The sequence below is a fragment of the Pelodiscus sinensis genome, chromosome 9 (genome assembly GCF_052426305.1).
Source record: "Pelodiscus sinensis isolate ZL-2025 chromosome 9, ASM5242630v1, whole genome shotgun sequence".
In the NCBI taxonomy this organism is placed as follows: domain Eukaryota; kingdom Metazoa; phylum Chordata; order Testudines; family Trionychidae; genus Pelodiscus; species Pelodiscus sinensis.
In genome coordinates, this window is record NC_143060.1 from 61,851,520 (window position 1) to 61,907,950 (window position 56,431).

The 56,431-nt window shown below is 49.0% G+C and overlaps 2 protein-coding genes across 4 annotated transcripts; one reads left to right on the forward strand and one right to left on the reverse strand.

The window, feature by feature from the left end:
* Positions 1 to 2,510: 2,510 nt before the first annotated feature.
* Positions 2,511 to 38,347, reverse strand: TDRD5 (tudor domain containing 5). 3 transcript variants are annotated; one of them, XM_075936845.2, is made up of 18 exons: positions 38,286 to 38,347; positions 36,327 to 36,565; positions 32,337 to 32,729; positions 31,555 to 31,733; positions 29,878 to 29,961; positions 27,366 to 27,422; positions 27,095 to 27,248; positions 24,911 to 25,020; positions 23,277 to 23,497; positions 18,240 to 18,452; positions 17,168 to 17,234; positions 15,903 to 16,103; positions 14,286 to 14,450; positions 11,397 to 11,552; positions 9,804 to 10,001; positions 7,964 to 8,101; positions 3,805 to 3,934; positions 2,511 to 3,060 (listed from the first exon to the last, which is right to left on the reverse strand). In XM_075936845.2, the coding sequence occupies exons 2-18, from the start codon at positions 36,556 to 36,558 to the stop codon at positions 2,804 to 2,806; spliced, it is 2,955 nt and encodes a 984-aa protein (XP_075792960.2). In that variant the 5' UTR covers positions 36,559 to 36,565; positions 38,286 to 38,347; the 3' UTR covers positions 2,511 to 2,803. The 3 variants fall into 3 exon arrangements, with proteins under 3 accessions (XP_075792960.2, XP_075792959.2, XP_089636731.1); XM_075936844.2 differs by having other exon boundaries at positions 3,805 to 4,018; XM_089780605.1 differs by lacking the exon at positions 11,397 to 11,552.
* Positions 38,348 to 43,509: 5,162 nt separating this feature from the next.
* NPHS2 (NPHS2 stomatin family member, podocin) lies at positions 43,510 to 56,166 on the forward strand. The gene is made up of 8 exons (XM_006126949.5): positions 43,510 to 43,837; positions 49,271 to 49,374; positions 50,854 to 50,926; positions 52,012 to 52,094; positions 52,779 to 52,982; positions 54,142 to 54,197; positions 54,821 to 54,899; positions 55,687 to 56,166. The coding sequence occupies exons 1-8, from the start codon at positions 43,534 to 43,536 to the stop codon at positions 55,951 to 55,953; spliced, it is 1,170 nt and encodes a 389-aa protein (XP_006127011.3). The 5' UTR covers positions 43,510 to 43,533; the 3' UTR covers positions 55,954 to 56,166.
* Positions 56,167 to 56,431: the final 265 nt, after the last annotated feature.

Here is a 56,431-nt window from a genome sequence, read left to right on the forward strand (position 1 = left end):
GGCTGGCCAGGTGGACAAGTCACTTGTCCGGAAGGCAGCGGTGGCTTCACCAGCTGGGAAGGAGTTTGGGGAAGGGGTGCGCTAGAGAGGAGCTGGTGATGCAGGCAGGGAAGGAGAACGTCACACGCTAGAAAACAGGTTAATGCAGCCAAGAGCCCACGCAAAGCGGAGTCAAACAGGCTCTGTTTATGGAGTCAGTGGGAAAACCTGCTGAATCGGCAGCTCAGCAACTTAATCACAGAGCAAACTGCTAATGAAACCGCCAACCGGGAAAACAGAAGGAAGGTTTCAGCTGGAAACCTGAGGGGAAAAACAAGCTTCTCTCTCCTCTACTGTGCTGAATGGCTCAGGCCCCAGCCTTAATTCTGAGCTTCTACTACTGTTTCGGATCAGAGGCCACTGACCCACAGAAAAATCAGCTGGGGGCTGCACAAAAATGAGAAGCAAACAAAAAGCCTCACGCACCTCATTGAAATGGCCCCTGACAGAAGCAGACAGACACTCCCCACATTCCCCTTACACACCAATGCCTGGGGGGCAGCTAGTAGATTTTGTGACCCGCCACAGGCTCTGGGGTGGGGCCCAAAAAGGAGAGGTTTAATATGTGGTAGGGGGCTGCTGGGAAGAGGAGGGAGAGGAAGATTCCAGCTCAGTAGATTTGTTGGGGCAGACAAGCAAGTAGTTTGCTAGACCCACGATGGGTCCTGTTCTTGCATGGTAGGATCCGGCTGGAATAACCCCAAAAGAGCAGCGGGGAAAGGCTCAGCAATTGCTTGCAGTGGGGCTGATCTGAGTCCTGACTATTGCTTCCACTCATGTGGTCTCGCTCTAGAGCAGGTCAAGGAGCGAGACCTCAGGGACTACGTAGCATCCCCAGGAGGGCACCAGGCATATGGATAAGACACTGGTGGCCAGCAGGCATTAGGCAAAGAACCCCTGTCCCAACTATAGGGCAGATACGAGTCTCAGTACCAACGAGCCAAATGCAATCTCTGGTGCAATTTCATGTGAGGACAGAGAAGAGGACAACCCCAATTTGGGTCCCGAGGAGTCCTGGTGGTGCTCTGGTGACAGTGGAGGAGCCATCCCCAACATGGCAAATGAGAAGACTCCTCTGAAGCCCAAAAATCTTTTGGGATTCATGCCGAAAAGGAATTGGAGCAGCACACCAGATACACTCCCACCCAGAACCAAGGCTAAGGACTGCACCCGATGCAAAGGGATCTGCTGCCAAGAGGACAGTGCCAAAGTACTCGCGAGTGTTGAGGAGCCTTTTGGTGTCAGGCCCCACATCGATCTCCACTGCATAACCCAAGGCCTGGGAGGGGGAAATTACGGTGCCAACGAGGCTCTGGGATGCACCTGGGACAAGCCAACGGCACAATGGAGAGCGATGTGGTAGAAACGGTGACATCAGAGCACTCCGGAACCAGTGGGGGCTCTGGGACTGAAAGGTAAAGGTCTGATGCCACCCACACAGACTCAGGACTAGTGCAGATTTCATCAGTACCAGACTCCTCAGACGCCTGTGGTTCAAACCTCGGTAGGACAGGCTCTCAGTGATATGTTCGGTCCTGCCCGTCAGAGGATTAGAGCTAATCACCACTCCTTTTAGAAGCGGAGGAGTTTCCCCTAACCCTAGAATGGTCCTGATTCCCTTTATGAGGCCGCTTCCCCTCCACCGCAGAGAAGGGTGAACGACCTCTCTTCTTCTCGGAGAAGCACAATGGGCAGTGACAATCAGACAAGGGCTTGTGCGCCACAGTGGGCCTCACGGTCTGATCTAGCAGGTGCCGCTTCAGTCACAATATTCTTGCCACCCGAGTCCTCTTTGTGAGCAACTTGCAGATGGGACACTGATCTTTAAAGTGTCTTCCAGAGACACACAGTAAGCACACCTCACGTGGTTGGGAGATGGCACCTACACGCAATGACCATGCTTGAACCCTAGCCAGGGCACTGCAGACAGTAGCCAACTACTCCAACACTACCCTCGCACGGCAATGAAAGGTATTACTAACTACTACATACACGACAAAAAACGTGCTCAGAAGCAGAAGAAAAAGGAGGAAGTGAAACATGACAGAGCCACTCTAGCCGTGGCCGGTCAGAAGGAACTGAGGGGCGTGGGACAGCACTGCAGGGAGGAGCTAAGGTCCCAACGGCATAAGCTTCAGCTCTACAAGCATTGTTAGGCAAAGCTCTCCGGCTCTGGTGTACTGGGGCACGCACACGTAAGCTGACTACACAGCTGTATCCACTTGAAGAAAAGCCACCATGTTTTAGCATTATATAGATGCATCAAGACAGGAGGTCGGCTATTTACTGGTTAACAGAGCTCAGCAGAGGCTGAATGGCTTGACCTAGGGATGTGACTGCTGGCTGTACTACCAAGAAAGAGGATTAGGTGATGGATCTGCTTTTAACATGATTTGCCAAATTTGACCCCAATTTCCTTCTTCCACCTTCTGGGGGACAGACACACACACGCACCATAAAAACAATACTGAAACAGTTGAAACCACTCTATTAAAAAGAACAGTCATAACACAGCAGTACAAAAAAAGGAATATAACCATCTTCACTGAAAATAAAAAGCAACATTTATCCTGTACACACAGGCACGTTCAAAGAGACCCCAGGCTCTAGTTATAAGGAGAATGAATCTCTCATGGCCAAGGAGAAGTGACGGAGGAGCTCCAACCCCTGAAGGGGTATCTGCTGTTTCTCAATCTGGTCTGGTGCAGTACAAGTGGATTAAACTCCATTCTTGGGAAACCATGCCACTGGCTGGGGTTCCTCCTCATGTCTCCAGCTTTCTCAGGACAGAGAGCCAGTGAAAAAGGCCATTGGAGGTAGCCAAGCGTGCAGCTGCTCCCAATGCTGCAGTAGGCGAGCTGCGAGGGATGTAGAGCCTCTTTGACACTTGGAGCTCAGCAGCTAGAATCAGGGAATTCTGCTTCTCAGTCCCTCGGTTAGTGCAGCTGTTGCTGCTATTCAGTGTGATAACTTGGGTCCCAGAGAGGTCCTCATTCTTCACCTTTTCTTGGATGACTTCCCCTGCATAGAAAATGAGACACACAGGTGGAAGGATGGTCTAATGGTTCGGGCACCAGACTGGGACTCAGAAGAACTGGATTCTCAGCTCTACTACAAACATACTATGTGACCTTTGACAAGTCATTTATTTTACCCTGTAAAATGGAGTTAAGTATTCCATTATGTCAAAGGGGTGGTATGAAGCTAAAATCAAATTTTGATTCAGAGAAAGGACAGACATGGGAGCTCAAAGGGCTTCAATCTCTCTCATATCCTATGGTCTTATATCTCCTGGCATTTCAAGGATTCCGCGTGAGTCCATGGAATATCGGGAAATTCTAACATTTGAATAAAGACAAGCAAAAATATTTGGGATAACAGCTGGACAAAGGTAACCCAAAGTACCTGGATGTGGCAGGGAAGTGAACCAAGAGGTAGAAACCTCAATTCAACGTCATCGCCATGAAACACTTATCAGTCCTCTTTACTGCGCATGGGGTCCAAGGACTGCATGAGCCCAAAGTCACTGTCTTGGCCATCTCTCAATGCACAGAGAAGCCAAGATTCCACATACTCAGTGCAACAGAGAGCACACACCAGTGCCTTAGCCCCGGGATTCCTGAGCCCAGCCTCCGGCTATAAGTTACGTCTGACAATACCAGAACCCACACAGCAGTGCCATTAATAAACATAGTACCAGGATCACACTGCTCTAGGGACAGCATTCAAATAGGGCAGTGGAATGCACATAGAAATGAACCTTACCATTCTGCTTGTCTGAAGATACAGGTGCTGATGTAAGAGAGGCAGAGGCTGGCGGTGATTCAAGAAACTGAACCTCGTTGGGAGGTATTTTGTTTGGATTAGGCTCCAAATGACTCTGCTCTGCTGAGGGCTGGGAACAGAATAGGGAGACATAAAACTCTTCTAGTGATTTGGACAAAACAGGATCTGATGAATTTCCAGGAGAGGCAGGTGTCTGCAATCAATTATACAACAGAGCGGAGTGCGAGATCAGTGCACCTGCAATTCATCGACTGTCTTGGTCACCATACAGTCAAGCAGCCAGGCATAGCTGGAATTCTAGCAACTGGTCAAAAAAAGCCACCCTCAAATGCACAAAACCAGGGCCAGAGAGCTGCACCTCCTCCACATTCTCCAAGGAAGCTGGCTGCTTACTGCAACGTACAAGCTTCCGTATCTGCTCATGTCTTAGCAAGCTGTAAAAAAGCCTCAATTCTAGCTAAGAGTGACCCTAGGCAGAGCAAGATGGGCAATGACCAAGTGAGCACAGAGACTGGCCAGGCAGCTCAATTTTTAGTTAAAGAAAACCTTACCTTGTAATGTAAAGTTCACTGAATACCCAGTCACAGATCTGTACTAGGACTGCTGTTTGTCTTTTCTAATTTACTGGAAAGGGGGATGAAATTAGGAAAAATCTCCAAGAGCCCCCCCCCCCCCCTTCTAACTAGAAAGATCAGCTAATGCACTGGCACAAGCTATGTAAGGAGGCTGCAAAATCCCCATGCTTGAAGGCTGTTAAGAACAGGCTAGGCAAGCATCCATCAGGAAGGGTTCAGGTGCTTAATCCTGCCTCAGCACGGCAGGTTGGACTAGATGACCTCAAGGTCTCTTGCAAACTTGTATTTCTATGAAATACTTCTGTTAAATGACAGCATTTGCAGAAGTCACACCATTATTTAAGATAGTCAAGGCTAGACATGATTGTAGGGAGCTCCTGAAATAGCAATCAAACGAGATAAACAGGCAACGTATAGACAAATGAAGTTCAGTGTTGACAAATGCAAGATAATGCACATTCGGAAAGAATAATTTAAACTAACAGACACTGCTGGGTTGCAAATTAGCCAACCACTTGGGAAAGACATAGCCACTGATTTCAATAGCTCAATGAAAATCGCTGCTCGTATGCAGCACTCAAAGCACGAGAACAATCCATAGTGAACTGAGATAAACCACAAAGGACAGAAACCCCCATGCTCTACACACAAGCCAACTAGTAACTGATGGGGCCGAGGACTAATCTCAGGAACCTTTTTTTCTGTAATTGTCTTTTACAGACTTTATCTTCCTATTAAAGTACCTGACAGTCATCAATGTCAGACAAGATACTGGACTAGATGGAGTGTTCAGCTCCAGCAGAGAGATTTCAATGTTCCTAAAGACTAGCTGTCTAATAGCTGTGCAGTTATGTCTGAATCTATTGTGATCTCCCCTTCCCTTCTCCTGCTCGTACAAGCTGTGTTGTCTGCTCTTCTCATTACTCATCTTTCCTCACCCCAACCTTTTTGCTCTCACAGGTCAGCCCATCCTCACCCCAGTCAAGCCCCCCCTTGTACTCCTCACTTCTTCCAGCTCTTCCCTTGATCCGCTCAAATCTGGCTTCACTACTCCACTAGCACCGCTCTCATCATGATCCCTAACTACATCATGGTAGCTAACAAGCTAGAGTAATGCACAAGACACATGTAGTTATTTACCCTTCCTGATCCCTCTGCTGCCCTCAATCACTAGAACAATTTATGCCCCTCTGCTAGTCTCTCCTGTCGTCCATTTAAAACTCTGCATTCATGAAGGGTTACATTAACTTATACCAGGGGTGGGCAATATTTTTTGAAAGGGGGGAAGATCCTGTCATGATTATGAGGGTTAGCCAGCAGCCTGGGGATTAAGGAGTTAACTATACCTAGCCAGGTGGAGTGACCAGTAGGTAAATAGGTGGGACTTTCAAACTGGGACAAAGGAATTTGGGTTTTTTTCCTTTCTCCTTTTGTCTCTCTGGGTGAGTCCTCTGCAGCTACAGGGAGGGACAAGCATGTTTTTCTCTCTCTCTCTCTCTCCAAGAAACAATTCTTCACTTTCTGTAAGTAGGGTAACGTTTAGGTAGTTTCGTTAGGCTTTATTGTTTTAAGGGCTGGGCATGGGATCTGATACCTGGCACTGTTTAAAAGATGTTTTGGCTTTTCTTTGTAACTAAGTTCTAGGCCCATGGAGTTTCTCCATGAGTATATTTTGTTACCTTCCCATCTAATCATTATGCTTGCAACAGGAATATTGTTGTAATAATAAAAGTTCTTTCTTTTCTTTTTAATAACCTGGCATTGGTTAATTGTGTGCCCTGATTTTTATAATAGGGGTGAGATTTCCCTAATATCGTTATTAATATTTGGGTGGTGGCAGCAGAAGTTTTATTCACAAAATCTAGGGTTTTGAGATTTTGGCGGAAGTTTTATACCAAAGCCTGGTAGATAAGGCTTTGGGGTACATCTGCTGGCCCCCACTTCTGCATTTATTGTGCCAGAGTGGGGAAGGAGCCATGACAGATCCCATCAAGAATTTGGAAAGTGGTCAAGGACCACACTCTTCCATGATATGAATGAAGGTGGTGCAGGATCTAGGATGGAGGTTGGGTGCAGAAGGGTGCTTGGGGTAAGGGACTGTGGGGCAGGGGAGGAGGTATCTGGGAGGGAGTTTGGGTAAAGGACGTAGTTGTGCCCTAGGGAAGAGGGATTTGGGCTGTGACTTAGGACAGGAGAGGGGTTGTGAGTTCACGGCCTGGGAGGGGCTATGGGTGCAGAAGGGAGCAGGGAGGTTGGGGTTATGTGGGGCAGGGGAACAGGTGTAGGAGGGCAGAGGGTTGGGGGGGAGGGGAGAAGGGCTGGGATGCTAGAGGCAGGCTCTGCCAGTAAACTTACCTGGGTGACTCCCAGGCCAGCAGCCCAGCTTGTTTCTCAGGCAGGCTAGGCTCCCTGCCTGCCCCGAGTGCAGGGGCTACGTGGATCTGAAGGTAAAGAGGGAGGGGTGCTATGCGTGTGCCTGTTCTTTAAACAGGCAGGTCCCATTGGATGGTTTCTGGCCAATGGGATTGTGCTGGGGGGTGGTGCAGCACACAAAGCTCCTGATCTCTGCTGGACCACAGATGTTGCTGAACCAGAGAGTCCTGGATTTGGGAGGTTCAACCTGCAGTCATTTATTACTCCTATCTACATATCAGTGTTCATATTTTGGGGCACAACATGTCCAACCAAAGGAGCCTCCCTAACTTTACCAGTAAGAATTCTGGTCTCAATCCCCTAACTCATCAAGCAGTGAGGGACTTTGGTAATATTGACTAAGCAGCTTCAAATACATTCAGCCATAGTTGCACCTAGGACCTGCTCCTTCCCAAACTGAAGTTAACTGCAAAATTCCTACTGAGTGCCTCGATGAAACCACATCGAGTAGATCCTACAGATTTCCCATCTACAACAGAGAGGGTCACACAGAGTATGCCAGAGTAAAACAAAAGACAGCCAGGGAGTCATTCCGTGAAAGCTGACAAGCACTCTCCACTAGAAGGCAAAGGATTACACTAATATAAAGCTGTTGAGTTTCGTCTGTGAATTACAATTATATATTATGAAGATTCTTTTGGGGGAGGGGGGAACCTTGCCTTCTTACCCTTTATCATCCTCACTGGCATACATGAAAAGGAAAAGTCAATACTATTAAACAAGACATGTAGCACAGACAAAAGATGTGTGTGCTTCTCCACAGAATTCTATAAGTGAATCTATATTTACCATAGAACCCACTCCTGCAGATACACATGACTGTATTAGCAGAGACTGCCAATCATACCAAAGCATGTGGTCGCTCTCTGATACAGAGGTAATGAATTGGGACAAGACATTACATTTTGTTTGACATATTTCTTGTTATAACTGGACGAATTTGGGAGGCACTGGTAATGGACACCAATGTAAGAAATTAGATGCAGAGGGAGGTAAGTAGGTAGATCTTAAAACAATTGTATCCAATTTGGACTAAAATTTCAGTTTAATCAACACACGTTTCCAGGAATATTAACGTAATTTAAAACAAAATATACTACCACACCAGGCCAGAAAAAAAATGTGTTTACCTTCAAGCCCAGGACTTCTCCCATTTTCTCCTGGATTGGGAATTCGGAATTTTGAACTGTTGTCCTTGTCATGTCCATGTGATCCAAAAATGGCCACACATCATCCCACGTCTCTTCAGCAACAGCAAAATGCCATACCTAAGACGACACCCTGTGATGGATGGGAGGGGTACTATTCTCTTCTAAAATCCCAGCATTCAGTAACTAACGGGTTAAATCCAGAACAGTGGGTTATCCAGGAAGTGTTGACAGGGAGCCAGGAGAGTCAATGGGAAGAGTGAGAGACTTTTTAAAATTAAACAAGTTTTGCCTGTTTCAGTCTCCTTTGTATGTGAGCTCAGAGAGGCACTGGGAGAGAATGTACGAAGCAGGATTAAGGCATGGATTTCCCAGCAATATCCATGTCTAAGAAAACAAACTACAGAACATCAGAGAGGTAAATACAACAGGGAATGTTTAGTTAAACGCAACCAGGTTATTTTTTTTTTATTTTCTTGGTATGTAGGACTTTGGGATTTTTTTTAAACCCTGTACACTGTAATTGAATCCCAGGGAAGCAATTCTCTGTGCTTTAATTTGTTTTTAGTGGCTCTAACACCTAGCAACCAAATATGCTTTACCAATATAACTTTGTTTTGTTAATTAAAAAAATCACCCTTTTAAGGCTATAATCTAATTCCTGTCCCCTAGAAGACACGAGGTTCTCTGTCCATGTGCCTAAAACTGAAGGTCTGCTATTAAGAGATTACAGTTTGTTTTCAAGCTCTCTCCTAAGGGAGGGTTAGAGAACAGGGTTACCCTACAGGGAAACATTCCCAAGTGCATCTTCCTGGCTTTCCAGCGGTTTTTGCATTTGGGTGGTGGCAGCATACCACCCACGGCCAGGGAATCTGAGACCTTGGGGAGTTTTTAAAGCAGTAGCCTTTAGATGCAAGGCATTTTAAGGCAGTTGTCCCCAACCATTTAAGGTTGCCGGGCGCCAGAGGGTGTGGCCGTTTGTCCACCGGGTGCCAGAGGGCGGGGCGGGGCAGAGCGGGGCACACCCATAGCCGCACGCCCGGGGCCGGTGCCCCCTCCAAGGGCCGCGTGCCCGGGGCCGGCGCCCCCTCCAAGGGCCGCATGCCCGAGGACGGCGCCACGCGCCCCCCCCTTCCAAGTGCCGCGCGCCTGGAGCCGGCGCTCCCCCCATGCGCCGCGTGCCCGGAGCGGGGGCGGCCAATCAGTGGCGCTCCTGGGGATGGCGCTTACCGTGCGCCACGTGACCGGGGCCAGGCCAGCCCTGAGCACTTGGCGGGTGCACACAGATGGCCCCGCAGGGCACCGTGTTGGGGACCACTGTTTTAAGGTCTCTTGCAGGCCCCCCCTCTTCTGCACTCCAAGTGCTAGAGTGGGGAACTGCCTTGACACACCCAGTACAGTAGGCATGTAGAGCAGAGAAAGTGGTAGGGGAAGAAACATGGAAAACCTGACAAAAATTGCAACCAAGAAATAGCATTAAAGGATCAATTGTATATCCTTAATTGAGCAAGAACCTAGACCTCTCTCTCTCATTTCATTTATTTCCAACCAAAAAGCTAAGGCAAACAAAAAGTTGAAATAGTATTGTGCAGAAGGTCAGCAGGAAAGGAAACCTGAAAAAAAAAAATCACAGATCTAGACAAAATGGAGTATCCCATTCCATACACATCTGCTTTAGCTTACTGGTCAGATTTCTCCACTAATTGGCATACGTAACCTATTCTGCATCATGCATAAAATATTTAAATCCCTTGGGGATAATGTCACCAAGAGGACATTTGTCCATTTCCCTTCCTCCCTCCACAAAAAGATGACAGATAACCTGTTGCTCTTTGCTTTGCAGGCTCGGACTCCCTCCTTCATGGCTGGACGATGCCACTGTGTCCAAATGCAAGGAATCTTGGCCAATGCCAATATGCTCCTTTAAGGTTTGCAGAGGGAACCAATTTTCATCCCAGATGTCTGAGCTCACAGACACTGGCTCTAGGTATGGCATCTCCAGAGGAGGCCTTCCACCATCCTGGAAAGTAATCCAAAAGAAACAGCATTTTCTTTTAAAGAAAGCAACTAACTCAAGTTGATTGTCTATAAGACTATGTGAAGAAGCCATTTAATAAAGGACAGAGGAATTCATATCTCCTTATCCTTGTCCATCTTTCCATTTTCTAAATAACTGCAGCCCCCTCTTATTTAGCCTCAGCAGAGGTTCAGTTAAGCAGTATCCATTCTAACCATCATAAGCCAAGAGCAACCCTAATATTAACAATTTCCAGGTAATAGCAACATTTGGATGGGAAACAAATATTAATGGGACTTGGATTTAGCAACTGGCATGTCACTTATGATTTTTTTGACACGCCTTCCCTGGCTACAGCCCTGCACACCTGCCTGCAGTGGGGAGAGGAGGCTGCAGACAGGACAGCAGCTAGGAGGGCTGCTGCAGTTTGGGTGCAAGGCTTTCCACAAGGAGCAGGGGCATGGGGGAGGCTGAATGCTGCTACTCTGGGCTTCACCCTGGCCTGGCACTGGGAGCTTAGTTTCACCATGTCCCAGTGCATCCTTCCCTGGCTGCAGCCCCATAAACTTATCTTCCACTTACTAGCAACTTTCAGATACATGCCAACTTTTAACTGGGAACCCAGTAGTTATTAAATGGACTCTACTGTACTTAACTACCATTGCACATCTAAGTCTGGAAGCTTTTAACAGTACACACTAGCAGCACTGCTGCAATACCATTCTTTGTCTTAAAGTGGGGAATTTTAGCATGTGTGCGGTTTGCTCCTTTACATGGAGGAGCTGAATACTCTGATGCATAGAATCTGGTTTAATTTGCTTACAATTAAACAAAATGTATGCTAATAAGCAGGGCTTGCCAAACAGCGCTGAGCCCCGCTCGCCAGCCGCGCGGTTTCACGCCGTTCTGCGCATGCACAGATCGCTCTGCGCCGGCTCTTCCGGGTTGTAATCTACTTGCCACGGGCGAGTAGATTACATTATTTGTCAAGCCCTGCTAATAAATTAATAATGATTTGCTTAGGAGTATTTTTTTTTACTAACACTAGTTCACCTTGTCATCCAGAAGTCTGCAAAATTTCATTGCCTAAACTTCCTATTCTAGGACCTTTCTAACAATAAGTATAAAGTTAACAACCTTTACAAACATCACTTGAACTCCATTTAGAGTTTACACAACTTAAAACTGCTGTATTAAAACTATCACCAACACTTGATTCCTTTGGGGAGTTCCTGTCTAGGTCTTATCTCATCTCATACCCTCACTACAAATTAACAAGTTTGCCACATGTTTTTTGAAACTGCCCCAATCTTACTGTCAGCAGCAAGCAGATTAAGGAATAGTTTCTCATCTCAACCTCAAATAGATTATCCAGTATTGAAGAAAAAAACCCTTCACCTGCATTTCCTGTTTTGGCTTTCTGTGTTCTATGTTTGGACTTTCCTGATAATTTTGGTGGTCTTTCCCTTGGGAGTCGTGGCTGATGTAGGCATATTCTTGTACCTTTCTTTCAGGTTTGAAGTACACTGGATCTTTTTGGTCATCCTGAGATCTCTAGAAAGAGCAGCAACTTTATTTCAGCTCATCTGTACATGCCTGTTTTTTAATCCTGATTTTAAGCTACTGTAAAAAAATATACAGAAACATACACCCAACGACCTGTTTCCGTATCTGGTGTTCTTCGAGATGTGTTTGTCATGTCCATTCAACATAGGTATGTATGCTCACACGTGCACTGATGCTGGAAGTTTTCCCTCAGTGGTATCCGTAGGCACTGACTCCTGCACTCCAAGTGGCATGTCCATGCCATGCTATATAGAAACTATGCTGAATGGGCATGAGCAACATCTCGAAGAACGCCAGTTTCGGAAACACGTAGTTGCCTTTTTTTCAAGTGCTTGCTCATGTCTATACAATGCAGGTGACTCCACGCAGAGTCTGCGGAGGTGGTAGGAGTTTATGGACATGCTGAAAGTAACAGCTCTGCCGAATCCAGCATCGTCCCTGAACAGCTGCGTTATGGCTTAACGGGACGTAAACAAGATCATAAGAATGGCCATATGGGTCAGACCAAAGATCCATCCAGCCCAGCATCCTGTATAGGACAGTGGCCAATGCCAGGTTCCTCTTAAGGGAGTGAACCAAACAGGCAAGGATTAAGCGATCTCTCTCCTGACATCCATCTCCACCCTCTGAGAAACAGAAGCTAGGGACACCATTCCTTACCCATCCTGGGTAATAGCCATTGATGGACTTAACCTCCAAGAATTTATCTAGTTCTCTTTTAAACCCTGTTATAGTCCGAGCCTTCACATCCTCCTCAGGCAAGGAGTTCCACAGATTAACTATGAGCTGTGTGAAGAAGAATTTCCTTTTATTTGTTTTAAACCTGCTGCCCATTAGTTTCATTTGGTGGCCCCTAGTTCTTATATTATGGGAACAAGTAAATAACTTTTCCTTATTCACTTTCTCCACACCACTCATGATCATATCCCCCCTTAGTCTCCTCTTTTCTAAGCTGAAAAGTCCCAGACTCTTTAATCTCTCCTCATATGGGACACGTTCCAAACCCCTAATCACATTGCAGCCTTGCAGATGTCCTGAATAGGAACCCCTGCCAAGTTGTAGCACATCTTGTTGCAAAACGTAATCCTGCAGAGGATACCCAAGTGGGATATGCAAAGGCCCTTCATACACTCGATGTAGGCCACAAACAGCTGGGAAGACTTGTGAAAGGGCTTCATCTACGCCAGGTAGAAAGGAAGTGCCCTGCTGATATCCAACACGTGTAGGCACCTTTCCTCACTGGTCTTATGTGGCTTGGGATAGAAGACTGGAAGGAAGATATCCTGACTCACGTGGAAGGCAGAAACCATGCTGGGTAGGACCTGGGCTCTAACTTATCTTTGAAAAAGATTGTATAAGGGGGTGCTAACATAAAGGCATGGAATCTGGCCAGCTGTAATTATTACTGGTGGATGTAATTATTACTAAAAAGGCCACTTTAGCAGAGAGGAGGCCAGTGGCTCAAACAGAGGCCCTGACAACCTGGCAAGGACCAAGTTAAGGTCCCCCTGAAGTAAAGGGGCAGGGATCTATAGGAAGAGTCTCTCATATCTGTATTCTTGAAAGGTTATCATGCCCTATGAAAACACCAAATGGCCTTGCATCAGTGGATGAAAGGCCGAGATTGCAGCCAGGTATACCCTGACTGAAGTCAGTACAAGACCCTCAATGTTTCAGATGAAGAAAGCAGTCAAGGACAGTTTGCAGAAGGACAATAGGGCTGTTCCCTCTGAGCAAAAATTGGGTCCATTTTGCCAAATAGGGTGGTCCTGGTGGATGACTTCCAGCTAAGAGAACCCACTTCACCCTGTGCGAACAGTACTGCTCCCGGCCATCAGCAACCATGCCGCAAGATAGAGTGGCAGTAGGTCTGGGTGTAGGAGACTATCATGAGCCCGTGACAAAAACAGATCCATGAGGATTGGCCAGGACTGCGGCAGCCGCACTAAGAGGCTCTAGAGAGTGCTGTATTAGTGCTGACAGCCACACCGGCTCGATGAGAATCACTCAGGCCACATCTCATCTGATCTTCTGCAGGACCCTGTTGCTCAGAGGGAATGGTGGGAATGAATACAGATCTTCTGTCCAAGAAAGGAAGAAAGCATCTGCAAGGGAATCTTCCTCCAGCGTGTCCCTAGGGGAGAAGGGAGCAGCAGGTCTCCACATGCACCCACAAGCACTGTCCTTGCAGCTCCCACTGGCTGTTTTCCAAACTGGGGGCGATCGAGCCAAACCCTAATAGCAATAAGCCACGCCAGGGTATTTACTGGGTGGCGTATGGTGCTTCTCTGATGGCTGAATGCCACATTCCCCAGAATGCAATTAATGGTTCCCCATGGCAACTGCTCTTAAAGTGATAAGTGGAAAACTAGTGAAGGCCCAGGAGATGTGAAAGGAAAGAGTCTGAAGTCAAGGCTGATTTTCAAAATGCAATATCTGACCAAGAGCCAAGCAAAGGTCTATGTGCAAACACCAAGAGTAGAAACGACAAGAGAGAAAAGAGGACTCTACCTAGGAGTGTATGAAGTACCCAAGAACTCTCAAGAGACCAGACAAGCAAGCAAGAAAATAAGAGATGAGGGTATGGATGAGAGATATTTGTGCTACAGCTTGTGGAACCTGGTTGCTTTTTTATGTCTGTGCACCAACCCACCAGAGTCTCATGACACAACAGCTGTTTTTCATCTTGCCTTAGACAAAGAAGAGCTAAAAACCTCCCACCTGAGCATGTTGTTCACTCTCTTTCAGCTCTGGCTTCACTGCCCAGCTGACTTCACAGAAAGATTCCTGTTCCTGTGGGGGAACATCTGGCCCTGCTGATCCATCATTCTCCTGCTTCAAACTGGGCTGGAGGTACAAGACTGAAGGGTTCAGTTGTATGAAGCCCTGTTAGAAATAAAGATACAACACACTGTACCGTACTAACAGAAAAAGAAAAGAAAAAAAACCTAGAGCAAGATTTTGAAATGGTTTTTAAACTGCAGCAACCTGCTATCCAAAAGCGTGGGGGTTAGCTTGAGTGTTTGCCTTTTGGGGAAAGTTAATGAGTTTACAGACTGACAAAACTACTCACCAAATGATATCTGGACACAGCACATGCCAAAATGGCAAGTCGTCTTGCCACAAGATTTACTGCCTGTCACCGACACGAAACAGTGAAATTGTTTATAGCTCTTGGTACAAGTGCTGACTCTCACATTCACAGCATGGTGTCGGCCAGTCTTTGTTAAAATGTATTATACATGTTTACAGCACTCTTCAGCAGCATAGGCCCCTTTCTAAGCCATAATGTGCTGGAGGAACACAAACCATTTAATGTAGAACTGTAGCATAGCCTATTGCACACTAACCATGGGGAGGGTAGGAGGGGGAAAAAAAAATCACACTAGCATCTTCATATCTAGATCTGTGTATAAACTCAGTTTGCTGTAAATGGATTTCAGTGATCCATGCAGACAAGATTGGAAAATTACCTCTTGTAATTTAGGATTGCGTTAGCTGTATTTAACTGATTGTTTGAAGCACAATCACCTGAGATGGTACTTTTACTCTTGAAATCTCCAAAAGCGCATGATAGTTTGAATTCTTTCATAACAAAAAAATAAAGTAGACGACTTCCAAGAAGACTTAAAACAAGACAAAACCTCATCAAAGAGGTAGAACTATCTGTTAGTTAATTTTCTGAATGAATCCTATGCTGTTAAACTATGGATTGACAGAACCGGCAAGAGCTAGACATAGAAAAGGCAAGTATATATATCATAGGCAGCTGTATCAGTGTACCTTAATTCTGCCTGTCTCCACTGGTATCCCAGTTCTGGGCTGCTGTTGAAAAGGTCTATAGTTCTCAATTTGTTATATTTATATAAAAGTTTCTATTAAAACAAGATGAATAAATTATAAGCAAATATCTAGGTTAAGAATCTCCTAAAGCTACGTTAGCAAATATAACCAAAATAATCCTAACAATTGACAGAGCCATGGCAGCTTTTTGAAAACTGCACAGCAGAGATTCATGAGTGCTTTCATCTTGCAGCATTATACAACGGTGGTTAGATGAAGTTTAAATGTCTACTTGGGCTCAGGTGCAAAAACCTTGTTTCCTAAGATAAACATGAACTTAAGTTTTGAGATAAAGAACTACTGCATTAATTCACTGCAGCAATTGACTTTCCCCTTGGGATGAGTAGAAATAGCTGTATGGAAAGTAAGGTGCACAGGAAGTTCCTGATGAATTTCCTTTAACAGTCAATTTTCCACATAATCCAAATTTTCACCATATTACAACCCCTTCCTTGAACCTTTTTGCTCAAACTTGCCACCTCTGCCCGTCTTCACCTCGGAGGGACTATTTTCTCTGCAAATGATGGCATGGCCCTCTGTTCTCAAGACCTGATGGATGTAGATATCCTCATCAGAAGTTGTGTCACACAGGAAGAGGTGAAGAACTCCATTCACGTATTCATCCACCACTCCCACCAATGGCTTGAAGCTGCACAGTTTCCAGAATTGGAGAATGGCATTGGTGGTCCAATGCCCCTTGAAGAAAGAGGGATAAACAGGTTACTACAAAATAACCCATCAGCAGCCATGCTTATTCTTATTTACATTCCTAGAAAGTTTGGTGTGGCTGCAAAGGAGAAAGGCAAGCTCCATTCATGGCATAACTGGGCAAGGCTTAGCTGAAGCGTAATAAGGGTGTGGCAGTCAGGTAAAAATGCACCAAACTGAACCTGACAAGTTAAACTACTCAAAACATAGAAGATGCCAGAGCTGAAATTATGACTGGGGAGCCACTTTCATTCGAAGCTCTTATTTTCAGTGACTGAAACTATGTGGCCAAATCCTGCAGTTTTATCATGAGTTTACAAATACATGGTGCTTTGCTCAAGTCTCATGTGATTAATTTCTACTGCCATTTATAAAAAGAAGTTTCTAACACTTCTAGCTCTTACGAAAAGCTTGAAAACATGAATCTAAAGGCTTAGAAACAGAAGGAAATAAAAAGAACCCAAAATGTAGCACTGTTAGAAAGCCTTCCTTCCCTTTACATTTCTTTTACATATGTCTCATTCCAGACAGGTTCTTTTTGTTCTGAGAAAAAAATGTGATGACATCCATTAATCTATTTTCAATTAATCAGAGTGGAAAGGAAAACAAGGATCTTCTTATAAGGATTGATGGGCTGATTATAAAGGGGGTCCTGACCAGTCCCCCCTCCCCCTTTTGAAGGAAGTTTTGACTATGTGGGTTGTTCACAAAATGAGAATATTTAAAGCAGAGAAAACTAGGCTGGATTTCCTGAGACGCCAGAAGGGACAGAGGATTCAGGGCAGAAGAAAAAGCTTATTCACTGGCATAATGAATACCTCTACAGGAGCTGTCCATTTGCAAACTGAGTGAAAACAAGCATGTGGTGAATATTCAGAAAGGAAAGAATGACAGGTTGACAGACAGCCACAAAACTCCCATGGATGCTGTACGCCGAAAATTTAAGAGATTATCAGCATCAATATTACTGGGTTTATTTCGAAATGGCAAGAGGCCAACGATTACTGCAGTCCTTTTATATATACATAGTTTTTCCACCTATGTGGATATACCTTTATGGGCTTTACCCACGCCAAAGAACAAGGGATAGCCTGGGCAGGAAGTTTCGAATAGCAGCATCTGCAACAGGAATCAAATCCATCATTTCATTGTATAGCAAGAGTTAGATATGCAGATGGTAAACGCTTCTGTGAGCCTCTTGATTTTCAACTCCAACAGCCATCTCATAACTGTATTTTTAACTTGTTACATGCTTGTGAAAGATGCCAGATCAACAGTCCTGGCAACCAACATCCTGCATCCAAACAAACAAACAAAAATACCACCACCATACACGTACAGCACAGACAACTGCCCTGTGCCAAATGCATCTCACCCCTGCAACTCATTACACAAAGACCAAGAGTTAGGACTCTTGGCCAAGTCAGTCCCAAAGGCCCTATGTACAGAGGCAGATGAGACAGGAGAACAGAACAAACAATGTGGAGGAGGGGAAAGAAGATGAATAAAGCTCTCTTCCCTCCACTCCCAACAACTCAAGAACGGATGTTTTATGTTCACTTTAGGGATGTTAAATATTGGTTAATTGAACAGTCAAGTAACCGCATGAATTCTTATCGGTTAGCTGACTACTCTATAGTCCCCAAGGGCATGGCCGGCAGCCACTGTATCAGAGGCAGCAGCGTGGGGTGTCAGGCAGAAGCTGGTCCGGAGCAGTGTGGGATGGCAGCAGCCCCTGTCTTTGGGGGGAGGGGGTGTCTGAGTTCCCAGACCCAGATGAGCTGGGCTTTAAATGCAGAGCCACAGCAGGGGTTGGTCCCGGACCTGGCCTGAGCGGGCTGCTGGCCAGCCTGCTAAAAAATGTATTGGCGGGGGAGGGGGAGGAGAGAAATGCATGTAGTCTACAGAATTAACCGATAAGCTTTTGCTTATCGGTTAATCGACTATACGATTCATTTATTCTGGAGTGAAGTAGGGATATAAACTCAAAACAACATGCCTAGACAACACTGAAATCTATTGACCATGTTTATCTCTCATTCCCCTCAGGGAGGGGGAGGGGGGGTGAGCACCAGGACAGAAGGTAAGATTTGGCAGCACTTAGGCACACCATCATAAACTTACTTGAGGAATCTCAGGCAAGACTTCTGGACTGTCCTCATATTCCCAAAGTCTGGGAAGAACACCTCCACCTTCTGTTGACTGAGCACCCGGTGGACGATGACCCGATACCACCATTTGTCCTCAGAAATCCTAACACAGCAAAGACGGCCAGGCTGGACCAAGTCCTCCGGCATGATGTAACGGTCAGAAACATTTTTATTTGAATAGCATCGTCTGTAAGACATCAGAGGGGAAAAAATAATGCCCAACAGGAAGCAGGACAGAGAACTGCACGGTGCTTTAGTACAGTGTTGCTTCCTTGTTTTCCTTTAAACCTTTCTCTGACAAGGCCTTTCAAGGGGCCTTACAGTAAAACATCAGAGCTAGAAGAAAAGCAACACAGGGGAACATCTTCCTCAACAGTGAAGGTGACCCTCTCCATATCACACTCTTATACCACATGGATAGCGTGCAGATATACTTTAAACATTTATAACAAACAAACAGCTAAGGAGTCCAAATCACTCAGGGTATGTCTACATTACAAAGTTAATTCGAACTAACGGATGTTAGTTTGAATAATTTTGATAGGCGCTACACAAGCGCTCCGCTAGTTCGAACTTAATTCGAACTAGCGGAGCGCTTAGTTCGAACTAGGTAAACCTCATTCCACGAGGATTAAGCCTAGTTCGAACTAGCTAGTTCGAATTAAGGGCTGTGTAGACCCTTAATTCGAACTAGTGGGAGGCTAAGGCTTCCCAGGTTTCCCTGGTGGCCACTCTGGCCAACACCAGGGAAACGCTATGCCCCCCTCCCGGCCCCGGACCCCTTAAAGGGGCACGGGCTGGCTACGGTGCCCATGCCAGGTGCAAGCCTGCCAGCACTCAGCCAGCAGACCCTGCATCTGGCACGGATCGAGCCACCCACCCGATTGCCCCCCAGCTCTCCCCCTCTTCCCGGGACCAGGCTGGCGGCTCCCGGGAGCTTGCCTGGGACCGCAAGAGGCGGGCACCCGCCTGGGCTAGTGCGGAGATCGTGGACCTTGTCCACGATCTCCGCACTAGGCACAGGAAAGTGGCCGGCTAGGGCAGGAGAGCTGCCAGCCTGGCCACCCAGGAGCAGGAGTGCATGAAAATCAAGGTGGTCCACTGAGACCCCCGACCCTGAGCCCTGAGCTTACAATGGCCGTCCTGGGTCAGACCAAAGGTCCATCTAGCCCAGTAGCCTGTCTGCCAACAGCGGCCAACCCTAGGGACCCTGGAGGGGATGGACCGGAGACAGTGACCAAGCCATTTGTCTCGTGCCATCCCTCTCCAGCCTTCCACAAACTTTGGGCAGGGACACCACTCCTACCGCCTGGCTAATACCACTCCATGGACCCAACCTCCATGACTTGATCTCACTTCCCTTTAAACTCTGTTCTAGTTCTAGCCTTCACAGCCTCCTGCAGCAAGGAGTTCCACAGGTTGACTCTGCTTTGTGAAGAACAACTTTCTGTTACTTGTTTGAAGCCTGCTACCCATTCCTTTCCTTTGGTGTCCTCTAGTCCTTCTTTATGGGAACTAATGAAGAACTTTTCTGTATGCACCCTCCCCACCAAACGCCTGCTTTTAGAGACGTCTATCCTGTCCCCCCTCCGTCTCCTCTTTTCTAAGCTGAGAAGTCCCAGTCTCTTTAGCCTCTCTTCATATGGGACCTGTTCCCAACCCCTGATCATTTTAGTTGCCCTCCCCTCTCCCAGCCTCTCTCTTCCCCTCTCCCACCTCCTTTTCCCAGTCTCCCCCAGTTTTGTTCAATAAAGACAGATTCCATTTCTGAACACAATTGTCCTTTATTTTGTACATCAAGAAAAGGGGCTAGGGAAGGGTAAGTGGAAGGAGGTGAGGGAGGAATGGGGCACGAGCCCCCGATGGGGAGGACTGGGCTGGCTCTGCGGGCTTCTGGGGGTGGAAGGTCTCCTGCAGCCCCCCAATTGCCCCCTCTCCCCAGATGGCAGCCTGCGGCAAGTGCAGCAGGGCTGATGGCCGAGTGGTGTGATGTGCCCAGTGTGGGCACTCCGGGCACTCCAAGCCTGGACTGGTTTTCAAGCGGGGCACCCCTGAGAACGGTCTGTCCGGGGTGGGGGTCGGGACCCTTTAAGCACAGCCCTCGGCTAGCCTGAGACAGCATCTCCACGCTCTAAGTCCTCCTCTGATGCCCTGCCGGCACTGCTTCCGGCCATCCTTAAGCCCTGTTCAGGGTCCACTTAATGTGGACATGCTAGTTCGAATTAGCAAAACGCTAATTCGAACTAGTTTTTAGTTCTAGACGCGTTAGTTCAAATTAGCTTAGTTCGAATTAACTAATTCGAACTAAGTTAGTTCGAATTAGCGCTGTAGTGTAGACATACCCTCAGGGTATGTCTACACTACAAAGTTAATTCGAACTAACAGCCATTAGTTCGAATTAACTTTGATAGGCGCTACACATGCAAACCGCTAGTTTGAACTTAATTCTAACTAGCGGTGTGCTTAATTCGAACTAGGTAAACCTCATTGTACGAGGACTAACGCCTAGTTGGAATTAACTAGTTCGAATTAAGGGCTGTGTACCACTTAATTCGAACTAGTGGGAGGCTAGCCCTCCTCAGCTTGCCCTGGTGGCCACTCTGGGTACCACCAGGGAAACTCTTCTGCCCCCCTCCCGGCCCCGGAGCCCTTAAAGGGGCATGATCTGGCTACGGTGCCCGTGCCAGGTGCAAGCCTGCCAGTACCCAGCCAGCAGACCCTGCACCTGGCACGGCACGAACCAGCCACCCGCTGCCACCCAGCCCTCCGCCTCTTCCCGGGACCAGGCTGGCGGCTCCCAGGAGCCTGCCCGGGGCCGCAAGAGGCGGGCGCCCACCTGGTCTAGTGCGGAGATCGTGGACCTCATCTACGACCTCCGCACTAGGCACAGGAAAGTGGCCGTCTAGGGCAGGAGAGCTGCCAGCCTGGCCACCCAGGAGCAGGTTTGCATGAAAATCAAGGAGGTCCACTGAGACCCCCGACCCTGAGCCCTGAGCTTAGAACGGCCGTACTGGGTCAGACCAAAGGTCCATCTAGCCCAGTAGCCTGTCTGCCGACAGCGGCCAACACCAGCTACCCCGGAGGGGATGGACCGAAGACAATGACTAAGCCATTTGTCTCGTGCCATCCATCTCCAGCCTTCCAAAACAGAGGCCAGGGACACCATTTCTATCCCCTGGCTAATACCACTCCATGGACCCAGCCTCCATGAATTTATCTAACTTCTCTTTAAACTCTGTTCTAGTTCTAGCCTTCACAGCCTCCTGCAGCAAGGAGTTCCACAGGTTGACTATTTGTTTTGTGAAGAAGAACTTTCTGTTATTAGTTTGAAGCCTGCTACCCATTCATTTCATTTGGTGTCCTCTAGTCCTTCTATTATGGGAACTAATGAAGAACTTTTATTTATGCACCCTCTCCACACCACTCATGCTTTTATAGACCTCTATCATATCCCCCCTCTGTCTCCTCTTTTCAAAGCTGAGAAGTCCCAATCTCTTTAGCCTCTCTTCATACGGGACCTGTTCCAAACCCCTGATCATTTTAGTTGCCCTCCCCTCTCCCACCCTCTCTCTTCCCCTCTCCCACCTCCTTTTCCCAGTCTCCCCGAGTTTTGTTCAATAAAGAGAGTTTCTATTTTTGAACACACGTGTCCTTTATTTTGTACATCAGGAAGGGGGGCTAGGGAGGGGTAAGTGGAAGGAGATGAGGGAGGAATGGGGTACGAGCCCCCGATGGGGAGGACTGGGGTGGCTCTGTGGGCTCCTCGGGGTGGAAGCTCTCCTGCAGCCCCCCAATTGACACCCCCCCCCGGATGGCAGCCTGCGGCAAGTGCAGCTGGGCTGATGACCGAGCGCTGTGATGTGCCGAATGTGGGCACTCCAAGACAGGACTGCTTTGCTGTCCCTCATCGAGGTAGACAAGCAAGCGGGGAACCCTGAGAACTGTCTGTCCGGGGTGGGGGTCGGGTCCCTTTAAGCACAGCCCTCTGCTAGCCTGAGACAGCAGCTCCACGCTCGAAGACCTAACCTGGTGCCCTGCTGGCACTGCTTCCGGCCAGCCTTAACTTCGGTTCAGGGTCCACTCAATGTGGACATGCTAGTTCGAATTAGCAAAACGCTAATTCGAACTAGTTTTTAGGTCTAGATGCACTAGTTCGAATTAGCTTAGTTCGAATTAAGTAATTCGAATTTAGTTAGTTCGAATTAGTGCTGTAGTGTAGACATACCCTAAGGCACTTACTAACCTTCCAGCAAATACAGTAACCTTCCAGCAAATACTGTTCTGTCAAAATATGTGCATCACACAGGCGATGAGATTTTGCTATCTGGTTATTGAAATGTGTTGTGGGTTTGGGAGACACTCTCTGCTTTCCAGTGACTACAAGGATAGCGACCCCACACCCTGATGGGCAGGGGAGTTGTAAACAAGAGATTTATAGTTCCGTAAGGCTACATCTACACAGCACATTAATTTCAAAATAAGCTATTCCAGAATAGGTATTCTGAAATAGCTTATTCTGAAATATCTTGTCTACACTGCAGGGAAGCCTCAAAATGAGTCCAAGGCAGGCTCCCCTAATGTCGACGTGCTATCTCGATTTAGAGGAATAACGTAGCCCCTCACCAGGGCCATTTTATTTCAAAACAGCAGTAGTGGTGAATCTACACATGCCTTATTTTGAAATAGCTATTTCGGAAGAGGCATTATCCCTCGTAGGATGAGGTTTACAGATTTCGGAGTAAGCCACCCGGCATTTGGAAATTCTTTCGAAATAAGGGAATGGCTGTGTAGATGCTCGCATAGTTATTTCGGAATAACGGCATAGTTCTTGTTTGCCAATTGGAGGCATGAGTAAGCATCCTTGAATGAGCAGAGTGCATGCACATCTGCAATACCCAAGCCAACACCAGCCTCAACAGCAAGCTGCGTGCTCTCCTTTCTGCAGCACCACACACTCAGGGAGAATCTGCAGAGCAGGCCACAGCACGAAGGCAATGCTGTGCTTTCTCACCTCATCTCAATCATCATGTCCTCCAGCATCTCAGATGTCTCCCGGCTATATATCCGGATGTAGAACTGGTTAGGTGAGATGATGTACTCCACAAAGACACCCACCAGCATGCTGCTGTCTAGTGTGGGGAGACAGTAAAGTCTTCTGTCCTGAACAGCATCAGGGGGGATCTCTGGCTCTGCTATCTCCTGGGCGAGCTGTAGCTCCTCCATATCCAAATGCTGCAGAGACAAGGAAAAGGACTAAAAGGACACGGTGCTCAGATAAATGGTTAGATGGTCAATGCTGCAACTACAGCACCAGCAGAGATAAAAACCTGGTGGGGCTTGTCCCAATGCCTAATGGAACAGCTGTCTAGTGCCACCTAAACCCCTAAGTCTAGTGCTTCATTTGTAATAAAAGAAGGGCTGGTATTAGCGCTCAGTGATTTTACTTTCATAGCTGATGTGGCCAGTCCAGCTGTGCCAGAACTATGAACTGCAAAGCTTGGAGGTATCACAGCTCAGCCCTGGCACAAATTAAGCACTGCCCGAGTCCTAGGCCAATGCTTGCCTCTGAAGAGCTCGAGGCAACAAAGGCTGGCAGATGTGGTTGGGGAGGCTCAGCCCCACAATGAAGGGAAAGCAGTGCCTGACTTACCCAATGTTTAACTGGAATATTTGCCATGGTCTGACTGGCTCAGAGGAGGTAATGTGTCAGCAGGTGAGTTTCCCTAAGAATAGGAACATGCTCGAAATTCTCTGGGATGTGCTAACCCAACAAGGGAGGAGATGGGGAACAGACAAACTGTTATCTCGCACCAGATTTGAGAGAGGAACCTCTGAACAGCTCCAAGCTGGGAACCTAGAAAATAAGCCAGTCAACTCAAAAATCGAGTTCATGAAAACTCAGAGGCAACACCAGAAGGGAGAAAACCAGTGCCTTTCAGGAGAGGACTTGGCCAAAAAAGTGAACTAAATCTTTTTGGGCTTCATTTATTGATGTGGGTATACGCAGTGGCCTAGGGGCAGCGCTTTCTGCTACTCTGCAGTGATTCAGATTTCATCTATGTACACTGCTTCTTGTGCCAGCAAGAAGAGTGTGCACCATAGAAATAACTTCAGGACTAGGAAGGCTGAGGCAAAGGAGAAAAAAAAAAGCACTTTACCTCACATCCCTAGTGGACAATGCAGAACCAATACAGACAGATGAGCTCAAAAGATTGCCTGATTAACAACGACAGGTGGAAACTGCATTGTGGGAGTAAGGTATTTATGAATCTGTTTAGTTCTCTTAAGGCCAGAAGGGACCATTGTGATAATCCAATCTGACCTCCTGCATAACATGGCGGAGAACTTCACTCAGTGTTCTCAAGAGGAAGCTATGGGCTTGATGCAGAGTTATGGCACAACTTTTAGAAGAATATCCTGTCTCAATGTGATAGCGTCGAGTAATGGAGAACCCACAATGTCCATAGTAAAGATGGCTTTGGATAGTCCGGATGCAGAAAAACTCAAGTGGCTCTGCACGGCTGAATCTGTGTACTGTACACTACTGTGAAGGGATTTTTAAATTCCCATCAGCCAGCACCAGCCACAACTTCCAAACGGGAAAAGCAACCCCCTTTGGCCATTATATTACGGAAGGCCACTCACCGGTTTCAGCATCTTTTTTACCACATTAAGCTCTCGGCTTTTTTTCAGGTCCCAGCTCTCAGAGTTCTCAGAACGGAAATCCCAGGTGGAAACCTTGAGCTCAGCAGCACCTAGTGAAGAGGTCAAAAGAACCCAACAGACAGATTTCACCCTTTGCTTGCTCATCTAATGGAACCAAATGTGCTCTGTTAGAGGGCGAACCTCACTTGTCTTAAGCCAGAGCTGTTACTTTTCAAGGGTCAGTCTACAGTCAGGAAATTTACCTTTGCATTCACTCTAGTGCATACATAGAGCAGAGCTTCACCCAATAAAGAAGTTTCCTTGGCATAACTACAGAATAAGATAATTACACCTGCACAAACGCCCAATGTAGACATCACACTGCTGTAAAATGTGGCTTAGCAGCATAAGCTGTAGCATTCTAAGTCACATATGTAGATATAAATGACTTTAGCATAGATGGCACCCTAAGGAGGAAGGAGAATAAATCCATTTGGGCCTCAGAAAGCCTGGAGAAAAAGAATGGATGTGCATTAAGATATAAAGGCAGAATCACTAATAAATTCATTCCTTGCCTAGTAATACATGCACAATACTCCTCAACCCACAATAAAAAGGTTTCAAAAATATCGGCATTAAAATATAATCTGCAAGATGCCAACAAAGCAAGCTTCTCTCCATACAGAAGAGAAGAAGCAAATGATTTAATGTCATAATTTAAAGGTACAACACCCTTTACTCAGCATTAGCAATGTAAAAAGTAGTTTAAAAAGGTAACTGTGTAACTGCTACAATTCTTAACAGTTACATGCACTGCAGGCTCTGCAGTATAAAGCTCGGCTCACAGCAAAGCCGCTTCTCCTGAGTGGGGCCAGCGGCACGCCACACGTTTTCCACCGCTGCGATATTGGTCACAGATTCCAATATGTGCAGCAGAATCTAATCTTTCCCTGACAAATGAGCTAGCCTTTACTGTCAAAATACTCCTTGGCAAGGAATCTAAGCTAGTCTGTCTTCTTGGCAGCCTGAAATGGTAACTCCAAGACAGATGTGAAATTCCCCCTTCAGGGTTCTCAGTAAGCTGAGCGCTTTGGGCTGCCACCCAAGAGACATTTAAATACTGCTCAACTGATCAGCAGAGCGCCCACAGCTGGCAGCACGTGTCTACTAGTGGTGCACATCTGCACATTCCTTGGTGTACATAATAAAATTTAGTCCACCCATGGATAGAAAAAAATTAGAGGAAACACTGTCCCCTCCCCCCCCCCACACACACACTCATTCAATAGGTTTTTAACTTTGAAGGTAAAAGTCAAATGTAACATTTTCTCGGGCTTGACAAATCCACTCACCCGTGCTAAGAACTGAGCCAAGCTGCCAGTGTGTAATGCTGCATCGTGCTCTGAACACTAGGCAAGGTGAACTTCCATGATGAGCAGGGCTGTCTCGGAGTGGGGGGGAGACCAGGGTCCAGGGAACCCCCCCTCCCAATGTCCCAGTTGCAGGGCCCAGAGCAAACCTCCTGCTATAGGTCCCTGTCCCCTTCCCACTTCTGCTTCATCCCGTCACCTCAGGCCTGTCCCTGCTCTGCCCACGCCCTGCACCTGTCCCACCAAGCCCTCCCTGTCACAAGTTTGGGAATTACCAGGGGGCCTGATGCGGGGCAGCAGCAGGAAGTCAGGGCCCCCCCAGCAGCCTGCTCCACTCTGCCCTGCCACCCTCCCCACCTGCTGCGCTCCTGCTTCCCACTGCAGTGGTGAAGTGGAGTACCCAGCCTGCTCCCCTGAACAATGCAGAGCTCAGGGGAGCAGTCTGGGGCCAGGGCACTTTGCTTCCCGCCACCACAGAGAATCACAGCAGAGTGGGCTGGGAGATGGGTAGTGGGGTGGAGCCAAGCAGGCCGACAGATTGCTCTGGCTCCCACACCCAGGTAATCCCTAGCTAATATGGGGGAGTGCTCTCTCCAATGGAGGGTTGAGACAGCCACCACGGGGCCCCCCAAAGCACAGGACCTGGGGCAGCTGCCCTGAACTGTCCTATGGAACGTAGACTCTCTGCTTCTTGTACAGATCCCATTGTAATGGACCCTGTTGTAGGTCTTCAGGGGAAACATCTGCCACACTGGCAGCATTTTGATCATTTCTGCCCTACAGTGAAACATGGGCACACAAAGCCGTCACTTACCATCTGCTAAGCACTTTGATTCAAGATCAAAGACCAGCCAGTCCTGTTCGCCTTCCTTGCACTCAACATGGAGAATGTCATTAAGGGCCCCAACAAACTCCATCACATTTAAGAAACCCAGCTCCTTCACGGACAGCTTCTCTTTAAAGCGTGCCTGTTGCAGGAAAAGAGCAGTTTTACAAGACATTCAACTGCCTTATTTTAAACTGCAACCACTATTTCAGCTTTAACCAAAATGACAAGGCCCTGCTAGAGGTAAAAAAAACCTTACCTCAAACTCACCAGGTAGCTTAGAAGCAAGCAAACCCTCGGGATACTGGGCTGCAACCTACATGATAGGAAAGGATGCATCATAACCAGATATTTGTGTGCCTGGACCTTAGGTGAAAGAGGGAGTAAGAACAGGCTTCACTGCAGCACAGACAGCTAAACAGCATGTTATGCACACAAAATAAATACTCTAAAAAGCTAGAGCCACCAGCTTTCGATATGACACACTCTTTATTACTAGCTCCTGGGGCTGGACATGTTGGACCTTTGACCTGCCGCTGCCCCAAATTAGTAATGCTTTGGCATTCATCCAGAAACTCAGACTTGCATAAATTTAATTTCATAAGCTACATATAAATGGAAGAGGAAGTAAGGACTACATCGCATGTGCATGTTTGAAATTCATGGCCCCACACAGTGACACAAGAATGAGGAGCAAATGAAAAAGCCTTTTAAAGGATCTGCATCTCTGCATTTGACTTGTTGGTCTCAGCTGCGGCCGCAACCCTGCTAGAAGATATAGAAAGTGTACCAAGAGACTGACTCAGATACAAGAGAATTTTAAATGAAAATGTCCAGAAATGTACTTGCATAGGTTCATCAGACCCAATCAGCAAGTCCACACATCTCCACTGCATACAAAGATTATGAAAATTCTACATCATGGAATATCTGCTACAATCAAAAGTCAAATTTTCCAGCAAAATAATCTAGGCCAATTTTTGTGAAGATCTTTTCTGTATCCTTACCTTCCTTCCCATATTGACACCATCTTAAGACCTCCCCTTCTCCCACTTGGCAGTTTGGGAGTGGCAAAGTAATCATGTCTCCTGCATCTACCAATTCACCACTTAAGTCATCCATTTCAGAACCCCCGACATAGGCAGTTAAGTTGAGAACCCCCAATTAGCAGTAAACCACTTCATTGCAGTATGGTTGCTTAAAATACATCAACATGCTAGTCCACACTTATAAGATGGTGAGCTCTTTGACACATGGACTTTGTGAAACTTTAGCTAGTGTGAAGAAAAATTATTAGTGACAAGCAATAAAAGAGATAAGTAGATTATCCTGTGTGATCTCACACCCCTTCCCCCCAAATACACACATTTAAACGACCTGTAGGGGCCATTAACTTTCATAGGTTCTGATTCTGCACAGTATTCATAGATAATCTGTAACCTCTGCTGGGTTTTTTCCAGACTAGCTGATTTCAAAGGCAAAGGAAACATATTTCAATCTTGTGAGAAGAAAAGCAGATAATGGGTCAGCTGACTCCACATCACCTTCCTTAATTTATCTGTAAACAGGGCTGTCCTTACTCATATGCAGAACACACAGCTGTGTAGCACACCTGAAATTTTGGGGCACCAAGGGGCCTTAACGTCCACCCACCCACCTCATCCTGTCCTTGTTCTGTGGCTCTGCTTCCTTCGGGGAGGATCTAGTTAACTTGAAAGGGAAAAAGGCTGCCAGACCTATTAGCAGAACATGGAGCCTGTGAACAAGCCATTCAAGCAGTAATGAAGACATTTAACAGGCATTTGTGAACACCAAGTATATACTATCGGTTTCTGAATGTATGGTGTAAGTCTACAGGACCTTAGTTTTAAAGAAAATTTTAAGCTATTTCATTAGTGTGTTGCTGAAGATTATAAAAATCACACCTCTAATTGTCATTCCCCGTGTGCCACTGGACACAGGGGCACCAGGTGAAGAGTCCTGTCTGTAAATACTACATGTACAGAGAAGCAGTGACGGTGTTCCTCGCGGATCGGGCTTTACATCAGTGCTTCTCAAATGCAGTCACTAGGGACTTTTCTTGTGGCAGCAGCCTCCTGGGCAGTTATGGGGAGGGAGGTGAATCGCCGCCCTTTCTCTTCCCTAGTGTTCCTGGATGCATCACCTTAGAGTTGGTTTCTGGGACCACCAGCAGGGGCTGGGCCTTTGATTCGGTCCACCCAGAGACACCGGGGCAGAATGCTGGGGAAAACTGGCAGCTAGCAAGTTTTCTACCTTCCCAGGAAAGTGGGGGGGAGGGGAAAAGGGGAAATCAGGCTTTGGACTTGATCCCTAAGGTGACAGGGCAACAGGCTCTGACCAGCTTCAGGCACTAGCTCTGATTGCACTATGTGGACCCCCGGTTTCCGCCTGGCAGCTTCAGGCCCCGCCAACCCCAGCAGAGGGGTGGGCAATATGTCCCCAGGATTGCTGGGGTTGAGCAAGTGTGCTGTGAAAAGAAGAACATACAAATAATATCACTTTTCACTGCAGACTTATTACTTAGCAATAAATACACGATGGTGATTTGGACTTGTGTATGTGCGTATTTATTCTTCCAAAAGTTAATTGTTTTAGGGGAAAGTGTGAGAATAGCCACCAGTAAAAGTTGGTGGCTGCACTCGGAGACCACCAAATAACTTGTCCTGAGTGTTCCTGCTTTAGACATGTAGCATTTAAGTGCTTATTCCTCCCCACGGCTAGAGACATTTCCAAATATGAACAACACTTACAACTCGGATCTTTTCTTTGAGTTCTGAGCTGACTGTCCCTCCGGCTCCTTTCTGTGCAATCATCATCTTCATATTCTTCTCCAACTTAAAGGGAAAAACCAAAAATAACACTAAGAACAAAAGCAGGATTCCAAGAAAAAGCTCACATCCAATTGTGCAACCAAGGGGGCAAATTAGTTACAGTAAAAGGTTTGTTAATTGGTAGAAATGACATAAAACAATTAGGATTTCAATTAATATCAGCATTTAGCAAAGTTTTTAAAACTCACTGCATGCAAAAGATGCATAACTGTTAATTCAACAACTGCTCACCCTGTCTAGTTCTTGCCCTCCATAATCTTTGGAGACTTTTGCATAGATCATCAATACTGCTGATGATCTTGCTAAGATGCAGCGGTCACCAATTAAATTACTGCTTACATTTGCCACTGGAATTGCACCACCTCATCATTTAACAGTCTACGGGCAAGCCACAGGTCAGCTTTCCAGAACACATCACACACTTCCTTTGATTATTCCTTTGCCATAGCAAGAGCCGTGGGGACATTCTGCCTCCTACCATCCCGTGGCATATAGGCCTTCCAGCAGGAACTAACTGTACTGCAGCTGATTTCCTTCCAACAGCCTCTTCTCCACCCAAACCTTCCTGCTAAACCTCTCCTTTGTCTTTTTCACCCACTCAGGTCTGTCTATGCACCTGCCCAACCAAGCTGTACCCTATACACAGAACTCTTCTCTCCCTCATTTGCTAAATGACCCTCTCTTTGTAGGTGTGAAGTATTCTTCATTTCAAATCCCTCTTAACACATGCTTCTCCATTAGTACTTCAATGATTATCTAAAAAAAATCCACATCTCCCATTTTACCATTAAATGCATCATGGATCAGTATTTGATTGTCTGTGCCTGATCACCTAAGTAAGCACACTGGGGTGGGGAAAGTAAATGTCTTCCTTTGTCTGAATCTGAACATTGCCTAGCATAAAGAACTTAACAAAAATGGCTGGCCTTTAGGACCAAGCCTTTCCCTGGTGCTAATAAATGGCCCAGTAATATTCTACCTCAGCACAGGACCAGAAGAGACAGAGGAAATGGTTTTTTTCAGTTATGGTATTACCAGGAAAAGCCTCCACTCTTTTTTGTCCTTGGGAGAAAGCGTATCTAGTAGTCTGAGCAAAGTACAGAGACTCCCAGCTCCTGGTTTCTATTCCTTTCTAAGATTTGCTGTGTGACCTAGGGCAAGTCACTTAACCACTGCGTATCTCAGTTTCCATAGATTGTGGATAGTCATAATGGCATATCTGCCTTCACAGGAGGATTATGAAGCTTAATATTAAGTGCTCAGAGATATTTGAATGCAAGGCACTGTATCCTGGGTAACAAGTTGATGGTCATTACAGGAATTGGCCAATGGGTGATCTGTAACATGATCACAGACTTTGTACCCCAGAAGCAGAATGCTTATGGGACTGGACTGCCATTAAATCCACATGGCAATATGAATTTTTTGCAGATTAGTTCACAGCAAACAATTTAGAGAACTCTCCCCTTGTGCTGACAACTTATACTCTAGAGACCATCATGTTGATCATTGAGCAGAATCATATGAGAGAGAGAGAGAGAGAGAGAGAGAGGGAGGGAGGGAGAGAGAGACACACACACTTTTTCAGTTACTCACTTGTTTCAGTTTCTCACCACAGCTCCCTACTTCTGCTTCCACTGGTTCTGGTCTCTGTTTTGGTATTTCGAGGCTGTCTGCATACAAGACAGATCCTGGAGGGGGTGTTTTAACTGCAGGTGCTGAAGGACAATCAGACTTGGACTGCTCTGCCTTCCTTGGCTGAGTCACCTTTTCACCTTAAGCAGAGGTTTATACACAACTTTTATCAAACTGCATGAACATGCAGGCAGTGGCGGCCCGACAATACAGGCGAACTAGGCGGTCGCCTAGGGCGCCAAGATAAATGGCCGTTGAGGGCTTTGGAGGCGGGGGCGCCGATCACGCGCCGATCATGCATTTCACCTAGGGCGCCAGTTGCCAGCAGCTCGTCTAGGACCCATTCCTGCATGCAGGTCACTTCCCCCACCCCACCCCCCGCCCCCCGCCCCCCACACTCAGTTTTGCAGTCAGGCAATGCTGGGCTCACACCAATGTTTAGCCAGCTCCACAATAAAGAGGCAACCTTTATCCTAGCTACAGACTTCAACTTCTCTAAACTCACCCCTCTTCACCTCCCTCCCCCTGAGAACAGAGGAGGAATCACTTTATAAAGCCCCAAGTCATACATAGCCAGAACCCTTTGGCACTGGGCTGGGTCCAAAGCTGCTGCAGCACCATCAGAGTCCCGCAGCCAATGGAGACGTAGCCCCTTTCACCTGACACAAGGTCTGCTTGAAGAAAGCGTGACAGTGTGCTAATCAGAACCACCTGCCCCAAGTTAAATACATATACAGCCTCACCCGGCGACAGCTTTTCCTGCTGTTGCTTAACCGAGAAACTTCTCTTCAGGGTCAGTAGAGAACCCGCCCTGGTCTGCTCAATGGCAACGATATCGGAGGCTGCGTTCAGCACGTCAACCATGGAGAAAAATCCATAGCGCACATATTGGAATGGCCGTCCAAAGCGCCTGGTGAAGGCCTTATCAAAATCTGAGAGCAAGACTGGGGACAGACTCAGCAGGTCCTTCAGCTCACTCTTCACCACAGCTGGCAGGATAGGAGGAGTCCGGCCCCGCCGAGGGAGGCTGAGGCGAGAGAAGGTGTTTGTTCTTCGCATGCTATTTCGTGCTTTTGTACTGGTCTTCTGCCTGGCAACCAAATTTGCTATTCCTCTGGTGGCCTCATCTGCAATGACTAAAGAAGCAGAAACAGTGTTGGGGGACTGCTCGTTTTCTCTCCCCCTTCCCTTTTTCCCCTTCTGAGGAAACCCTCCTCTTCAAGAGCCACAACAACTAACCAGTGTAACTTTACCATGAATGCTGGAGAGCACAGTAACTAGCTTTTATCCTCCCCTCAGACGTCTGTCTGAAACAGCTTTAACATCCCATATTGGGCAATATGTCAGCACGATGATCTCAGCAGATCAGGATCCAAGCAGAGAAGGCTGCTGAGCCTACAAGTGCTAGGACAGGAGATCACACTGGAAACCCCAGATACTGTAGATGGCGGAGTTGGTAGCTCAACAGTGAGCACCCTACCCTCTGAGCCAGTATTGCGACAAAACCACACTGGACTTCTTGACAGTGCGTCAGCACAATGTGTTTTGCTAGAGCTGCAGACTTTTGAACAAGACATAAAACCAAGACCCTAACCACCTGTCATCATGGCATTTTTAACAATGTTAGAAGTATTACCAATTCCAATTTGTGCAATTACATGCTACATAAGATTACCTTGCAGTTTTTAGATACAGCACTCTTGTTTCATGGCCCTACATTGATACTGCAGCTAAATGCACATCAAACAGTTATAGACAAAGTGATCCCTGTATATACATAGCCTCTGTCGGTTCATGGCAATTGCACATGTATTTCTCCCTTGACCCATCTCAATCTCCCTCCTGTCCCAAAAGGACCTTCTTGTCTGGCACATTGTTTAAAATTAGGGATGTCAATTAATTGCAGTTAACTCGTGATAAAAAATAATCATTAAAAATCGTGATTAATACCACCGTTAAACAGTCTCAATTGATGTTAAATTTGTTTTTCTACATTTTCAAATACATTAATTTTTATTACAACACAGAATAGAAAGAGTACAGTGCTCACTTAATTAGAAATATTTGCACTGTGAAAAAACAAAAGAAATATTCTCATTTCACCTCATACAAGCATTGTAGTATGATCTCTATTGTGAAAGTATAATTTACAAATGCAAGTTTTGTTTGAGTGCAAATGCATAAAAATAAAAAGTAAAACTTTAAAGCCTACAAGTCCACTCAGTCCTATTTCTTACTCATCCAATTGCTAAAGACAAACCAGTTTGGTTACATTTACAGGAGATAATGCTGCCTGCTTCTTATTCACAGTGGTCACCTGAAACTGAGAATAGTTTTTTGCATACAGGCATCACAAGGTATTTATGTGCCAGACATGCTAACTATTTGTATGCCCTTTGTGTTTCAGCCACCATTCCAGAGGACATACTTCCATTCTGATTAAACTAATTAAAAATATTGCATTAATTAAATTTGTGATTTAATTCCTTGGGAGAAAACTGTATCTCCTGTTCTGTTTTACCTTCATGCATTTCATATTATAGCAGTCTTTGACGACGACCCTGCACGTGTTTGTTTTAAGAACACTTCCACAGTAGATTTGACAAAACACAAAGAAGGTATCATTGTGAGATTTCTAAAAATAGCTACAACACTGGAACCAAGGTTTAAAAATCTAAAGTGCTATCCAAAAATCTGAGAGGGATTAGGTGTGGAGCAGGCTTTCCGAAGTCTTAAAAGAGCAACATTCTGATGTCATTCTGATGTGAAAGATACAGAGCACTAACCACCAATGAAGAAAAATCAACCTTTTACTGGTGGTATCTGGCTAATGAAAATGAACATGCATCAAACTGCTCTGCTTTATTGTTGTCAAGCAGACCCCATCATCAGCACAGACACATGTCCTTTGGAATGGTAGTCAAAGCATGAAGGGACAAATCAATCTTTAGCACATCAGGCACAAATATCTTGCAATGCCTGCTACATTTCCATGCACATACCTGTTCTTTTCAGGTGACATTGTAAACAAGAAATAGGCAGCATTATCTCCTGTAAAAGTAACTCAACTTATTTGTCTTAGCAAATGGCTAAATAAGAAGTAGGACTGAGTAGACTTGTATGTTCTAAAGTTTTACATTGTTTTATTTTTGAATGCAGTTTTAACTAATTCTGTATTTGTAAGTTCAACTTTCATGATGAAGCTATTGCACTACGGTGCTTTTATTAGATGAACTGAAAAACACTTGTTTGAAATGCAACTATTTGTAATAAAAAATAAGAAGTGAGCATTAACACTTGGTATTTTCTACTGTAACCGAAACCAATATATTTGAAAATGTAGAAAACATCCAAAAACATTTACATAAATGGTATTCCATTATTATTTAATAGTGCAATTAATTGCACAATTTTGTAAAAAATTGCCTGACAGCCCTACTTAAAAACCAATCCTTTGGCACTAACACTTCTCAGGACGTATGTTAGCCAAGTCCTTCCTTCCTAGAAAAGTTACATAGAATCCTACAATAATACACAAACTGTGCATTTATAATACAGTGAACTCCAAAGCTATTTAACCTTAATTCAGTAATATGTCTAAAAGACATTGCAGGAAACTGCCATATCTGTCACAGCCTGCACAGTGCTTTGGGAGTGCTTTTTAATTTGAGGTCTAACTAAAAGCCTCTAACAAGCCAGCACCACCAGTGAGACTCAGACACGGGAGATGCATAACTAGCACTGCAAGATCTCTCTGGACTGATAGGTTGGTAGTATGGTGCTTGCCAAAGAACATTTTTGGAGACCAAACTAGTGCTCTCCCAGCTTTTCCACGTGACCTCTCTTATTACGTAAAGAGGATTTTAAGATGTTAATTCATCCTCTTCCTGTGGCTGTATGCCTCTTCCATTTTACAAAGCTCACTCCTCCCAAAACAATGCTGCTGATCATTCCAAAAAAGATTCTCCCAAAAGGTGAGCAAACAAGAACATAGGTTTGACCCATAAAGGTTCTTTTATCAAGAAATAAAAATATTTAGCCCCCCTCTCCTAGGCAAGGAGGCACCAGCTTCTTCGCTGGTGCCTTTTTTCCTGACTCTGTCTTCTGCTACAGTCTCTATTTAAATAGAAGAGAGAGAGGCCTAAGTGTTAAGGCAGACTGGAGGACAGGGAGAAACACAAAAAGGTAAGAAACATACATGGTTGCAACTGGAAAAAAACAAAGGACATGTGCAGAAAGTAAAAGACTAGAGACAGTAAAAGAATACAGAAATTAAGACATGGTGCATGGAATTCTGCATACATAACTCTATTATGTAGATTACCCAAAATTAAAAGTACACCAATCTAATATCAGTAGCCCACTAGAATGACGTGAAATCTTTTTAATCATTAACTTTAAGCTGCAGGTCACAAATGTGAAATACCCATTCATGGCAAATGGCCTAGATGCTCCCTACATATCACTCTCTATTAGTTGCACCTCATGATATCTATCTAAAGTTTTCTTTAGAAGCTTGGATGAATACATGAACATGAAAATGACAGGTTAAAATACTGGCTACCCTTCCTCTCACCCCCACTTAAAAGCTCCACATCCAAGGTCCATGCTCTACACCAGCCTCTCCACAGACTATAAGCACAGCATAAGACAGTTCTAACAAATGCCCTTTAATGCTTGGGTGAAGGCTCCCAAGTCATTTGCTCCACTTGTCAGAGGATCCAGGCACCCACCTTTCAGTACAACAGAGCCATCCTTAGAGGAGCTGATGCTGACGACATCGGGCATGTCCTTCACCAGCTCCATGGTGGATTGGTAGCCCAAGGTGCGCAACGGGAGAGGTCTGCCAATCATCGAGAGGTACTCGCTCTCCAGCTGCACTGGGGTCAGGCCCTCTTTGACAGCCATCAGCAGCGACCTCACTTCTTTCCTCAGTGAGTCCATGAGGCGCTCCTGGTCCGACATGTTTGCACTAGGGAGAGAGCGAGAGAGACTGAGCAGAGGGCACAGCTTCCAAGAAGGGAGAGGAGGCACCAGAACCATGTCAATGAAGGGCTTTTCCAGCAAGCCCTAGGGACAGGCACGAAAGGGCACTGGGAAGCAGGAAGGGGGAGTCCCAGCCAGCACCAGGAGCACAGCGCAACAGCTATTACCCCACCGTTACTGCCCCCCATTAGCCTGCCCCCTCCCCCACCACAATCACTGCCCCCTGCAGATATTACCCCCCCCCCGTAACTACTGCCCCTCCCTCATGGGGGGTCACTGCACCTCCCCTGCCACGGTCACTGCCCCCTGCAGATATTACCCCCACCCTGTAACTACTGCCCCTCCCCCATGGGGGGGTCACTGCCCCCTGCAGATATTACCCCCCCCTGTAACTACTGCCCCTCCCCCATGGGGGGTCACTGCCCCCTGCAGATATTACCCCCCCGTAACTACTGCCCCTCCCCCATGGGGGGTCACTGCCTCCTGCAGATATTACCCCCCCTGTAACTACTGCCCCTCCCCCATGGGGGGTCACTGCCCCCTGCAGATATTACCCCCCCATAACTACTGCCCCTCCCCCATGGGGGGGTCACTGCCCCCTGCAGATATTACCCCCCCATAACTACTGCCCCTCCCCCATGGGGGGGTCACTGCCCCCTGCAGATATTACCCCCCCATAACTACTGCCCCTCCCCCATGGGGGGTCACTGCCCCCTGCAGATATTACCCCCCCATAACTACTGCCCCTCCCCAATGGGGGGTCACTGCCCCCTGCAGATATTACCCCCCCATAACTACTGCCCCTCCCCCATGGGGGGGTCACTGCCCCCTGCAGATATTACCCCCCCATAACTACTGCCCCTCCCCAATGGGGGGGTCACTGCCCCCTGCAGATATTACCCCCCCATAACTACTGCCCCTCCCCCATGGGGGGTCACTGCCCCCTGCAGATATTACCCCCCCATAACTACTGCCCCTCCCCAATGGGGGGTCACTGCCCCCTGCAGATATTACCCCCCCGTAACTACTGCCCCTCCCCCATGGGGGGTCACTGCCCCCTGCAGATATTACCCCCCCGTAACTACTGCCCCTCCCCCATGGGGGGGTCACTGCCCCCTGCAGATATTACCCCCATAACTACTGCCCCTCCCCCATGGGGGGTCACTGCCCCCTGCAGATATTACCCCCATAACTACTGCCCCTCCCCCATGGGGGGGTCACTGCCCCCTGCAGATATTACCCCCCCATAACTACTGCCCCTCCCCCATGGGGGGGTCACTGCCCCCTGCAGATATTACCCCCCCATAACTACTGCCCCTCCCCCATGGGGGGTCACTGCCCCCTGCAGATATTACCCCCCCATAACTACTGCCCCTCCCCCATGGGGGGGTCACTGCCCCCTGCAGATATTACCCCCCCATAACTACTGCCCCTCCCCCATGGGGGGTCACTGCCCCCTGCAGATATTACCCCCCCATAACTACTGCCCCTCCCCCATGGGGGGTCACTGCCCCCTGCAGATATTACCCCCATAACTACTGCCCCTCCCCCATGGGGGGTCACTGCCCCCTGCAGATATTACCCCCCCATAACTACTGCCCCTCCCCAATGGGGGGTCACTGCCCCTGTGTCTGCCCCCCCCCCAGCGCTCCCTCTGCTCCTACCGCCCCTCCCCCAAGGCCTCCTCCCACAATCGCCGCCCCCACCTTCCCGCGGGCTCGAGCTGGGTCCACGCGGGGCGACCCTCCTGGCCCTCACGTGCCCGCGCCTGCGCACAACCACCACGCCCCTCCGCCCTCGCACCCCACCCGCCGGCAGGGCGGCGCCTGAGGAGGGGCGTTCCGCCAGCGAGGGAGGGGCGGCAGGGGCGAGGCAGCGCGCCCCCTACTGGCCCTGCCCTAGGCCGGCAGCTGCCCAGGGGGCGGGGTCTCTGCAGTGGCGCGGGCCGAGTTCCATGCCCAGGTGACAGGCACCCGCCCATCCACCGTACAGGGGCTCCCCCCAGGTGCACCCAGGGCCCCTTTGCTGGGTTAGAGGGGCTGAGCCCGTCTCACCCTCCCCCAGCGGCCCGGCCACTGCACCTCGCTGCCATTCACAGAAGCCTGGGGCTGGAAGAGACCTCAGGAGGCATCAGTGCAGCCCCCTGCCCAAAGCAGGACCAACCCCAACTCAATCAACCCAGCCAGGGCTTTGTCATTTTTTGAGGAATACAGGATCTTTCGAAAAGGGGGTTTATTTTCGAAAGATTCACATCTAAACTGCCAGGGTTTTTTTTTTTTTTTTAAGCCCCAGTTTGAAAAAAAGCGGTGGCCGCCATTCTGCAAATGAAGCTCAGGAAATTCAAATCCCGGCTTCATTTGCAATATCGACATGCCTAATTTACATCCCTTTCTCAAAAAAGGGATGTAGTCTAGCCACACTCTATGAGACCAATGGGGCCTTGAAAGCAGACCCCAAACCTTGCCACAGAATTAGAATTGAGACCAAGGTGACAAAGGGATGGGGGAAGGAGGGACGGTACCAACCCCACTTCAACATAACCCTGCAGCTCAGCTCCATGTCACAAACACACAGTCTCCAGTTAGGATCAACCTTAAGCCCTTACACATTCCACAGACCTGCCTCATGGAAGGTTAGGAAAATTCCCCACAAAGAACCACTGCTCCACAGCACCATGATGTTTAAACACAACAGCACAATGGTCACCAACCCTTTTCAACCCAAGATCACTTTTTGAATTTACATGTAACCCAAGATCTACCCCTAAGATAATGTTGTGGAATAAACAGTCTACTTTTAATTTATTCTATATGAATATTAAATCAAGTATTTATAATTATACATTTTGTCCTCTATTAATCAAGCAGCACCCCAACCCTGCTGCACACCCAGGGGGCAGCTGGTGCAGCTAATGCGCTGGGTCAGAGAGGCTGCACACTTCCTTCCTGTGCCTCCAGGCAGTGGCGCATGCAAGCAAGGTGGAGTTCTGCTGCCGAGGTACTTCTGCTGCCAAGGTACTTCAAGGACCTTCAGCAATTGGATTGTTATTCTAGGCCCATTAAGGCTGCTCCAGGGACAGTCTCACTGCGTCCCGGAGCTGGCTCCCCATTGCTCCAGCTGCAGCATGGCACGGTGAGGCAAGCTGTCCTTGCTGGGGCTGAATGCTGCAGCCAGGCCACATGATCCGGTCAGCTGGCCGCGACAATCATCCTGCTGAAATTCCTCATGCACAGCCACACAGTTCATGGGAACTGTAGATTGACTCTTGGAGACACCACGATCAACCAGTCAATCGCGGTCGATGGGATGGTGACCACTGATGTAATGGCACAGTGTTTGTACTATGGCACCAAAAACCTAGGCTTGCACAAAGTTATGCAAGCATAGAAAAATGTCAGATAAATGAATTACATTTGGGAAAAAAATGAAGAGGCACTAATCAACCCCAGCTGGTGTTACCAAATATTTTTCTGGGTAGGAAAGTATTGATGTAGGCCTTTTATATTCCAAGCAATCACGCCAATTTTCTCCACCTTTTTATTCATCCGTCATCTTACATCAAAGCACCTTTAGCACCAACATCATAGAATATGAGTTGGCACTTTACCTCTTCAAAGCACTTAGGTATGATTCCCCTTTTACATACACAAACTGAGAAAAGAAAGGGAACTATTTAGCTCAACAAAATTAAAACAGATACATTTGACATATTTTGATAGTTTTCAGTTTTTGCAGAACCGTTTATAATCCCTACTTTATGGATTTCACATCTGAAGATGAAAAGTTAATGACTTGCCAAGGGCAAAAAGGAGGCCCTGTCACACTCTGAATTAGAATTCCTGACTCCAAATCTTGGGTTCAGGCCAGCGATCTATGCCTCTTTCCTCAGTCCATCTGTGATGCCTGTTGAGTTATATTTGCAGTTCCCGTTGGATAGAATATCCTACCCAACTCCATTTGCTCGACAGTAGCCCTATTCATTCATCTTCTTCCTGGGACCAATAATCTACCAGTAAAGAACACGACAAATTAGATGAGGGAGTAGAAAGTTCAGAGTTCAGGAATGACTGTAATATCCTGACTTGGAGGACTGCAAAGATTTCCAATAAAACAGGAATCCAAGAGAAAACACAGCTGTCATCACCCTAACTCTACTCCCTTCTTCTTTCCTTCTTCTCCTCCTCTAACGCCACACATACCGACTGGACAACTGCACAGCTGGGCTTCAATGTAGATGAACTCTGGAGGTCAGCATGTCAGCACAGCTCATCAAAAGGGAGGTTGCTGCTACCGCGTTTCAAGGACTAGAATTATCTTGCTGCTGAACTCGGATTTCTTACAGCATAGATTGCTAGTGGGGTTAGAGCCAAGCTCCGTTACAAGCGTGTTATTCCCCCAATCTCTCGGAGACTCAGAGTGGCTCTCATGAGCCTTGCTCAAAATGTCGAAGTCTGTATCTTGTGGAATTGGGAGCGGCACAGCTGCCATTGCTGCAGCACTTGTTCTAAGACAAATGTTTCTTCTCTAGGCAGCTACAGCAATGCTGATAGGGACAGAGAGGCACTAAGTTGCCAACTCATTTGCCTGCCAGCACCTCTGCTCTTGTAACAGGAGCCAGGGGCAGATCTGAGCAGCTGGTGCTCTACTTAGTACAAACCCGCAACCTGCAAACCCAGCCAGCCAAGACAGTTTGGATCCTCAGGTTCCCCATGCTTCAAGTCAGGGCACAGCGGCTCCACCTGGCCCACCCCTCCCCACAGGCTACATGGCACCCACATTCCCTCCAATGCTCCCCATCTACCTCCAGCAAAAGAGGGCCCACGGCCACTTTCACAGATACCAAGGTCAGACGGAACCACTGTAATCTAGTCCAACCTCCTGCATAGCACAGACCAGGAAAGATTGTTTTTTTCAAGATTTGAACAAGACACATTCAGTTGTGATTTTAAAATGGCCAGAGATGGTCAACCGTTCCCAGGGTTAATTGCCCTCACTGTTACATTTATGATAGAGATGCAGCCGTGTTAGTCTGGTCTAGCTGAAACAAAAGACAGAAGTATGTAGCACTTTAAAGACGAACAAGATGGTTTATTAGATGATGAGCTTTCGTGGGCCAGACCCACTTCCTCAGATCAATATGTGGAAGAAAATCAGCACAACCATATATACCAAAGTGATACAATCAAAAAAATGAACCCATGTGAAACTGACAAATCAAATTTTAGAACAGAGTGGGGGTGAGGGGGGAAGATTAGTGTCTGTTAGGTAATGACGTAGGGGTGATAATAGGGGAAGTTTCTGTGAGGTAATGACATTAGGGGTGATAATTGGGGAAGCTATCTTTGTAATGGGTGAGATAATTAGAGTCTTTGTTTAAACCCATACATAAAGTGTCAAATTTAAGCATGAATGACAATTCTGAAGCTTCTCATTGAAGTCTGGAGTTCAAGTCTCTTTGAAGCAATATGCATGTTTTAAGGTCATTGAAGGAATGGTTATTCCCAAACTGAGGATACCAGAGAACCATGGGGAGAGAGACACTGAAGTAGCAGACAGGCACTCAGGGAAATTTATTTTTTTTTTAAAACCCACCACCCCACTGTTGGTGTTTTCCCTCCTCCCACGTTACCGAGTTTGGCTCATGGGAACACACTGCTGGATTGGAGCTAACTGCCTGGCTTGGATTTGAAAAGTGACAGTTGTTACAGTCAAATGAGACCAGCTGAACGCCCAGGTGCCCTGCTGTGTCGGGAACCCAACGCCCGGGGTCGAGGGAGCAGAGCCAGTGGAGAGTAGGGATGTAAAAAAGAAACTGCTAAGAAAAGTAACTGTGGAACCACTAGACGTCGTAGCGATTACACGAGCCGCAGACTCTGCAGCGTATGGCTTATACTGCAGGGTCTGTAGTGCAGCCGGCTCCCCGGGAGTGGGGCCGGCTGCCGCTGTACACTGGGGCTACGTCTAAACTGCCCCCTCTTGCGCAAGAGACTATGCAAACGAGGCGAAGCGGAGAATATCGCCGCACCTCATTTGCATACTTAATGAGCTGCCATTTTGCGCAAGGGGCTCAGTCTGCACGGCTCCTTTTTGCACAGAACCCCCTCTTGCGCGAGAGCTGCTCTTCCTGAAAAAAAGCAGCAGAACGGCTGTTGCGCAACAGCCCCTTGTGCAAAAATGGTGGCTCATTAAGTATGCAAATGAGGTGCAGCGATATTCACCGCTTCACCTCATTTGCATATTCTCTTGCGCAAGAGGGGGCAGTCTAGACGTCGTGGGAGTATAAGCCGGCTCTCCAGAGTGCTGGCCCCGCGTCTGGGGAGCTGGCTGTCACCCCACGCTGCGGGCTCTGATACACAGCGCACAGCATGGACCAGCAGCCAGCTCCGCCGGAGCAGAGCCAGCAGCCAGAGCTGGTGGCCACAGCAAACTTGTTTACACACCCTGCCACCCAGCCCCACTCTCGAAAAGCCAGCTGCACTGCAGGCTCTGTAGGACAAGCTTTATACTGAGCAACACAGCAGTGACCGGCTCTCCGGGAGCAGGGCTGGGAGTTGGTGTGCGCCAGCAAAGAGTAACCACAATGGAAACCGATCAGCTGATAACCGATAGCCATTGAAATGATTGCACTCTTACCACCCCTCCTCAGTCACGAGCCAGCAGGCCGAGTTCTGTGCGAGTGTCAATGCATTTTATGCCCAAGTCAGACAAGAGCACACGGATCCTTAGCACGGATTCCACCGTCATGGCATCTGATGGGCAAGGACGGAGCCTTCCTGAAACCCCCGTCGGGGAGGTGGGTGATAGGACAGCGTCTGGGAAACATCTTGCTTGGCTCTTTGGCCAGGCAAATGAGCCCGGAGTGCACTTACAAGTGCCTGCGCCTCCCCCGCTTGTCACCTCCTCCACTCCCCGATAAATTCCCAGGGCCGGCTGTCCTGCAGCCGCAGCAGCTGCATGCTCCTCCGCTCCCAGCCCTCGCTGAGGATGGAAAAGCAGGCTCGCAGCTCCTCCAGGGAGCCCCACAAGGGAAACAGGGAGCCCACGGACTCGCAGGGCAGGAGAGAGAAGGGGGGGAGCAGAAGAGGAGCCAGCAGGGACAGGGAGGGGCTGAAGAGGGGGAAAGCCACGGAGGGCACGAGCCCCCCGGAGACACACAGGAGGGGGCAGAGCTCCACGGTGGTGGACGTGGATGAGGTGGTGCCTTTCGACGAGGAAACAGAGGCAATGGCGCTGCTGGAAAGCGAGCAACAGGAGGAAGGTAGGTTAGGAAAGGGCTGGCGAGCAGGGGCATGGAGGATACCGGTTTGTGGGGCACTGGGGTCCGATTCTGCTCTGATCCCCGGGTCCTTGTTTGCACCAATGCACAGAGCAGGTGCAATCAATTCCCAAAAGGGCTCAGCACCGGGCCCTGGGCTAACCCGGCTGCTCCCGGACACCACGGCCCGTTCCCTTTCTCATAAAGCAACACATTCAGCAGCAGCCGCCCTGCCTCCTCCAGTGCGGCTCGCGAGCTCCACAGCCTGGCGGGCCCCGTTAGCCCTTAACCCGGAGGCGCACAGGGGGTTAGTTACCACCCTTCGAGGGAAGGACGTTTCTAGCCGGAATTGGTCCCCAACTGGCTCACAAGCCCAGAGCACATCTGGACCAACCTATTGCCACAGATTACAGCCATTTGTAGGGGCAGGGACTCGGCACAGAGGGGAGCAGGGGGCTGTGATGTGATGAGCAAACCTCTTGGTGTCTCCTCTTTCACAGAGTGGCACCTATAGGCACAGGCCTTAGCCAGAGGCTCGATCGGGTCAGCCTGGGCATCACGGGGATAGGCAGGCATGGCCAGAAGCAGCAAAAATCCTTCCCCGGCCCACCTGCTTTGCTTCTCTCACCCTGAGGGTTAATTCTCCACAGCCGCCTCCTTCCTCCAAGGAGCTCTGGCTTGAGGGCAGGGAGCGGCTCATTGCTACAGCCAGGAAACCAAGCCACACGGCCAGAGCACGGCTGCAGATTCTGAGGGCACCTGCCAGGGCCGGCTTTACCATGAGGCGAACTGAGGTGGCCACCTCAGGTGCCAGACTGTGGGGCGGTGCCACTAGAACCCAGAGTGTAGAAAATTGTGTCTGCTGCTGGTGCAGATGTAGGTAGCAGAGCAGCCCCACGAGAGGAGCAGAACAGGAAGACGGCAGAATTGAGACCTTTCCAAGTTTTGGCCCAAATGAGGCGGTAGGGGGGGCCTCATTTAAGCTCCCCGCCTCAGGTGCCAAAACGTTGTGGGCTGGCCCTGGCGCCTGCAATTCAGCATTTCTCTGGTTCAGCTTGTTGCAAGCGGAAGGGCCAGCTGCAGAACTCAGACACCGACTCTGCTGCCTTCGAACTGGCCTTCCTGCAGAAAGCCCTGAGGGCCAGGGGGACTGTAGTGGGCAATGGAAGCAGGGAGATTACACTCACCTTTGGTGAGAGCACGTGTCACAAGAGGGCGCCGTGATCCAAGCGTTTCACCTTCAGGGCTGTGCCTGCAACAAGCGGGAAGCCAGCTGGCTGCTGGAGCCACAGCTTTTAAGGAGGTGGTTCCCAAACTTTTCGGCATCACACCCCCTTTTTGATTTTTGAGAAACCCTCATGCGCCTCCCACCCCCCAATAGCAGCAAAACTTGCTGGCTGTGTCTAGACTGCATCCCTTTTCCGTAAAAGGGACACATCGCAATTGCAAATGAAGCGGGGATTTAAATCCCCCCCTGCTTCATTTGCATAAAAATGGCTGCCGCTTTTTTCCGGCTCGGAGCTTTGCCTGAAAAAAGCACCAGTCTAGACGCGGATCTTTCGGAAAATAAAGCCTTTTCCGAAAGATCCCTTGCTCCTCTTAAAATCAGGAATAAGGGATCTTTCGGAAAAGGCTTTATTTTCCAAAAGATCTGTGTCTAGACTGGCACTTTTTTCCGGCAAAGCTCCGAGCCGGAAAAAAGCGGCAGCCATTTTTATGCAAATGAAGCAGGGGGGATTTAAATCCCCGCTTCATTTGCAATTGTGATGTATCTAATTTGCATCCCTTTTATGGAAAAGGGATGCAGTCTAGACACAGCCGTTGAGCAAAAAAAAAAAAAAGGAACTGACTGGGGCCGAAAAACAAAAATAGCAGCGAAACTTAGGGGGGGAGATTGATGGGGGGCGGGGTCGCCTCACACCCTTCCTCCCCGGAATTTCTTCACGCCCCCCCAGTTTGGGAAGCCGTGTTTTAAGGCAGGCAATGGGAGCCGGAGCAAAACCACTGTGGGGAGAGGGTGGAGTCAGCATCTGCTCAGCACATCTACTGTATATTTGAGAGTTTGTCTGTCTGTCCAAGAACTCCTCCTCCTGGTAAGAGCTAGGACCCCCACATTTGTATGCAGCTTCCTCTGGTCATAACTTAAAGCAAGGTCAAGGTCTGCTTGAGCCAGGGTATTGGGATGTGCCCAGAATGGGATTGCGTCTCACCAAACGAGACAGAAAAGAATCGTCAGGCAGGTGAAAGGAGATGGCTGGAGTTGACCTTCCCACCCGGGACTGCTCCAGCCCTGAGCCTCCCACCCTCCAAGGCTATGTCTACACTCGCGGCTTCTTGCGTGAGAAATATGCAAATGAGGCCAAGCGTGGCATATCGCCAAGCCTCATTTGCATACCTAATGAGCCACCATTTTTTTCAGAAGAGGCTCTTGTGCCAGAAGGAGCTGTCTACACTGCCCCCTTCTTGAGCAAGAGAAAGCCTCTTGCGCTATGCCGATTATTTTCAGGAACAACGGCATCGTGCAAGAGGGTTTCTCTTGCGTGAGAAGAGGCAGTGTAGACAGCTCCTTCTGGTGCAAGAGCCTCTTCTGCAAAAACGGCGGCTCATTAGGTATGCAAATGAGGCTCGGCGATATTCTACGCGTAGCCTCGTTTGCATATTTCTCGCACAAGAAGCCGCGAGTGTAGACATAGCCCAAGTGCCCTTTAGGGAGGACTGACTGTAGCTTAGAGGACCAAGCACCAGAGTTGTAGGCAGTAAACCTGAGTTCTGGTCCCAGCTGTGCTACAGAGTGGGAGAGAGAGCTCCCCTATCCGGGAAATGGACAGGGAGTTTCCATAAGTGTCATTCATTCCTGCCTGTGAAGCCTGCACAGAATGCCCAAGTACATGAGAAGTGGCCAGTGCCAGCTGTCCCCAAAGGGAGTGAACTGATCAGGTCAGCAAAGTCCTAACAAGAAAGGGGCATTCAGCATGTGCCATTTCCCAGGGGCTGCCTGAACTAGCAGCTCTTGGGTGATACCCCTCATGTCGCCCATTCCCAGCCTCTGATAAACAAAGGTGAGGGACATCTTTCCTACCCATCCCGGCTAATAGCCATTGATGGACCTAATCTCCATGAATTGATCTAGTTATTTCTGGAACCCTGTTAAAGTCCGGGTCTTCACAACATCCTCTGGCAAGGAGTTCCACAGGTTGACTGTGAGCTTCATGAAGAAAAGCTTCCTTTTGTTTGTTTTAAACCTGCTACCTACTAATTTCATTTGGTGACCCCTAGTTCTTATGGTACGGGAACAAGTCAATCACTTTTCCTTATTCACTTGCTGCACACCTGTCATGATTTTATAGACCTCTGTCATATCCCCCCTTACTGTCCTCTTTTCTAAGCTGAAAGTCCCAATCTTGTAGGAGCAGGTAAGTTACAGGTTTAGGACAGTTGAGATGCCAGTTTTAAAATGATCTTTCTCCATCCTGTACCATCCATTAGTTAATAAACCTCTGGACTCAGAGGTCAGACAACCATTCTTTCAGCCTAAGCCAGCTGGAGCTGCCCTGAGCATTCGATTTATGGGTCGATATTAGCCTGAGTTCCCTGCGTTCTGGTTCCAGATGACTAAGGGGGACTTTGCTTAGAATGGCTGAGAGGAGAGTAGCTGGTAGCTGACTCTGCTGCCCTCCTGGAACAAGCTCTGACTTTGTCTGGTTCATGTGTCCAGCTAGGGGGGTGGCTCTCATGCTCATGGGCAAAGGAATCATCCCGAGCACACTGATAAAAGCTTTGTCCCCAGCTCACCCGAGGAGCAACACCACCTTGACCCCAGAGCTGCTGGCTCAGGTGGCCCCCTGGGAAATAGAACATGCTGAATGCCCCTTCTTCGCTGCGACTGAATATTTAAAGTGTAGACCCAGCAGTAGTACCTGGTCAGCACTGGTTCCTCGTGGTGGTGAGGGACAGTGTCCCCTCTAACATTTTCCATCCCTGAGCAGGTTGAATTTTCTTTTGGTCAGATTGAAATTTCTTATGTGCACCACTAATATTGAGGGAGTGTGTGTGTGGATGTGCACCACCAATACAAACATAACACACACACATTTTAAGCAGTCCATGTATGAGGAAGAAAATATATTAAAACAAGGGATATTTAACAAGGAGCAATGCGTACGATATTTAATATGAAATCAAATAAAGAAAATTAACACTACGCTTGGAAAAAAACAACAAATGGTCTGGTAGCACTTTATAGACTAACAAACCATGTAGATGGTATCATGAGCTTTCGTGGGCACTGCCCACTTCTTCTGATGGGCTGAAGAAGTGGGCTGTGCCCACGAAAGCTCATGATACCATCTACATGGTTTGTTTGGCTATTAAGTGCTACCAGACCATTTGTTATTTTTTTCTGTAACAGACTAACTCGGCTACCCCCTGAAACTACTCTTGGAGTACATGTATCATCATCCTTTCTAACAACTCAAGCTAGTGATTGTTACTTCTGACTTTTAAGAGCCAGAACTCTTCCCCATAGCAAAGATCTGGCTTTACTGCAATACAATATACCACATTAATTAGTAACACAGGATTTAAAACAATCATTAAGATCAGAGTTTTAGAAATCTGCAACATTCCAAACAAATTCTTTTAAAGGAATCTTTTTCTTTCTTATCTTAAGCCATTAACACCTATGCAAATGAGTCCTCCTAGTGCACACACATACCCCATGCAGCCTGCTTCCGCCTCCCCCTCCAACCCAGACAGACAAAGAGGACTACAGCGAGTCAGACACCCCAAACAAACTGCCCCCTACCTCCACCTCACTGCACAGATGCCAGCACCCATGCACCTCCTCTTTCCCCCACCTATCTCATGCCCCTTATCTCCCCCTCCCCTGGAGGCTTGAGAGTGCTGAGTTTCTGCCTCTCTTGCTCTCCTCCTGCAGATGGGACTCTACAAACTCCCCTTCCCTCTGACTCTCTCCCCCTCACCGCAGCCACTTATTCCCTGCTTTTTTCCCTTTTCACCTGCTCTGGGAGCTGCTCTGTTTCAAGCGCAGAGCAGCTCCATTTAACTGCTTGCTTAATGAGATGCCCCACCCCCCTCCGGTCAGCTGAGTTCCCTGCCTGTGCGGGAGCTTTGAACTTCTAAGCAGAGCTTAGAACACAGCTGCACGACCATGCAGGTGCGCAGCTCACAGGGAACGTAGGTGAGAGAACCTTCTGCCCCAAAGAAGTCACACATAACCGAGTTTTACCCCTTTCAAGGCAGGCCCTGAATGCCGACTCCAGCGTCTTGCTCAAATTCCAGCCCCAGGGATTACAGTCTGCCCGTCTCCGAGTAGGTTTTGATGACCCGCTGGAAGCTGGATTTCTGACCACGCAAGCAGATGCTGTTGGGTCAGTAATGTGGAAATAGGCCCCTGCTAATGCATTCTCTCTTTAGGTCTGGCAGCTTCCAGTCGAGGCATCTGTGAGTGGCTTCTTACCGTCTTGTCCCTTCTCTTCATCATATTGACCTTCCCCATTTCTGTCTGGTTCTGCATGAAGGTGAGGCAATGCGTGGAGCGCCTGACGTTGCATCCTTATTGTGGCATTTTAACATCGGTTGTGCGTGCAATGTCCTTGCATTTTAAAAAAGCAAATGGAAGACACAGAAATGCCATCATGTGGCAGCGAAGTGACACCCACGCAGGCCCTCGGCAGGGTCAGAGGCGTTATATCTACCACTTGAGCTAATGGAGTAACCGACAGCAATAGTAGATTGTTATCCTCTGGATGGCGCAACACTAGAGGGAGATGAGACACCTACCAAGTGGTTTCCTGGGTATTTGCTCCATTCCCGGCTGTGGAGGGGAGTGTGCTCTAGTGGGCATGCTTCTGCCCATTCCCCTTCAACCAGGTCTTACCTCATCCCTACCCCTGGCTCCGTCCCAATTCCATCCTCCTCACCCAGCCAGGCCCAGTGTCCACTCCTCAGGCCTTTCATCCCAGTCCTAGTCTCCTTTGCCCCGATAGTCCCAGTTCCCTGCTCCTCCTCCCATCCATCTCTGTCTCCTGCTCAGCCTCCTATGTCCACAGGCCTTAACCCTCCCACTTCCCAGTCTCCCACCCCAGGCTCCTGGTCCAATCTGAGTCCCTTCCCTAGTCTGACTCCTTGCCCCGTGGCTCAGCTCAGCCCTGTCTCCCCTCCCCCACCACACTGTGCCAGGCCTACGTTTACCCCTCCTCCCCATTCCCCAGCTGGTCTGTCTGCCTACTCCCACCACTTTTCTCCCCCAGTTCCCTATCCTGGTTTCCTGGCACAGCCAATCCACGTCTCCCCTGACCCCAGCTTACAGTCCCAGCCATTCCCCTACCCCCCAAACACCCCTTCATCCCAATGCACTCGCCTCACCTCTCGTCTGGTTCTCACTTAGGGTGGCCAGATAGTTTCACAAAAAATACTGAACACCGTGGGAAAAAAAAAAGAGTCACGGCCCCTTTAAATCCTCACACACTCAAACACTCCCCCAGCCTCTGCCAGACGTGGCAGGGGAAGAACGTCCCAAGAAGCCTTCGGTCTGAGAAAAACAGAAAATACCGGACATTTTACGTGTCTGGTATTTTCTCTTTTTTTTTTTTTACCGGACACGTGCCACAAATACCGGGCTGTCCAGTCCAATACCAGACACCTGGCAACCCTACGTGAGTCTCACTCCCTCTGCGTTTAATTCAAGTGGCTTCCCTCTCCATGTTGCCTGGGCCTAGGTCACGGAGCGCACCAAAGAAACCGGCCCCCTTCTCTCCGTTCCAGCCGCCTGGCTCAGGCCACAGTTGCAATTGCCACACGGTGGCTGGGCCGACTCTCGGCCAGTGTAAATGGAGCTGGGGGCACTGGGGGAATGGAGCGACACCAGCACACGGCAGCTGGCTGGCTCCGCACAGTTTGCCTTGCCACTGTTTTCCCCAAATTCTCTTCTGATGCTGCCGCTGTCCCTCTAGAGCCCCCGCCCCCTCCAATTCCTGCCTCTCTGTCTCCCCCTGCAGATCGTGCGGGAATACGAGAGAGCCATCGTGTTCCGACTTGGGCGCCTCCTTCCTGGAAGGCCCCGAGGGCCTGGTAAGCAAATCATCCCTTGCTCTCCCCAGCAGGCTCCGAGGGGGCTGCCAACGTCCACGTCCCCGTTGTTCTCAGGGGATCCCCCCCTCTCAGTGCCCTAACCCTCTCATCCCACCCACCACGAATGTGCATCCTGCCCCAGGCCACCCTCTGAGGGCTTAGCCCAGGAGACTGCAGGGGGTGGATCCGCCCTTCTCATCTCCTTCCCCCCTCCCAGTGATTGGCCTCACTCCTGCCCTCCTCACTCTCTCACCTACCAGACCTGCTAGTGGCCGGCAAGGAGGGCATTGCCCTCTGCAACTGCCCCAGGCAGGCAACTGGCTCCTTCCAGGGCTGGCTGCTTCTAGTGCTGCTGCAGCCCCAGATGAGTGTGGTAAGAGGCATCTGGAAATCTGGTGCCCAGGGCCTGTGGCTCCCTCGTCCTCGCCGTGCAGACCGAGCCAAGAAAGGAGACGGCCTCTCTCGGGAACCTGGCTTTGGTTTCTCTCCTGGCCATGGGGCAGTGGCAGCTCCTGGGGGCCCCCAACACCCGTAGGTCTCCAAATACTGCCAGATGCTGGGATCAGGTACATGCCCACTGCTTCCCTGCCCCCTCCCAGCCATGAGGAAGCAGAAGAGCAGCCCCTTTCCCACCCCCACTGCAGACTGTGGTCGCCTCCTCCCACAGGGCCAGGGATCAGTCTCTTGGTGAACCTCCGCAGGTATGTGACATGAGCCACTTGCTCCATCCTCACTGCCCAGGGGTTAGCTGCCTGGAGAAGGGCGAGGTTGTGGTAAGACCCTGAGGCCCTGGCACCCCGCTCCTCTAAGCCCCCACTGTGAGGACTCTAGACAGCCATGGGTGGCCAGGGAACCCCCCAGGGTCTGATGCCTCTGCCACAGTTTTGGGAAGCGTTTATTTCCATCCTCCTCCTCCCCCCGCCCATTCCTGCAGCAGGACCCTGGACAGGTAGAGACGCTGAAGCTCTGGGCCCTTCTCTTGGTCTCTGTCTTGTCCTACATATCAAGTTTACTCCCATTGGGTCAGACAGGGGACTTTCTTCCACAGCACCCAGTCGCACGCCGCTGCTCTCTTTCTCCCCTAGGCCTTTTCTTCTTCCTTCCCTGTCTGGATACATACCACAAGGTAGACCGTCGCCTCAAAACCCTAGCAATCCCCTTCCATGAGGTAAGCCGGCTCCCTTCCACTTATTCCCTTGCATCTCTAGCGTTAGACTTTCCTCTGACGGGTGAGATCCATTTGCTCCCATGTGGGAGGGAGGCATGAAATATTACACCCACCTGAGCGTGCTCAGCCCTGACGTGACCTGCAGCCAGGGGCTAGTGTCGGTCATTCGGCCCTGAAGCAATAAAAGGGTCCCATTAGCACCCCGAGAGTTCCCAAAGTGCGTTACTAGCTTGCGTTACAAGGCCAGCACAGCTGAGAGGCAGCCAGCCCTGGGCAAAGGACACTAGCCGACTGGCACGCAGCACGATGGGCAAGAATCTCACGTTCTTTTCTTAATCAAAGCTAAGTATCTAGACTTCATGGCTGGGCGGAAAAGCCTGCTAATATGATCAAAAACGCACCCTAAAGGCACAGAAAATAGAAGGCAAAAATCATAGCATTTTTAATCTAAGTTCATGATTTTTTAAACACAAAAAGCAGGTGACACCACACTAATGCCCAGCACAACACAACACACTACTGCACAACACAGAACACCAAACACAACTAGGTAGGGTTGCCAGATACTTTAAAAAAAATACCGAACATGGCAGAGAAAAAATTGGTTGAGCAAATAAAAAAAAATTTTCTTCTCCAGCCTTCCTTCTCGCAGTCAGATCCATCACCCTCCGCTTCTCTGCCTAGGTAGTGACCAAAGACATGGTGACCGTGGAAATAGATGCCGTCTGCTACTACCGGATGGAAAATGCCTCGCTCCTGCTAACCAGTGTGGCCAACCTCTCCAACGCTGTTCAGCTGCTGGTGCAGACAACCATGAAGCGCCTGCTGGCCCATCGATCCTTCAGCGAAATCCTCCTGGAAAGGAAGAGCATTGGTCAGGAGATGAAGGTATCTCTGCATGGAGGTGGGTGGCTTGGGGTGGCAAAGCACATCAGCCTTTCAACACAGTGGCTGTGTCTAGACTGGCCAGTTTTTCCGGAAAATCAGCCGCTTTTCCGGAAAAACTTGCCAGCTGTCTACACTGGCCGCTTGAATTTCCGCAAAAGCACTGACGATCTCATGTAAGATTGTCAGTGTTCTTACGGAAATACTATGCTGCTCCCATTCGGGCAAAGTCCTTTTGCGCAAAACTTTTGGCGAAAATGGTAATCGGGGCTTTTTTGCGGAAAAGCGCGTCTAGATTGGCACGGACGCTTTTCCACAAAAAGTGCTTTTGCGGAAAAGTGTCCTGCCAATCTAGACGCTCTTTTCCGAAAATGCTTCTAACGGAAAACTTTCCCGTTAAAAGCATTTGCAGAAAATCATGCCAGTCTAGACGTAGCCAGTGTGTAGAAAGGGCCTCGTGGAAAGGCCTATGAGACGCCCACAGCGATCAGACGCAGGGATCGGTAGTGGCATCAGGTGGCTTGCTGCCCCCGACGGAAGGCGGCCGTGTGGGGGTTACACTTGGAGCGCCTTGGACAAGAGAAGCGGTCGGAGGGCAAAGTGCTTGGGTGAAATGCATCCCCGGTGGGCTGCTGTTTCTCTGCCAGCTGCAGCCAGCCCAGCTGTTGAGCCATGAGGGGGAGGGGCTCAGGACAGCAATCCACTCTGGGAAATGATCAGCTGTCTAGATTCAAATGACCTATACAGGGCCAAATACGGCCCTGGTGTAAGTGCCCCCCTCCCCTCCCGATTTCTCTGACGTTACGCCACGGCTGGATTTTTTGAGGCAGCAACGGTGCTCCTGAGTCAACAAACTTTTCCAGGACCAGGAACTAATCTTCCTGAGCCGTGGGTAAGACCTAGAAACCAAAGGCAATGACGATGCACGTGGCAGCCTATCTCCTTTCCCTGCCCTCTGCAGGGATTTCCCTTCATGTCTAACCTTTAGAGACGCTGACGCCATTTAAATGGAAGAGTTTTTCTGTGGTTTGCACAAGTTACCCCTCCCAGACCCAGCCCTTCTCCAAGCGCCCTTGGGCAGTGACCCAGGTGAGCCTGTACTGTCTCTGGTTTGTGAGTGCCGCACACAGAGCCGATGGTCAGCGTCTCCCCATCTCTCCAGGTCGCCTTGGATGCAGTCACGTGTCGTTGGGGAATCAAGGTGGAGAGAACAGAAATGTAGGTAGGAAGCGTGTGAAGTGGAGACCCAGCAGGGTACACAAACCTCCCCCGGCCCCTTTGCGAACTTTGCGTGCTAATGTCTGTTCTGCCTGAAGATCTAGCCAAGCGCCACCTCTCCAGTGCTTTGATACCCCTCTCCCCTCCGCATCCAGATCTTCTCCTTTGCCCAAGTACTCAGCATCTCCACTGATGGAGCTGCAAAACTTCAAATGGCACAAAGTGCTTGTGTGTTTTCCAGGCACCATAGCAGGATAACAGCATAGTGCCACTGATGTTGTCAGAGCTACATCCATTTACACAAGCTGAGGTGTAAGGTTCACAGCCTGGTTCCAAAGGAGAAAAACAGCTGGGCTGATAATAGCCTTCGTCCAAGAATCAGAGTCCCTGGGAAGGCCCAATTGACTCCAGTGCTAGGTGGGTCCAGCCCCGCAGGGTGGGAGATGAGTTGGGCTGGGAAGTCTGAAATCTGAGCTCCAGGGGGTTTTGCACCCTGCCTCCCCCCCAGGACGGGAGTCCCTGGGGCGCAGCGTCAGGCAGGCTGGCAACCTGGCGCCCCCACGGCCTGGCGCTGCCGGTGGGCGTGGCATTCCAGGCGTCACTCCCGTCTCTTCCTCCTGCAGCAACCACGTGCGGCTGCCAGCTGAACTGCAGCAGTCCCTGGCGGTGGAAGCAGAGGCCCAGAGACAGGCCAAAGTGCGGGTAGGACACCAGTGAAAGCCCCATAGCGCCATGCTGGTCAGCTCCCAGCCTGTGGGACACAGACCCTATACACCACCAGGAGAGAAGATTCCCCACAGCTGGCCTCACCTCCACTGGCTGAGCTCCTCCCCCCACCCCCCTTCCCTCTCACAGCACCGCCCCTCTGGACCCTGCAATGGGAAAGGCCCCTTCCCTCCCCCCGTGGGGCTCTACCCCCTGGGCGGCACTGCCCAGGGCCCTCCACCGGCTGCATCGCCAAGCTTCTGTCTCTTTGCAGCAGTCCTTATATCAGGACCAGTGGCGCCCCCTGGTGGCTGAGTCCAGGACCGCCTCTGCCACTGCCCTGAGCAGACAGGCCTCCTCCCAGGACAGGGCCGGTTAAATGCTGGAGCCTGGTGCCCGTCTCCCAAGCCTTGGCCTGGCTGCCCTCTCCTTTGCTTCCTTGCACAGTTGTGATCCCCAGCAAGGCTCCTCCGCCCTGCCCCAGGGCCCCATGACGGGCAGGCTGGGAAACCCGGCTTTCAAGAGCCGCCCAGGAGGAGTCAGGTCCCTCAGCGTGGTCACCCTGCTGCAGCCCCAGCCTCTCCACAGAGTGGTGGTGGAGCTCCGGCTGCAGGGGCTGTTCTGCTCCGGCAGGGGCACTGGCCATGGGAGAACTTGCAGCTACTCCAGCCCAGCATCTTCTCTAAGACTCGCTCAGCTCCCATCAGCCAGCCCCCGCCGCCCCGGCCAGCCCCAGTGGGGCCAATCCAGGGTGGAAACAGCTGTGTGCTGCCTTGTGCTGCAGGTGATCGCTGCCGAGGGGGAGAAGGCTGCCTCCGAATCCCTGAAGATGGCAGCTGAGATCTTAGCCGGCTCCCCGGCTGCTGTCCAGCTCCGCTACCTGCACGCGCTGCAGTGCCTGTCTGCAGAGAAACCGTCCGCCATCGTCCTCCCTTTGCCCTTTGACCTAATGACTCTTGTATCCACGGCGAGCCGCAGCGCCGGCCTTCCTGCCAGCGCGCCCAAGCACCCGGAGGCGCCGAAGGACAAGACGGACTCCCCCATGCTCTAGAGCCACACTGGGATGGGGCTGCTGCGCTGCTGGCCACTTCTCCCTGGCCACTTCCCTTCAGTAGAGCACCACGGTCTGGCCTGCACCGGGCCCCAGCGGGAGCTGCGGAGGGGGGTGGGATGGGAAGGGAAGCAAGCAGGGGCCTGGGTTAGAAAGTGGGCTGAACACAGAGATCTGCATTGGAAGAACATTCCCATCCAGTGTGGGGGCAGGGGTGGGAGCTCGCTCTGCCCCTCCCTGTTTCATGGCTCCTTCTGCTCTGCCGTGCCGAGGAGCAGAGGGATGGGATAGCAGACTGCACCCCTGAACCCCTGCGCCGGAGCCCTCCCTGGCTTCTAGCATCCCCACTACACCGGCTGGACATTTGTATTTTCCATGAAAGGCCCCAAAGAATCAAACTCTCCCTTCCCAGCCCCTCCACCATGCTCCAGCTGGAGTCATTCGCGGTGCTGAAGCTGGGTGCCCAGATGCGAGGTGG

Bases quoted from the DNA above. Each gene is read 5' to 3' on its own strand.
- TDRD5 (XM_075936844.2), bottom strand. From the start codon at position 36,558: ATGTCGGACCAGGAGCGCCTCATGGACTCACTGAGGAAAGAAGTGAGG. The intron at 17,235-18,239 runs GTAAGTTTATGA...TTCCTGTTGCAG, and splicing joins TCTTGCCTGAGATTCCTCAA to ATGCTGCTATTCGAAACTTC. The intron at 14,451-15,902 runs GTGAAGACGGGC...TATTTCTAACAG, and splicing joins GAGAAAATAGTCCCTCCGAG to GGCTTCATACAACTGAACCC.
- NPHS2 (XM_006126949.5), top strand. From the start codon at position 43,534: ATGCTCCTCCGCTCCCAGCCCTCGCTGAGGATGGAAAAGCAGGCTCGC. The intron at 49,375-50,853 runs GTGAGGCAATGC...CTCCCCCTGCAG, and splicing joins CTGTCTGGTTCTGCATGAAG to ATCGTGCGGGAATACGAGAG. The intron at 52,983-54,141 runs GTATCTCTGCAT...CCATCTCTCCAG, and splicing joins GCATTGGTCAGGAGATGAAG to GTCGCCTTGGATGCAGTCAC.